General features: G+C 47.8%; 1 long non-coding RNA gene across 1 annotated transcript; it reads left to right on the top strand.

Annotated features, from left to right (window-relative positions):
• The first annotated feature begins 16,191 nt into the window (after window positions 1-16,191).
• On the top strand, window positions 16,192-24,835 carry LOC139278263 (uncharacterized). Its single transcript, XR_011596226.1, has 3 exons — window positions 16,192-16,249; window positions 21,123-21,189; window positions 24,752-24,835. It is a non-coding gene; the product is annotated as an uncharacterized lncRNA (long non-coding RNA).
• The last annotated feature ends 31,123 nt before the right edge of the window (window positions 24,836-55,958 follow it).

Here is a 55,958-nt window from a genome sequence, read left to right as displayed (position 1 = left end):
TAATTCATAAGTGCCCCGGGTACGTTGCTTTCAAATTTAAAAAAAATTCGGGCTGAAAGAATAGGCTGCCATTTCAGGTTAGAAATCTGCCAAGAGGCTGAACTGTAACCTGAAGAGGTACACAGAAACTTCCCAGCACGGGAGAGACACTTTTCTTTCATTTTTAATTAAAACAATGTGAACAGTAAACATATAAACTGCACTACTCAAGTGTAACATTCAATATTTCCATTTTAAACAAAAAAATACGTATTTCACCACTAATCTTGGAGGGTCCCTCAGTTCCCGGAGTCGGTCAAACGTTCAGTTGTAAAACAGATTGGAAACGGGGTACTGTGCAAAGCTGAAATGTGCTATTCAGAGAATACAGCAAAGTGTAGTTACATTCCCTGTACTAAATTCAATGTAGTGTATTATTCAGTTTGAATACCATCTAAGGCCACTTTCCAAAGAACACTCGATGGGCGTTTGTTTTCTTAAATGTATTGTAATTCTAGAAAAGGCTGCATCGACCGTATGCTGAGGACACGCAAACTGTCAATTTCCGTGAAACCTTTCGGTAATGAAAGCCACAACCTGAATCCACTGTCTTCATATTTAATTGCTTTTTGGGGGGGAAAGCTCAAACAGCCCAGGTGGGCAATGCTGAATCCTAGGCCGGTAAATTCTAAATAAAATTCTAAATATGGCTTGATAGATCACTCAGCTCCCGATTTAAGAATTGACTGCAGTCTATCCAAACTGATTGAGGTCATCTGTTCGGTTGCCTCTACTGCTTCCCCCATTCCTTTGCCCGCCAAGCCAAACCCTCCACAAGACTTCCCCGTCTTTCTCCAATTTCCTTCCGAACTCCCCTCGTGCCCTCCCCAAGCCCATTGGGAGTAGAATGCAACTTCAGCAGGGGTGTAAAGTGGGTGTGAGGGGATCGGCCGCCCCTAGTCCACCCCGCCGGATTTTCTTCTCGATTGGCGGGGTATGAAGGGTGGTTGAACCGCTACCACTTGTTTTGCACCAGGTATCCAGGGAGCAAATCTACCTGAACCTCAGCGACGACCAATGCTTGAGATGTCTGCACTGCACTAACGAGGTTGTCACTGAAATCTGCCAACTGCTGTAGCCACAACTCCAAACTCAGAGCAAGGCAAGGATTGCATTGCCAGGTGACCGTAACTATGAACTTTTATGCATCTGGCTCCTTCCAGGCTGCTGCTGGAGATATAAAGAAAGCCTTGGATTTATATAGCACCTTTTACGACCACCGGACGTCTCAAAGAGCTTTACAGCCAATGACGTACTTTTGAAGTGCAGTCACTGTTCTAATGTGGAAAATGTCGCAGCCAATTTTCACTCAAGCAAGCTCCCACAAACAGCAATGTGAAAATGACCAAATAATCTGTTTTTTGTTATGTTGATTGAGGGATAAATATTGGCCAGGACACCCAGGGATAACTCCCCTGCTCTTCTTCAAAATAGTGCCATGGGATCTTTTACGACACTTGAGAGGGCAGACGGGGCCTCAGTTTAACATCTCATCCAAAACACCTCCAACAGTATAGCGCTCCCTCAGCACTGCACTGGAGTGTCAGCTTGGAATTTTTTTGTGCTCAAATCCCTGCAGTGGGTCTTGAACCCACTATCTTCTGACTCAGTAGGGGAGAGTGCTACCCGCTGATCCACCAATGATACTACAGGTGCAGCTTCCCGAATCCGGAACCCTCGGGACAAAGGCCGTTCCGTATTTTGCCGTATTTTGGAACGTCTTTCTAATGTCGCGAATCTGGAAACACCTGAACCCAGGTTCGGATATTTCCGGATTTCGGGACGTCAGAAAGGGGGAGAGGGGGGGTGCTCGTCGATAAGCTGTTCGGGTCGCCGGATTGAGCCCCGCCACTATGAAAGTGTTCGGGCGGGGCCTCACCACTGTGGAAGTGTTTGGGCGGGGCTTCGCCACTATGAAAGTGTTCGGGCGGGGCCTCACCACTGTGGAAGTGTTCGGGCGGGGCCTCGCCGCTATGGAAGTGTTTGGGCGGGGCCTCACCACTGTGGAAGTGTTTGGGCGGGGCCTCGCCACCGTGAACGTGTTTGGGCGGGGCCTCACCACTGTGGAAGTGTTTGGGCGGGGCCTCGCCACCGTGAACGTGTTTGGGCGGGGCCTCGCCGCTGTGAACGTGTTTGGGCGGGGCCTCGCCGCTGTGAACGTGTTTGGGCGGGGCCTCGCCGCTGTGAACGTGTTTGGGCGGGGCCTCGCCGCTGTGAACGTGTTCGGGCGGGGCTTCGCCACTATGGAAGTGTTCGGGCGGGGCCTCACCGCTGTGAACATGTTTGGGCGGGGCCTCGCCACCGTGGAAGTGTTCGGGCGGGGCCTCGCCACCGTGAACGTGTTTGGGCGGGGCCTCGCCGCTGTGAACGTGTTTGGGCGGGGCCTCGCCGCCGTGAATGTGTTTGGGCGGGGCCTCGCCACCGTGAACGTGTTTGGGTGGGGCCTCGCCACCGTGAACGTGTTCGGGCGGGGCCTCGCCACCGTGAACGTGTTTGGGCGGGGCCTCGCCGCCGTGAACGTGTTTGGGCGGGGCCTCGCCGCCGTGAACGTGTTTGGGCGGGGCCTCGCCGCTGTGAACGTGTTTGGGCGGGGCTTCGCCACTATGGAAGTGTTTGGGCGGGGCCTCGCCGCTGTGAACGTGTTCGGGCGGGGCTTCGCCACTATGGAAGTGTTCGGGCGGGGCCTCGCCGCTGTGAACGTGTTTGGGCGGGGCCTCGCCACCGTGAACGTGTTTGGGCGGGGCCTCGCCACCGTGGAAGTGTTCGGGCGGGGCCTCGCCACCGTGAACGTGTTTGGGCGGGGCCTCGCCGCTGTGAACGTGTTCGGGCGGGGCTTCGCCACTATGGAAGTGTTCGGGCGGGGCCTCACCGCTGTGAACGTGTTTGGGCGGGGCCTCGCCGCCGTGAACGTGTTTGGGCGGGGCCTCGCCACCGTGGAAGTGTTCGGGCGGGGCCTCGCTGCTGTGGAGTTGTTCGTGTGGGGCCTCGCCGCCGAGGACCTGATCGGGCGAGGCCCTGCTGCCATGGAGTAGTTCCTTGTCTGGCCCGAGGTCGGGCCGTGCGAAGTCGGAGTGGACAAAGTCGGGGCAAAGTCGGGGCAGGCGAAGTAGGTTCGCCGAGGCGAGGGGAGTCCGGATATCGGAACATTTTCCGGTTTCCAGACGACCCCGCTACAGATCAGCCCGGTGTCCGGATTCCGGAATATTCTGGATTCCGGAACTCCGGATTTTGGAGTTCGAACCTGTATTAGCAACATCTCAGTTTGCAGTGCACTGTTACATAAGGGAGGTCACTGAGACTCTCCAATCAAAGAGAGGGCCTCACTTAAAGAGAGATAACTTAATTTCATTCCCTCTTGCCAGAGAAAAGCAGGCGGAACAAGCACAAGGTTTTGTAAGGATTGACGGCTTTCCCATGGTGCAGAGTGCCATTGACTGCACGCACATTGCTTTGTGGGCACCACATGTCATCTATGCCATGTACAGGAATCGAAAGGGATTCCACTCCCTCAACATCCAGCTGGTTTGTACCATAGGTAATGCATCATGCAAGTCAATGGCAGGTATCCTGGCAGCAGTCATGATGGGCTCATTCTGCGGCAGTACACTGTGCTAGTTGTATTTCAGCCACCATGGCAAACCAAAGGCTGGCTACTGGGTGTCCAGGGATATGTGCTGATGATTTGGCTCATGACTCCGGTCCGTAACCCATGTGCACAATGAGAGCCATGCTGCCACATGAAATCTGATAGAGCAGACCATTGGCATACTGAAGCAATGATTCTGCTGCCTGGAACGCTCTGGAGGAGCCTTGCAATACTCTGCTGAGTAGGTCTCAAGATTTGTGGTGGTATGCTGCTACCTCGCCATCATGAAGGAACAGTCCTTGCCACCACCTATCAGGTGAGCAGTTAAGATGTAGGAGCACAAGGAGGAGGAAGATGAAGGGAGGCTGCAACCTAGACAGCCCCTTTCTGCCCAGGCTGTACATGAAGAACAAATTCAAGTGCGATACCAGTAATCTCGACCTCAATTCCCCATTCACCAACAGTCCCACTCCTTATCTCTATCACTGACCATCATAGCATCCCCTTGGCTCCAATGCAAAAATAAAAGCCAACACAAAATACACATTCCAAATAAATTTATAAATTAGGTCATGCCATATTGCATACAAAATTAATCGAATCATCCTTGTGCATTCCCTCAGTGCCTGTCTTCAGTGTGCCTTTGCATGTCCTAGTGCTCCTACAGAGTGCCACCCCAGTGGCTGCAGCATGGCTGGTGGAAGGCTGCTGACTTTGTGGGGGAGACTGCAGATGGCGTTGGAGGACGCTCTCCAGCAGCTCTGGGCCTAGAAAGCCCGACTTCAGACTGTACCATCTTGGAATAGGCAGCAGCAGTCTGGGCTGGCTGGCTGACAGGCAATGACATGGGTACGTGGAGGGGCAGGGCTGGTATCACAAATGCTGTCATCCTGAGAGAGGGCAACAGATTCATGCTCCATGGTGCCACTGCTACTCCCCTGGGGTGGCGCCTCAGCAATCCTAGTAACTTGTTGAAGTACAGTTTTCTGGGCTGCCGTGACACCCTGGAAACCCCTTTGAACACTGGTATCCACATCCATGATGGCAGCAGTCTGAGCTTGCGTGGCAGCAACCTGGCCTTACATGACATCAGTCTAAGCTTCCACTTCAGTACTCAGACTTTTGGTGGAAGCTGCTCGCGCTGCAATGGAAGCTGAGACATCAGCCATCAGGCGCTGCATCATGGTTGGGTCCACAAGTGTGTTGATGGAATTGACCACCAGTTCTGGAAAGGATGGGCTCCAAGGTCTGCACAGAGTTCTGTGCCAAGCCCTGTGCCAAGTTGGTACCAAACTCCTCCATGCTCCTTGATATTGATTGTAGGCTTTCTGTCAGGCTTCTCAATGAACCAAGCATTTTGTTGTGTACTCTCATCAGCCTTCTTCGGTAGCCTGCCTCATCGGAGCTCTCATCTGTGTCGTGCGCAGCAGAACTAGAGTGTGACCTCACCCTCCAGCGAGCTGGCACCTGTGCTATCCTTGCCCTCTGACTTGCCTGCAGCACACTTGTGGCTGGTGTCTCACCACATGCAGATCCCACCTCTATGCTATCCTCTAAGATATGCGAGATGTCAGTATCTGAGCTGATAGCTGCGAGTGTGAAATCTAGTGATGGAGTGTCTTCATCACCACTGTCTTCTTGATCTTCCCCCACTGCCTGGGCAGGTTGCGCTTCTTGGGTATCTGCAAGGAAAAAGGAACAAGGGTAAGTTTGTGATGAGGGGAGATGGTTACACCATCTACAGCTTGTAAGTCAGAGGAGATTGTGGGGTGAGGGGAAGTGGGATGTGAGAAGGAGGATTAGGTATGAGGATACCGTTGCCTTCTATGGATTAAGCCCTGCCATTGGCCATAACCTCAGCAATGGCCCTTCCCATTATGGCCGGCAATGTTTCCTCCATGGGGGTTAGAACATGCAGGTGCACCTCTCCCCCTCCGGTTAGTTCCTGGTGCCTCCGATTGTGTGTCACCTTCACCTGCAAGAGAGAGGGAAGTGTGTGAGTGAGTGTGGTGAAATATGTTTGGATGCTGTGGCTGTCGTGGTTGAATAGCTGGCAGTGTGAGCAAGCTGTGAGATGTAGGTGTGACGCTTGCAATAGTGCTAAGTGTGTGAGAGGAGGCGAAGCAGATGAATGTTAGGTATGAGTCCTGATTGATAGAGATTGTTGGCTGGTGAGTAATAGGGTTGTGGTACATTGAGCAGTGACTGAGACTAGTGGTGCAGTTGGTAGGATATGGCATTTGAAGATGCATTCACTGAATTTGACCACTCATATGAGGCCATTTAACTTCTTGCGGTATTACATCCAGCTCTTTGGGGCTCAACCCCTGGCATTTACTTCCGTGGTCATCTTTTCCCATTGCCTTCTCATAATGTGTCTGGAGGGCCTCCTGCCCCCCTGCAGGTAAAGGACATCACTCCCCCTTTCCATCTCCTCCACCAAGGCCTCCAGTGCAGCATCAGAAAACCTTGGTGCACATTCTCTGCCATGATCAGTTATTGTTGTTTGTTGCACAGCACTGTTCCGAATGATATCAGCACCTCCAGCAGCCACAATGTCTACAGATTTGGTCTCCTAATCTGAGGAAGGACATTCTTGCGATTGAGGGAGTGCAGCAAAGGTTCACCAGACTGATTCACGGGATGGCAGGACTGACATATGAGGAGAGACTGGATCGACTGGGAGTGTATTCACTGGAGTTTAGAAGAATGAGAGGGGATCTCATAGAAACATATACAATTCTGACGGGACTGGACAGGTTAGATGCAGGAAGAATGTTTCTGATGTTGGGGGAGTCCAGAACCAGGGGTCACAGTCTAAGGATAAGGGGTAAGCCAGTTAGGACCGAGATGAGGAGAAACTTCTTCACTCAGAGAGTTGTTAACCTGTGGAATTCTCTTCCGCAGAGAGTTGTTGATGCCAGTTCGTTAGATATATTCAAGAGGAAGTTGGATATTGCCCTTACGGCTAAAGGGATCAAGGGGTTTGTAGAGAAAGCAGGAATGGGGTACTGAGGTGAATGATCAGCCATGATCTTATTGAATGGTGGTGCAGGCTCGAAGGGCCGCATGGCCTACTCCTGCACCTATTTTCTATGTTTCTAATGCACCTTCCCTTTAAGATGTGCAGGCTAGCTTTAGTAGTGCAGTCTAGCTTGAAGTAGTGCTAACAAGTAACGATATTAGGCACCTGCTGATGTGTATAGCCAATGAATAGCGCAGGTAGCACTGGTTGCATGCAGAAATCATTATAATGAGCAGGCAGCACAAAGTTGGCATGCTGTCTGCATTACATTGAGCGGGCGCAGGTCATTGTCCATCACGCCTGCTTTGAAGGGCTCTCCAATTTAGCTCCCATGGTGTTGACATATATGCTGATGACTCTTCACCACTTGACTCAATCCTCTACTGCCTCTGTGCTGTTTGACTGCTTGCCTATCATCCAGCCTTGGATGAGCCAGAATTTCCTCCAGCTAAACATTAAGAAGATCAAATGAAGACCAAAGCGGGAGTCTACGGCCCCAGCTAAGAACTTTGTACACTTGCTACCAATTCCATCCCGCTCCCTAGTCACTGTCTCAAGTTGGATCAGATTGCCCCCTCAACGTCCTATCTGAGCCCCAGCTGAGCATCTGACTCCATATCTTCTCCATTACAAAGGCTGCCTACGTCTACTTCCATAACACCGCCTGCTTCTGCAGGATGCTCAGGTTGCAACAGTCTGTTTCAGCCTGTGACACTGGCTGGGAAGTGAGTTGGAGCTGGTAGGTGGGTTCAGTGACAAAACAGTGTGTGTTAGATCCCACAAGGCGCATGCCACCTGCATAAATTTGATGTGTGTGACTTTGTGCTCAAATTATACTGCACAGATTGCATCAAAAGCCAAAAATGCTTTACATAGATGCAAAATATGTAATATTACAAGTTTAAATTGTAAATGCTTCAACTTCCCCAATGTGTTCTGAAGTGTTACTGCTGCATTCATGTGGGATACATATTACAGCTGTACCACACAAGAAGATTAATTTAGACTTATTTTTCCTCTTCTTATTTCATGCAGGTTTTCTAGTCCAATTTAGGTATGGTGGAAAAGTTTATTTAACTTTTATCTGACCGAACACATGTCGATATCATCCAGTTATTCAATGTAAGGCTATCAATTCCAATTATTTTCATCAGCTCCATCTTCACTCTGACAATATTACAGTTCTAAGTCTTTCCTTTTTACTGCATGTTTTTAGCCTCTGATAACCAAGCCCTGTTTACCTCACAATTAGCTTTTCATTACAATCAAAAATACACACAGTAAAATTCCTTCTACCTTCAAAATACTAACATTTGCAGAGAGCCAACCATTCCTAACACAGGCCAACCATTCTTAATCCTGCATGTGATGGAATGTATCAGATTTATTTCCAGGTGAGTGGCAGGTTTATGAGTCTGTGCTGCCTGCCAGGAGACTTGACGGCTTGCAGTGCCATCGTAAATTTGGATGCACATTTCCCAACCATTTGCCACCCTGCAGTCCTTTGTCACCATTTCTGAAGATTTTTGGCAAATTATGGTTTGTGCTTCCATGATCTCATCTGCAACCACCTGCAGTATTCTGGGAACGTACCATTTGGCCCTGGGCACTGTTCTACATTTAATCTCATTAACACTTTTTAAAATAAAGTTTTCTTTTAAACATTTACCTTCGGTAGTGGAACTTTACATCCTCTATAGATACTTCTATAGTTCCACTGCCATCTTCCCTTTAAAAACTGGACAGAAATACATGTTAAGCATCCCTTGCATCATCGACTCTCAAGTATTAGATGGCTTCTTCATCTGTTAATTGGTCCCACCACTTCTTTGACTTTCCTATTATGATGTGCTTATAAAAGCTTGTGCTATTTCCTTTATATTGACCTCGAGTCTCATCACCGAGAGCATGCAGAAAACAAACGCAGGCAGCGTAAGGAGCATGCGGCAAACAAGTCCCACCCACCCTTTCCTTCAACGACTGTCTGTCCCACTTGTGACAGAGACCGTAATTCCCATATTGGACTGTTAAGTCACCTGAGAACTCACTTTTAGAGTGGAGGCAAGTCTTCCTCGATTTCAAGGGACTGCCTATGATGATAATTGACCACCAGTCTTCCGTCAGAATCCCTCTTATCCTTCATTATTTTCCTTTTTGATTCCTTTCCATAAATTTTATATTTCTTGTATTTTTTTCTGTTCATTTCCTTATGCCTCTTTTTAAAAATCTAATTTTACCTCTATTTCTCCACAGAACCCCATCCTTTCGCACACCCCCTTTAATCATTGTTTGAATGTATTTAACCTAAACCTTGTCTAGCTCATGTTTAAATATTTCCCAGTGCTGGCCCCCAACCAATAAATTTGGGCTATATCCCCTTTCACTATACACTGGAATGAGCTCATTTTCAGCCCAACATCTTTACCTTATTTGACACAACACTTACATAAGAACATAAGAACATAAGAAATAGGAACAGGAGTAGGCCGTACGGCCCCTCAAGCCTGCTCCGCCATTCAATAAGATCATGGCTGATCTGATCATGGACTCAGCTCCACTTCCCCTCCCGTTCCCCATAACCCCTTATTCCCTTATCGTTTAAGAAACTGTCTATTTCTATCTTAAATTTATTCAATGTCTCAGCTTCCACAGCTGTCTGAGGCAGCAAATTCCACAGATTTACAACCCTCAGAGAGAAGAAATTTCTCCTCATCTCTGATTTAAATGATTGTGCTGTGGCACTGCACTTTTAATGAGGTGTATACATTACCTGATGGTTGTTCTGGCAACAATTCAGAAGACTGCAATTGAATGCTATTGTGATTGGCAAATAATTCAAATTCCACACATATCTCAATGTCAAATAAGAACAGAAAAATGTTTGGGATGGCATTGTATGAAGCAGGGTGAGGAGAGATGGATTGTGATACAACTCCCATAGCTACTTATGAATAAAGTATATTTTGAAATTTAAAAAAACTCCCATTGCAGTGTCTGCACAGTAGTACTAAATATGCAATTGGTTCCATGTGGAACCAGAATTCCTGTCAAAGCTTTATGCTGTAGTCTCCTTTCAATAATCTATTTTGTCAGATTCTGAGGTCAGTATTGGATGTGACTGTTGGCCTACTGCATGTACTTAAAACTCATTTTCCACCAATTGGCTATGAAGTAGTGGAAAATCTCGAGTCCCTTGTGCACCAGGATTGTGCTACCCATCGTGTTTACAGCCAGGCTGTGCTAGCTTTGCAAAAAGTTTGTACTGCTATAGCACGTGAGTCTTATTGTAGGGTTCAAAGATGATGGGGCTGACAATATAGTCCTAACTAGTCTTTTTGAAGATCATCAATCTGAAACATTAACTTTGTTTTTCTCCCCACAGAAAAAACAATGCACCAGCTCTAAAGCACAACATTCAGTTTAGTAAACCAAAAAAAATCAATCAATATGCAGGCCTCAAAAACATAACAAGCTAACTTTAAGTGCTGGGGTTTGGGATTCAATAGCTTACAGGCGACCCAGCAGCTATTTTATATGACAGATTGATGAATCAGGAGCTGTGCGACAGAAGACCACAGAGAATCCACTTTGGGACCAATTTGCATTCATTTAAATAATTTTGTCGGGTCTAAGGATGCCAGTGTACATAGAATATACCAACAAATTAAAGTAAATGAAACAAGCCAATAGTCCTCACCAAAATGATGGATATTAGTGCTGCAAAATGAAATAAATACTTTGCAATTTGTACCCAGTATTAACATTGAGATTTTCATTTCAGGTCTAAAGCCCTCTGTACTCTCATCCAACAATGTGTCTTAACACTAATCTTTCTGCACTGATCTGACATCTCCATTTTCCACATCAACCTTCCTTGAGGTTTCTCAGGTTAAGTACAGTTATTAATAGTGTGCCAATTTAGGTCAAATTTTAGGCACATTTTTGTGCTGTGAATGTGTACCAACAAGAAACCGGTTAGACTGCATGTGATCAACAAAGCCCATGATGAGCTATGGAATGGAAATTATGGCGGTTAAGGAGTGGGGGAGGGGTGATGGAGCAGTGGGGAAAGAGTTTTGGGAAACTGAAAGATATGGGAAGGATGAATGCTGCAGAATCCAAGTGCCCCTCTCTGGGGTAAGTTACCCCTTAACAATTATGCTCATTAGGATGCAAAGTAAAAAGCTCCCTTTCTCTAAATCCAAACGATCACAGATTTCTGTAAGGGAGTCTTGTACTGAAGTACCATTGACAATCCATTATCGCTGCCTGTGTGATGAACAGTAACACAACACACACTGCAGCTTACTATTGTTTTTGACCATCAGCTTCCAACTTATGTTGGTGTTCAGAGGGGCCTGGGTGCCCTTGTACACAAATCACTGAAATTTAACATGCAGGTACAGCAAGCAATTAAAAAAGCAAATGGTATGTTGGCGTTTATTACAAGAGGATTTGAGTAGAAGAGTAAAGATGTCTTACTGCAATTATATAGGGCCCTGGTGAACAGTTTTGGTCTCCTTACCTAAGGAAGGATATACTTGCCATAGAGGGAGTGCAACGAAGGTTCACCAGACTGATTCCTGGATTGGGGGGGGATTGTCCTATAAGGAGAGATTGAGCAGACTAGGCCTATATTCTCCAGAGTTTAGAAAAATGAGAGGTGATCTCATTGAAACATACAACATTTTTACCGGGCTAGACAGGGTAGAGGCAAGGAGAATGTTTCCTCTGGCTTGGAAGTCTAGAACCAGGGGCCACAGTCTCAGAATAAGGGGTCAGCCATTTAGGATTGAGATGAGGAGAAACTTCTTCACTCAGAGGGTGGTGAATCTTTGGAATTCTCTACCCCAGAGGGCTGTGGAGGCTCAGTCTTTGAGTATATTCAAGACAGAGATCGATAGATTTTTGAATATTAAGAGAATCCAGGGATATGGGGACAGTGCAGGAAAGTGGATTTGAGATAGAAGATCAGCCATGATTTTATTGAATGGTAGAGCAGGCTCGAGGGACAGAAAGGCCTACTCATGGTCCGAATTCTTATGTTCTTATACACACTTTATGTTTATTGCTTCTGCTTTCCATGTTACCGTGTTTTTGGTCAGTCTGGTTGCCTGAGATTCTCTGTGCTAGGCGTGTTCAGCTTATTTATTTGCCTGTCAGTGCCAAAAAAATTCTACAATTGCTGAGTCATTGGTGTAGCATTTGTTATTAAAGTCAGTTGGTAACAAACTAGGCAAGATTTAAGAGCTTATAAACACATGGGGGGCGAAATTCAGGACCGCCCGAAACGGGGTGCAACTACCGCTTTTTGGCCACCATTACTGTTGCACTGGTTCAGGCTGGAACATCGTCGCTCGTCGCTAGAGTCCTCCTCAACTGTCTTCTCCCTGTGGCCGAGGAGCTCCTCGCAGTGCGGATTTCGTCCACTCCAGGGCACAACAGACATGATTGTTGCAGCGCGACAGCTGCAGGAAAATACAGGGAACAGCGCCAGCCATTATACATGGCCTTCTTCGACCTTACAAAGGCCATTGACACTGTCAACCGCGAGGCTCTATGGAGTGTCCTCTTCCGTTTCGGATGCCCCTAAAAGTACGTCACCATCCTCTGCCTGTTCCACGATGTCATGTAGGCCGTGATCCTTACCAACAGATCCATCACAGACCCAATCCATGTCTGGACTGGGGTCAAGCAGGGCTGCGTCATCGCCCCAACCCTCTTCTCAATCTTCCTTGCTGCATACTCCACTTCACAGTCGACAAGCTCCCTATTGGAGTGGAACTAAACTACAGAACCAGTGGGAACCTGTTCAACCTTCGCCATCTTCAGGCCAGGTCCAAAACCACCCCAACCTCTGTCGTCGAGCTACAGTACAAGGATGACACCTGCATCTGTGCACACACAGAGGCTGAACTCCAGGACATAACGTATTAGCATAAGGCGTACGAAAGCATGGGCCTTATGCTAAACATCAGTAAGACAAAGGTCCTCCACCAGCTTGTCCTCGCATCACAGCACTGCCCCAGTCATCAAGATCCACGGCGCGGCCCTGGACAACGTGGACCACTTCCCTTATCTCGGGAGCCTCCTATCAACAAGAGCAGGCATCGAAGACGAGATCTAACACCGCCTCCAGTGCGCCAGTGCAGCCTTCGGCCGCCTGAGGAAGAGAGTGTTTGAAAATCAGTCCCTCAAAACTGTCACCAAGCTCATGGTCTACAGGGCCGTAGTAATACCCGCCCTCTTGTATGGCTCAGAGACGTGGACCATGTACAGTAGACATCTCAAGTCACTGGAGAAATACCACCAACGATGTCTTCGCAAGATCCTACAAATCCCCTGGGAGGACAGACGCACAAACATTTGCGTCCTCGTCCATGCCAACATCCACAGCATTGAGGCACTGACCACACTTGATCAGCTCCGCTGGGCAGGCCACATCATTCGCATGCCAGACATGAGATTCCCAAAGCAAGTGCTCTACTTGGAACTCGTCCATGGCAAACGAGCCAAAGGTGGGCAGCGGAAATGTTACAAGTACACCCTCAAAACCTCCCTGATAAAGTGCGACATCCCCACCGACACCTGGGAGTCTCTGGCCAAAGACCGCCCTAAGTGGAGGAAGTGCATCCGGGAGGACGTTGAGCTCCTCGAGTCTCGTCGCCAAGAGCATGCAGAAATCAAGTGCAGGCAACGGAAGGAGTGTGCGGCAAACTAGACTCCCCGCTCACCCTTTCCTTCAACCACTGTCTGTCCCACCTGTGGCAGAGACTGTGGTTCTCGTATTAGACCGTACAGCCACCTAAGAACTCATGCTAAGAGTGGAAGCAAGTCTTCCTTGATTCCGAGGGACTGATGATGATGATGGAGTTCAGGCTGGTGCCCAGCGGTATTGGTCGGCGGGAATCAGCACTTTGCAGCGGTGTGGGTGGGGAGCTTGGAGCGGAGTTTCCATAGGGAAATTCAGCTTCTGTTGATGAGGTCTTAATGAGGTCCCTGGCCTTCTCAGCTAGGCCCTGAGGAGGGAAGGCGTTGGGGTGAAGGCCATGGCTGCTGGACCTGTAGTGAGGAGGGCAGAACTGGAGACACCGATGCAGGCTGTGGAGGGAAGGAGGCAAGTGCTGTACCCCGACAGAGGCAGATCGACTCGTGAGATCTTCACCAATGCCTGGAGAGAGATAGTTGTGGAGGTGTCAGTGACCTCCATTCATGACCGGACCGCCGAAAAAGGATGAACAATATCATCCGTCTGATGAAAGTGAGTACCTGTTGCACCAACTGCTGACCTTCCATCTGCGAGCCTCTCCTTCATCCTTCTCTTATTTCCCACCTTCACTATATAGTCACTGAAGCAGCATTTCACTGTTGAGGCCTGTATATATATATGTGTGTGTTCTCGCAATGGAGGATTCCTTTTATGTCACAGTTACAGCTGCATGTCAGGGACACACACTTGCGCACTCATTTCTGAGGCCTCATGAAACTGCTACTCAGCAACCATTCTTTGTTTTGCAGGTGAAGGTTGCTCACAACTGGATGGAGCAAAGGAGGACTGGTGGTGGTGAGTCTCAGCTTCAAATCCTGACACCTTTGGAGGAGAGGGTGGAGGCGCTAGTGGGCAGACATGCTGCCTGCCCTGTGGCCACCGGTATTGGCGATGCTGATCCCCTTGCGGGCAGCATGGGCAAGCGAAGGCCCTCCTTTAATGCTATCTCTCCCTGAAAGCACCAGCGCCTACTGTGCCTTGCCTTCTGAAAGAGTGCTAGCTGCAGCCTCCATGCGTCAATCGCCTACCTCCCCCTCACCGCATCCCTTGTGCCATTTATGCTTGTAGATGAACAGTCGAGTGACGGCCAATGAGAGGGTCCTAGCACTGCCGCGAGTGGGAGGGCGATGCAGGAGGACAGCCTTGAAAGCAGTGGCAGCCGAGGCCAGGGAGATGATAACATGGAGAGTGGGAGGCGAGGCCTGGACGACAGCCTTGAGAGCACCGAAAGCCATGGGGATCCTGACACCCGAGAGGACATTGGGGCCTTGAGCCTAGATGAGATCCTGGAGCCCCCTCCGACCGTTGGCAACAACTCCGATGAGGCAGAGGACTGGGGGACACTGCTGGCAGCACCGCGTCACTGCTTCCACTCACACGTGCCAGCTCAGATACCGGGAGTACATGCTCCGATCTAGATATCGCAGAGGGGCCTGCAATGGGTGTCGCACTGGGGCCTAGCGGGCTGTAGCATGGTGACGGGCAGAGAGAACCTTGGAGGTGCGAGCTTTCCGGAGGCGAGTCCGCACCGGAGTTCTGCCGAGGAGGACTCAGACGAGCCCATCGATGTTGGAGCTTATGAGAGAAGGGTGGAGGCCATGCATTCCCAGATGTTGGGGGCAGTGGCAAGAATGCTGGACAGGCTGTCGGAAGTGGTGAGGAGCGTGGAGGGGTTCACCTCAGCGCACACCGTGGAGCCCATCATTGCCAGTATGCAGGCGATGGTGGACTACCAGAGAGACCATGCGGATCTGCAGCTCTTTGGTGATGTGGCAGCTGCCATTACAGCACAGGCACAAAGGAACAAGCGTATCGGTGCTGGTTTGGAGAGGATGGCCGCGGCCCTGGAAGCTCCGAATGCTCTTATGCACGCTGTGCAACAGGCCGCGAAGCGTCTAACTGCTGTCATCTCTGGTGGCTTTGAGGCTGTAGCTGCTCTCATGCAGTCTCAGCTGGATGCCACCTGACACCTCAGTGTTACCTTCGCGCCTGGGTCCACCACAGGCCATGGGGGACCTTCCGGTGAGGCGCCACAGCACCGACCTGACCTCCCTCAAATTGGTGGTGGTGGTAATGTGCCACCCCCGGGATTGACGCAGGCTCCTCAAACCAGGATCCTGATGATGTGCTCTCTCAGGATCAAACTATTCCTGACACCAGAACTGGCACTCTGCCTTTGAATCCAACCATGGAGCCGCCCGAGCCAAGGCCAACTGAACCCTCCAAGGAGGGCGCTGACCAGTCTCCAGCTGGCCCTTCGAGGCCCAGAGCTGGTCGAGGGCGTCTTAGAAGGACATCCGTAGCTTCCGCACAGGAAACACAGCAGCCTTCTCAGACCCATGATGCAGCCACAGGGGAGACACTGCGGCGTAGTTGTAGGATAGGTATGTGTAAGAGCGGTTATAAGGATATGCACAAGGGTGAGAAATAATGTGTTAGTTTTTTGCACCGTTGTTTATTATGTAATAAATCTTTATTTTGTCTTCCTATATCTGGGCAGGTGTATAATTTGACGGGAGCCAATGATGTATGAAGGGACTCATTGGGATGGCCATGGAAAAGCAAAGCTGAAGGATTATGTGAGCATTAGATCATCTAAAACGAGCAGCAATGAGAAGGGTCTACACTTCCCTTGCAGGGTTGGGATGGCGACGATGCCTTCTGAGTGGTTGGCAATGTGCATCCTGGTCCTCCTCCTGCACCTCCTCCTGCTGCTGCTGCGCCTCCTCCTGACGTGCTACTGCTGGATCGATCTCCAACGGCTGACCCCTCATGATTCCCAGGTTGCGAAGCATGCAGCAGACGACTACAAAGATGGAGACCCGCTCAGGTGAGTACTGCAACACTCCACCACAGCGGTCCAGGCAGCGGAACCTCTGTTTGAGGATCCCGATGCAGTGCTCAATTATGCACCTGGTGGCGGAATGAGAGCCATTGCATATATGTTCGTCAACAGTCCTGGGTTTGCAAAGGGGAGTCAGCAGCCAAGTGGACAGTCCGCAAGCAGCCATCCACAATCCTGGTTTGGCCCGGTGAAGACGGCGGGCACACTGCTCTGGCGCAGGATGAAGGCATTGTGGCTGCTGCCTGGATTACGGGCATCGACTGCCATGATCCTGCGCTGGTGGTCGCATACCAGCTGGGCATTCAGGGAGTGGAATTCCTTTCTGTTCATTAACATGTTAGCATGGGTTTGTGGTGCCCTCAGTCCGACGTGTGTGCAGTCGATGGCCCCCTGCACCCTGGGGCACTCCGCAATCTGGACAAATCCGGCTTGCTGCTCCACCTGCTTCTCCCTGGTCATCGGGAATGAAATAGATTGCACTCTTCTCCTGTACAGAGCATCTGTGACTTAACGGATGGAGCGATGGGTGGAGAACTGCCTGTAGTTGCAGACTGGAAAGAGCCAGTTGCGTAGAAGTTTAGTGCAACAGTGACTTTTGTTTCAACACTCAGAGCTGTCCTGAGCCTTGTCTGAGGCTGCAGATCTGGCTGCAGGAGATTGCACAGCTCCTTCAGGATGACCTTCCTGAATTGCAGCCTTTGCACACATTGCTCACCTGTGAGCTCCATGAAGGAAAACTGATGTCGATACAGCCTTGCATGGTAGGGCCTCCTTCCCCCAGGTCTGTGCTGGGCCCCTCTGCTGGCCATTGGCTGATTGCCTTCTCCCTCATCCTCTTGATGCTCCTCAGCCTCTGTAGGCTGAAGCTGACAAGCATCTGGCTTCTCGCCCACTATCTGGTGCAGGGGTCAGCGTATCTGACCCTGCTCCTGACGCCAGCTCCTTCCTGGCTAACCTTTCTGCCTTGATGTCTGCGGCCATCTCCAGGCCCTTCTCCATGTGAGGCAGCCATGCCCACTGCCTCCCTTGCCCACTGCCTCTGGACCCGTTGCTGACGGCGCCACCTTCTCCTGCGTGCCTCCCTGCCTCGCACAATGTGGACAAGGCGTTCCCCTGCTAACGTCGAGCCCATTTTGTCTGCAGGCTCAACCCTCACTAGGAGACCTCTGTGGAGTACAGATTGAGGCTGCCCGGCCACTAGTAATCATGACTTTTCAAAAGTCCGAAAAAGTTCTCACAAGTCCTCAAAAGTTTTTGCAACTCCCAACAAGTTTTTTCAACTCCGCAAAATTTAAGCACACAAAAATCCCGATTCCAGCAAAACTCCTTTCTCCTCTGCTGGCGGTCTCGAGCAGCCTGGCACAGTGCTGCGACACAAAAAGCTGTCGGGGCCACCATCAGGAAGCAGGTTGTTTTTTTTATCCTGAACATCGGTTCCGGGGCAGAGAGGCAGCGCTGCGTACTCTGATTGCATCATTCTGACCACATCCACACTACCACGGCGGAAGTGGGTGAACGGGGCTGAAGTGAGCACTGCTGCAAAAATGGCCGATCTAAATTTCACTGGCGGCAGCCATTGGACAGGAAGTCGGAGGCCGCTCGACTCTGCTGCCTGGCCGCCGCTTTCCGGCAGTAACAGATCTATTCGGGGAGCTGAATTTCGGCCCCATGTTCTTTACTGCTTGGTCATCTTAACTAATTACATGCAACTGTGATTCATGCAAACACTTCAGGTGCAAAGTTACACCAATATCCATGCAAACTGATGATAGAGCTTCAATGTACTGGTCATAAAAGGAGTACATACCATCTGCATGGTACAGCGCGAGCCGGTCCGGGAGGGCGACAGCTGTGAAGAGGGTGACTGGATTGGACGTCACCATAACCCAGGTCGCTGATTGGAGCGCGGGCAGGTAGAGCAGGAGCGGTGAGGTCAGGGCGAAGGAGTGGCGAGAGATTGCAGAGCGACGTGATCGGGACCCAGGAGAGGCGAGGGCCCAGGGGCAGCACGGGCCAGCCCACACTGCGACGTGTGCGCGCACTAGGTCCGTGCAGCAGAGCAGGTCTCCAGTCGTCTTGGTTAACCCTTGCCACTGGACCAAGACCTAGCTCTGTCAAGCCCATGTAGTGACTAGTGTGCAATGGCCACCACACATAAAAAAAATCCATGCACAGGCATCTTCCACCCTTCAATATGCAGTTCGGGACCTGGAATATCTGATCCTTCATTGAAACAGCTGTGAATTCATCCCTTTTTGGTGGAAGCAAGTCATCCTCGATAAGAGAGACTGCCTGAGGAGAAGACATTGAGAGTGTAGCCTGACAGGGACAGCCAGAGTAATGATGCTAAAGATCCAGGGGGTAATTTTGGTGAAAGAGTGAAAACAGGCGCTAAAGTTGCTAATAAGACACACCTGTTTGAAGATCTGGATTTAGCACACCACATTGATCCTAATTGCTGATTACCATCATTTGAACTTGCCTGGAGGCGCTAAAACAGAGACATCTGCAGGTTTAGCACTCAGGAGCTGATTAGACACAGTATATGTGCAGTATATCTGGGCTCCGTGCACCCACTTCCACTGAGGGACTGAGTGAGAAGGCGCAAAGGTTCTCGGACACGGCACGGGAGGTCTTGGTGGAGGAGAAATATCCGTTACACGCAGGGGGGGAAGGAGTCCACCTCACCTTCCTGTCCCTCTCTCCTGAAACAACTGGTTCCACTCTGCCTGCCCTCATAGAAACATAGAAACATAGAAAATAGGTGCAGGAGTAGGCCATTTGGCCCTTCAAGCCTGCACCGCCATCAACATGATCATGGCTGATCATGCAACTTCAGTATCCCGTTCCTGCTTTCTCTCCATACCCCTTGATCCCTTTAGCCATAAGGGCCACATCTAACTCCCTTTTCAATATACCTAACGAACTGGCCTCAACAACTTTCTGTGGTAGAGAATTCCACAGGTTCACAATTCTCTGAGTGAAGAAGTTTCTCCTCATCACGGTCCTAAATGGCTTACCCGTTATCCCTAGACTGTGACCCCTGGTTCTGGACTTCCCCAACATCGGGAACATTCTTCCTGCATCTAACCTGTCCAATCGCGTCAGAATTGTACATATTTCAATGCGATCCCCTCTCATTCTTCTAAATTCCAGTGAATATAAGCCTAGTCGATCCAGTCTTTCTTCATATGTCAGTCCTGCCATCCCGGGAATCAGTCTGGTGAACCTTCGCTGCACTCCATCAATAGCAAGAATGTCCTTCCTCACTTTAAGAGACCAAAACTTCTACACAATATTCAAGGTGTGGCCTCACCAAGGCCCTGTACAACTGCAGTGAGACCTCCCTGCTCCTATACTCAAATCCTCTCGCTATGAAGGCCAACATGCCATTTGCCTTCTTCACCACCTGCTGTACCTGCATGATAACTTTCAATGACTGATGTACAGCCAGGTCTCGTTGCACCTCCCCGATTCCTAATCTGTCATCATTCAGATAATATTCTACCTTCCTGTTTTTGCCACCAAAGTGGATAACCTCACATTTATCTACATTATACTGCATCTGCCATGCATTTGCCCACTCACCTAACCTGTCCAAGTCACCCTGCAGCCTCTTAGCATCCTCCTCACAGCTCACACCGCCACCCAGCAAACTTAGAGATATTACATTCAATTCCTTTGTCTAAATCATTCATGTATATTGTAAATAACTGGGGTCCTAGCACTGAACCTTGCGGTATTCCACTAGTCATTGCCTGCCATTCTGAAAAGGATCTGTTTATTCCTATTCTTTGCTTCCTGTCTGCCAACCAGTTCTCTATCCACGTTAATACATTAGCCCCAATACCATGTACTTTAATTTTGTACACAAGTCTCTTGTGTGGGACCTTGTCAAAAGCCTTTTGAAAGTCAAAATACACCACATCCACTGGTTCTCCCTTGTCCACTCTACTAGTTACATCCTCAAAAAATTCAATAAGATTTGTCAAGCATGATTTCCCTTTCATAAATCCATGCTGACTTGGACCGATCCTATCACTGCTTTCCAAATGCGCTGCTATTACATCTTTAATAATTGATTCCATCATTTTCCCCACTACCGATGTCAGGCTAACTAGTCTATAATTCCCTGTTTTCTGTCTCCCTCCTTTTTTTTTTAAAGTGGGGTTACATTAGCTACCCTCCAATCCATAGGAACTGATCCAGAGTCTATAGACTGTTGGAAAATGACCACCAATGCATCCACTAGTTCTCGGGCCACTTCCTTAAGTACTGAGATGCAGACTATCAGGCCCTGGGGATTTATCGGCCTTCAATCCCATCAATTTCCCTAACACAATTTCCTGATTAATAAGGATTTCCTTCAGTTCCTCCTTCTCGCTAGTCCCTCGGTCCCCTAGTATTTCCGGAAGATTATTTGTGTCTTCCTTAGTGAAGACAGAACCAAAGTATTTGTTCAATTGGTCTGCCATTTCTTTGTTTCCCATTATAAATTCACCTAATTCTGACTGCAAAGGACCTACATTTGTCTACACTAACCTTTTTCTTTTCACATATCTATAGAAGCTTTTGCAGTCAGTTTTTATGTTCCCTGCAAGCTTCCTCTCAAAATTTATTTTCCCGCTCCTAATTAAACCCTTTGCCCTTCTCTGCTGAATTCTAAATTTCTCCAAGTCCTCAGGTTTGCTGCTTTTTCTAGCCATATTATATTCCTCTTCCTTGGATTAAACACTATCCCTAATTTCTCTTGTTAGCCACGGTTGAGCCATCTTCCCCGTTTTATTTTTATGCCAGACAGGGATGTACAATTGTTGAAGTTCATCCATGTGATCTCCTCCTCCCATTCCTCCTGCAGACTAAGGAAAACGTCTAGAAAGATGCTGATGACCAAGCACTCCCTTCCTCCTGGTGACTTCTATAAGGTAGAGTAGCACTGCACTTACTCTTTTAGGTGAAGTCCTCAGAGAATTTCCAGATTAAATGTTGAGAGTGTCATGTATTCAACCAGCATTGTAACCCATGTATAACCTGACCTAAGTTGTACACTGTGAGAACAATGACCACTAGGTGGGAGACACTCCTAACCTGGACCTTCAGGTATAAAAGGGGAAGCTCCACCCACCTTCACCACTTGAGTGCTAAGGAATAAAGGACAGGTCACAGACTAACCTTCTCTCAAGCATGAGCCTCGTGTGCATTTATACTGTATAGTAAGGACCTATCAATGGCGACGAGAAACTGGGATTTAAACCATGCGAGCATGGCCACTAGCAGAACAGACGAGGGGTACTGTGTTAAGGAATGGTTGGGACAGAGATTCAACATTGTTAAAGCAGCACACAGTTTTCCAGGCAGACAAGGGCAGTCGGGCATGCCCCAATATGTAGTCGAACCCAGAGGGGGAGTTCGACAGAGACAATGGCAAGCTGAACGGCGATTCACGCCATTGCAAGGGACAATGCAACCAGTAATGGAGCCATCAACACCTGTTAATGGCGCACTCAACGACAGTCACAGGGGCAGTCAGAGACAATCGACTGGCAAGGGACCTTTTGTTTCCAACAGCAGCTCTTGTTGGAGGCGTGGAGGCACACACTCAGCTGGAGTTTGCAGAGATGAGCAAAATACCTGCAGAAATTACAGAAATGAACGCTGGGGGAAATCGTTGGAAGCTGAAGTTCAGCGAGTTCATGTGGAGCACGTATACAGTTCATACACCAGGACGCCACCGATAATGATGAAAGTGCTCCTCAATGGCATCCCAGTATCAATGGAGCTAGACACGGGGGCCAGCCAGTCCCTGATGGGTATCAAACAGTTCGAAAAGTTGTGGGCGTCCAAGGCCAGGAGGCCAAAATTATTGCCGATTGATGCACAGCTACGGACATACACAAAGCAGATCATTCCGGTGCAAGGCAGCGCCACGGTAGTCGTGACCCACAAAGATTCGGAGAACAGGTTGCCACTCTGGATTGTCCCAGGGTATGGTCCCGCACTACTGGGGAGGAGTTGGCTTGCTGTCATGAACTGGAAATGGGGCGATGTCAATGCAATTTCCTCTGTGGAGCGAGTATCATGCTCACAGGTCCTAGACAAATTTGACTCATTATTTCAACCCGGCATCGGCACTTTCATGGGGGCCAAGGTAGTTATTCACATAAACCCGGAAGCCAGGCCAGTACACCACAAGGCCAGAGTGGTGCCGTACATGATGCGGGAAAAGATAGAAGGCGAATTGGACCGCCTGCTGAGGGAAGGCATCATCTTGCCAGTTGAATTCAGTGACTGGGCAAGCCCGATCATGCCGGTGCTCAAGGTGGATGGGTCGGTCAGGATATGTGGTGATTACAAGGCCATCATCAATCGGGTGTCACTCCAAGACCAGTACCCTCTACTGAGAGCGGAGGACCTCTTTGCAACGCTATCCAGTGGCAAACTTTTTTCAAAATTGGACCTGACCTCAGTTTACATGACCCAGGAGCTGGCGAGTGAATCGAAGAAGCTGACCACCATCACGAAACACAAGGGGTTGTTTGAGTACAACAGATGTCCGTTCGGGATTCGCTCGGCCGCCGCGATTTCCAACGAAATATGGAAAGCCTCCTCAAGTCAATTCCAGGGGCGGTGGTTTTTCAGGACGACATCCTCATCAAGGGTTATGATACTGAAGAACAACTCCACAACCTGGAGGAGGTGCTACGCAGACTGGACCGGGTAGGGCTGCGACTGAAAAAGGCGAAGTGCGTCTTCCTAGCTCCAGAGGTAGAATTCCTGGGGATGAGGGTAGCAGCAGACGGGATCAGCCCGACTGCGTCCAAGACGGAAGCGATCCAGAGAGCACCCAGACCCCGTAACACGACGGAGCTGCGTTCGTTCCTGGGGCTCCTGAACTATTTTGGTAACTTTCTTCCCTACATGTGCTCCTATGCAAAGGTCGCGAATGGGTTTGGGGGGACAGCCAGGAAAGGGCTTTTAATAGAGCACGCAATTTGTTATGTTCCAACACTCTGTTAACACTATATGACCCATGTAAGAAACTTGTGTTAATGTGCGATGCATCGTCCTATGGTGTCGGGTGTGTGTTGCAGCATGTCAATATCAATGGTCAGTTACAGCTGGTAGCTTATGCCTCCAGGAGTCTGTCCCAGGCAGAAAGGGGTTACGGGATGATAGAAAAGGAGGCGCTCACATGTGTATATGCGGTAAAGAAAATGCACCAGTACCCGTTTGGCAGGAAATTTGAGCTGGAGACAGATCACAAACCCCTAACGTCCCTTTTGGCCGACAACAAGGCCATAAATGCAAACGCAGCGGCCCGCATACAGAGGTGGGCACTCACATTAGCCGCCTATGACTATACAATTCGGCACAGACTGGGCACTGAAAACTGCGCCGATGCACTCAGCAGGCTCCCACTAGCCACCACTGAGGGGGCTACCGAGCATGCTGCTGAGATGGTCATGGCTGTTGAAGCTTTCGGAAGCGAAGGCTCACCCGTGACAGCCCGTCAGATTAAAGTCTGGACAAATAGAGACCCGCTGTTGTCTCTAGTCAAGAAATGTGTCCTGAATGGGGACTGGGCAGCCACGTACAGGGCATGCCCTGAGGAATTTAAACCATTTCACAGGCGCAGGGATAAACTCTCTATTCAGGCCGATTGCCTACTGTGGGGAAACTGCGTAGTCATGCCCCAGATGGGCAGAGAGGTGTTCATCAGAGAACTCCACAATGAGCAGCCGTGCATTGTCATGATGAAGGCAATTGCCAGGTCACACGTTTGGTGGCCAGGGATAGATGCAGATCTGGAACTTTGTGTTCGCAGGTGCAACACTTATGCCCAGCTGGGCAATGCGCCCAGGGAAGCCCCCCTTTGCCCCTGGCCATGGCCCGCCATGCCTTGGTCACGCATCCATGTGGACTATGCAGGTCCTTTCATGGGAAAAATGTTTTTGGATGTAGTAGACGCCTACTCTAAATGGATCGCGTGTGACATTTTAAATTCAAGCACATCCTCTGCCACGGTAGAAAGTCTACGGGCAATGTTCGCCGCCCACGGCCTACCGGATGTCTTGGTCAGCGACAATGGCCCGTGCTTCACAAGCACTGAATTCCAGGGCTTCATGGCAGGCAATGGAATTAACCATGTTAGAACGGCACCGTTCAAGCCGGCCTCAAACGGCCAGGCAGAACGAGCAGTGCAGATAATCAAACAGGGGATGCTCAGAATCCAAGGGGTTTCCCTACAAAGGCGCTTATCACGCCTCCTGTTGTCCTATAGATCCAGACCACACTCGCTCACAGGGGTTCCACCCACAGAGCTGCTAATGAAAACGACGCTCAAAACCCGGCTAGCCCTTATACACCCCACCATGAAAGAAATTGTCGAGAGCAGGCGCCAGCCACAATATGACTACCATGACAGGAATGCGAGGGCGTGATGTATTGATGTAAATGATCCTGTTTTTGTCCTCAACTACGCTGCAGGTCCCAAATGACTCGCAGGCACTGTGATTGCCAAAGAGGGAAATAGGATTCTAGTAGTTAAACTTACCAATGGACAAATCTGCCGCAAACATGTGGATCAAACAAAAAGGAGGTTCAGCAACCCCATAGAAGAAGCAGAGAAGAACACGATGTAGAGTTCACTCCATCACAGGTGACCGCACACCGGAACCAAAGGGAGGAGAGCCCAGTCACTGTGGGCAGTCTGGATAGGCCTGAGGCACCGCAAACAGCAGACACTCAGGCCAGCGCCCAACAACCGGAGCCCAACTCAGGCGCTCTACAAGAGAGCGTAAACCACCAGAGAGACTTAACCTGTGATCCCAATAAGACTTTGGGTGGAGTGATGTCATGTATTCAACCAGCATTGTAACTGCATTTATACTGTATAGTAAGGACCTATCAGAGAGTGTTGGTGAAGTCTTGACAAAGTGTCCCAGAAAGTCTCTCGATGTGTTTCAAAAGTTATCTTCAAATCTCCAGCAGCAATTAAACATTAAAAGTTGATATAACTTTAAGTAGCACTCAAAATCCTCTGCAAGGACTTATTTGCTCCCAATCAGCTGGCCAATGTTGGGAGAGGACTTTGGATCAAGCTCTATATCAGCTGGCCGATGTTCGGAGAGTGCATTGGATCAAGCTCTATATCAGCTGGCCGATGGGAGAGGGCATTGGATCAAGTGCTATCCACCAAAGTGTGAGTGCTAACAGGCAAATTGAGGCAATCAGCCCTTTAACAATCCCCTGGGCAGACGTTCCTAGTGCACGCTTCAACTTTTTTACCAAGATGGCATCTTGTGCTAAACGCAGGCTAAACCTTGGCTACAATTTGGAGGCTCTTTCGCGCCTAAAGCATCCGGGGAAAATCATGGCCCCAACTGATTAACTTCGAAACTTGGATGAATAAAATTACCTCACTGGGCATACGTATGGGTGACCTTGAGGAACTCTTCTTAAGCCCCACTTTGTATTCTAGGTCGCAATCTCTTGAATATAGTTAGTCCTACACGCTTCGTATCTTCTTAAGGCTAATAGAAAATAAATGAGTGGTTAGATATTGGGTAGTTGTGGGTGGAGAAATAAAAGTGGTGCTTTGCTTCTTCCCGTCCTGGAGATCATCGATTCTCAATACCTGCCTCTACAACTCAGTTGAGCAAGTCATGCTTGATTTTAAAATAAAATGATGCATGTGTTTTTCTGATATAATTTCCTAATTTGACTTCTGCAATCCACAGACAGATTTAAGCAATGGCAGAATTATTGTTAGTGCCGAAAAGGATGAAACGGTTTTGCATAAGCACTTGGTAACAAGACCTTCAACTTCTGCCAGACTAAACTTCAAACATGGTTATGTATATAGAATGTATTTAATAATTAAGAATGTATTTAATGAATAACTATTCCAATGCATTCCTGGCTGGCCTCCCACATTCAACCCTACGTAAACTAGGGGTGATACAAAACTCAGCTGCCCGTGTCCTAACTCACACCAAATCACCCATCACCCCTCTGCTCGCTGACCTACATTGGCTTCCGGTCAAGCAACGCCTCGATTTCAAAATTCTCATCCTTGTTTTCGAATCTTTCCATGGCCTCGCCCTTCCTTATCTCTGTAATCTCCTTCAGCCCCACAAAATATCTGTGCTCCTCTAAATCTGCTCTCTTGAGCATCCCTGATTATAATCACTCAACAATCGGTGACCGTGCCTTCTGTTGCCTAGGCCCTAAGCCCTGGAATTCCCGGATTAAACCTTTCTGCCTCTCTACCTCTCGTTCCTCTTTCAAGATGCTCCTTAAAACATAGCTCTTTGACCAAGATTTTGGTCACTAATTTCTCCTTATGTGGCTCGGTGTCAAATGTTGTCTCATAATACTCCTGTGAAGCGCCTTGAGATATTTCACTACATTAAAGGCACTATAAAAATACAAGTTGTTATTGTTGTAATGTTAAGAACAATACAAGTCAGCAGTTCCCCTGCCCCCCGCCCCCTGTCTCTCTCTTCTCCTTATCTGCACATTACCTTTGTTTTTTGTTCCCCTTAAATACCCAACTTCCTAATTCCAGGCGTGGAAAGAGGTGCAATTGCACTGCCTTGCCCCTCAGGATTGTTGCAGGTTAAATACTGCACATGGAAATGAACCTAGAATTAGAATCAAGCTCATGCGACCTATATTAAGCGGTGTTCTGTTCCTAGCATTGATTCTTTGATTTTCATATGGTATTATGTTACTACAAGCTAGAGAAAACATTTGGCAATATTAATGGTCAAAAGTTGAATGGATTTTGTACCACTTCCACTGTGTGCTGTTTTAATACTCTGTTAAAACACTGGACAGAGAAATGTTATATGAACCTGTTAAGCATGTGTCTGCTAATAGATGTCACCCTTGGCTCAGTTGGTAGCATTCTCACATCTGAGTCAGAAGTTTGGGATTTAAGTCCCACTCCAAAAACTTGAGCAAGAAATCCAGGCTGACACTTCAGTGCAGTAATCAGGGAGTGCTGCACTATCGGAAGTGCCATCTTTTAGATGAGATGTTAAAATGAGACTGTCTGCCCGCTCATTTACACGCAAAATATCCCACGGTACTATTTTGAAGAATTGAGCAGTGGTGTCCTAAGCAATATTTTCCCCTCAACAAACATTCAATAAAAAAAAAGATCTGGTCATTGTCTCATTCCTGGGACCTTGCTGTAAACAATGCAGCACTCCCTCAGTACAGACTGCCTTTGGGCTTTTACAATGCAGTAATTAGAAATCAATTTCTGCGCAGCACCTTCTCGGGGATCTGCGACCTATGGGAACACGTGTATACACATCAGATTGAAGAATCCTTCCTGAGACACGCAAAGTCTAAACCAGGAAGTGTATGTTAGAATATTTCATTAAATGTCAAATCATATACAGATAATGAAATAAAGAGAGGTACACTTGAATGGACAAACACTAACTTCTTTCTGGCATGTTTCGTGCGTATCTATCATATAAGTACTCCAACTTCACGCCATTCCATTTATTTGAATGCTGAGTTTCTCATTGAGGTATTGTTATAGCGAAACTTGTGGAGGGGCGGAGCAACTCAGACAGCAACTTTCTGATTTCTGCCTTTAACTGCGCATGTGCAGACGTCGGAATTTTCTGTCTGATTTACTCCATAATAACAGTGAGTGCTGATAGCCTCACTGTTATTCTTACAAAATTCGGGCCCACGTGTTGAAGTCTCTGGAGTGGGATTTGGACCCACGATCCCTTTGACTCAGAGGTGAGCGTGCTATGACTGAGCCATGGCTAACACTATTAGGAATAAATTACAGATGTATACACAACCATAAGTTGTTAATGAGTGGCAGAACTCTGTGAATGTATGCAACTCATATCCGCTTCTATATAATGAACTTATTTGTAAATAAAATTGACTACAAATTTTAGCCTCAATGTAATGATCTGACTGTATGGTATGTCTGAGTGGACGGGAGAACAAGGTGAGGTGCCCATGTGCTCTCTGGTGCATGATCTTGTGGTAAAAGGGCGATTGCAACTTTCTGCTGTGAACACGAGATGTAGGTGTCGGGAGAAAGCCCGAATTGTGTTACTGTACTTTGAACATTTTTCCAGCTCTCTAAACGTGTTTACTGCTGAAAGATAGTTTCCATATGAACAAAGCCCCTTATGAACTGAAAGGTACACCCCATCTGCCTGTTGGAAATGAGGTAGTGTGCCTCTGGATTATTTTACTGACGGATTATGCATCAGGTGTCATCATATGCACTGCTCATGACACTTTGCATTCAAGTTAAAACTACCAGTTAAATTTATGAAGTTATGAAGAAGACAATTAGACAGATGAATAAGAATAGGTGGTCGCAATAAATTACATTACTTACACATGACACATAAATAGCTACAAAGAAAAAGTTGGAATCTTAAAGTTCTTTTCAGTAAGTTTTTTCATAGTTGCTGATGAAATGTTGTGAGGGGGGGGTGCGGGCGGATGCCGGCAGGAATGGTGATAACCCCATTGAGCCCCATTTTGCCACTTCCTGTGGAATAGACAGCGTGTCACAGTGAGCTAAAAACTTCAGTGCTGCCAAACAGTTTTCAGTCTGCCGTTTCTTTTCAAGTTGAAGCAGGCACATCTGATGATCTAAACAAGTTATTTTCATAGTTCACGTAGGCCACATAGTTCGATGCCAGACATGAGACTCCCAAAGCAAGCGCTCTACTCGGAGCTCCTTCACGGTAAACAAGCCAAAGGTGGGCAGCAGGAACGTTACAAGGACACCCTCAAAGCCTCCCTGATAAAGTGCAACATCCCCACTGACACCTGGGGGTCCCTGGCCAAAGACTGCCCTAAGTGGAGGAAGCGCATCCAGGAGGGCGCTGAGCACCTCGAGAGCATGCAGAAATCAAGCACAGGCAACGGAAAGAGCATGCAACAAACCAGTCCCACCCTCCCCTTCCCTCAATGACTATCTGTCCCACCTGTGACAGAGACTGTGGTTCTCGTATTAGACTGTACAGCCACCTAAGAACTCATGTTAAGAGTGGAAGCAAGTCTTCCTCGATTCCGAGGGACTGCCTATGATGATGATGATTTCATAGTCAAGTAACAAAAGTATTAACCATTGCTGAAACTTAAGTCGATACGGTGTGAACAGTAGCCTTTTGAATGTCTGAGGCTTTGACTTCTTTGACAGCTGGCCTCCAGCAAACCCAGTCCTCATATCACAGAGATACATATTCTTTAACATCGCAACAACATAAAGGACTGAAAGAAAGACTTGCATTTCTACAGCACTTTTCATGACCAATGGACGTCCCAAAGCGCTTTACAGCCAATGAAGTACTTTTTTGAAGTGTAGTCACTGTTGTAATGTAGGAAACCCGGCAGCCAATTTGCGCGCAGCAAGCTCCCACAAACAGCAACGAGATAATGACCAGATAATTCGTTTTTGTTATGTTGATTGAGGGATAAATATTGACCAAGACACCAGGGACAAAACCCCTGCTTTTCTTTGAAATAGTGATATGGGATCTTTTACATCTGAGAAAGCAGACAGGGCCTCGGTTTAACGTCTCATCTGAAAGACAGTACCTCCAATAGTGAAGCACTCCCTCAGCACTGTACTGGTGTGTCAACCCATATTTTTGGAGTCTCAAGTCTCTGGAGTGACATTTGAACCCACAACCGTCTGACTCAGAGGTGAACCCAAAAATCAAGCAATCTTCGATGCAATTAACTGTCGAACACAGGTGTAAGAATAAAAGTGTTTAGTAATGACAAAATTGATTCTGTATATATATATAAATGTTAAAAAATTAGATTATACGAAAAGACAGTTTTGAAAGAGACAAAATGGAAGCTCACAGACTTTCAGCATGTTCTGTTTGTATATTGTCTTCTGGCTGGACAGAGCTTAAAGGAACAAAGGTGTTAATTGGAAAGCTATTAACCGAGTCAAGGACTGGCGCCGGCCCTCCAGACAGGCACAAGTATGAGGAGAAGCCAATCAGGAACGGCCCTGGAACCAAGATCCAATCCTGAGGCTTCCTGAGAAACAATGAAACTCAAGCCAATGATTGCTTTCTCTCTTCTCCTTAGCACATGGCAAAAGCAGGACCTCCATCTACAGGCAAAGAAGCAGGCCCTGTGCTTTGCCAGAGGGAAGTAAAGTATACTGTTTTTATTGTAACATCATTGTATCTGTTGTAACTAAGTTGATCTGTAGGATAGCCGCCGACTGCTGATAGATGAGTATGTGTGTGTGTTTAATAAACTATTCCAAATTGTTTTAAAAGAATCAGTCTTGCTGTTAATTTAATGCCAGAAATTTAGAAATCTTACACAGGCAGCAACATCAAATGAGGGAAATTTCCATATCTATAGATAGTTTTGTATATTACTTTACTCTCCCAACACAGGCAAAGGAAATGTGGGTTACATTTTCTGCCTATTAACTAAATAGTCTCTTGGCATTTTGTCTCTTTCAAACCTGTCTTTTCGTATAATCTCATTTTTTAACATTTATATATATATATCAATTTTGTTATTACTAAATACTTTTATTCTTAGACCTATGTTCGACAGTTAATTGCATCGAAGATTATTTAATTTTTGAGTTCACCTCTGAGTCAGAAGGTTGTGGGTTCAAAATGTCACTCCATAGACTTGAGACTCCAAAACGGGCAAACGGTTTCTTGGCATTTTATTGTGCCAGGAGAGATGAGGAATTAATGAGACAGGATGCCAAAGTGATACAGGATTTAAAATAATTGCAAGTAAAAGAGATTCAACTGAAAGAATAAGAGATTCAAGGTATAAAACAACAAAAGGAAGAAGGCCTCCAACTTGTGAAGCAGTTAAAAGAGGGAGAAATTCAGCATTTAAGACAAGAAATTGGTCAATTAAACCACTATATTAGGCAATTAAAAAGTGGGGCTGAACAGGCAGCTTCGTTGCTACAACAACAAAGCCTTTCAAATTTAAATGCCTCTGCAGCCGTCGTTGAAGCAGATGAAAACAAATTAGAGTTAAAAATATATAAATTGGAAAACTTGGGGCTCCAGCAAGAGGTAGAAGATGCTAGTGGGGCATTAAGGGAAGTAATTAAGAAGCCACATAGGGAGGCAGACCACTCCCAGTGCCAACTAGAAATACCGAGGCTAAAAAGTAAGTTAGGGGAGCAGCAGGCCCTGGTATCCGCAGTAACACGGGGAGCCATAACAGAGACAGCAGAAGGGGACAAGAGGGAGACAGATTGGAAAGAGGAAGGCAGCCAGTACAATCCCCAGGGTGGTGGTATAGGATGGGATACCTTGGAAACACAAGAGCCAATCGTGGCCGTAGTAACCACCTCTTTACAATGTAATACGCATGGTTACATCACCACTAACCATACCGACTCACGGACCATATCTGGTGCTGACGCCACGGCGTACAGCCACAAGTTGGGGCCCATTAATGATGGGGACGATCCACTGGAAGTTAATAGGAGGTGGGAAAATTTCAGGAGGAGTCACTTAACACGAGTCCTCCTCTTGGCCTGTTACACTCCCTAAAAGATAATCTGCCAGATGCAGTCCTCCAGCCTGGCACAGCAGCCGATGTACTCATGACCGAGATTCTAAACCATTTAGGGATCCAAAGCTTGAACTTGGTGGCTCTGCTTAATCAGACCAAGCAGCGCCCAAAAGAGACCCCTAGAGCCTTCAGTAATCGCCTGTACGATATCTATCAATGTACTCAGAACTAGGCACCCGCAAATGCTAAAGTAGGAAAGAATCAGGAACAATTTAAATCGATGTTCCTGACCCAACTCCACCCTTTAGTTAAAACCACCCCAGGCATAGCCATGAGGCCCACTAATCAGTGGACAGATATAGAGACCAGCGCTCAAATAGCCTTGGAGATGGTAAAAGACCAGTTAAAGGTGAAGTCACCACCCACTGCAAATAAGCCAGTGTCAACGGTGGAAGGATCTTGAAACTACCCCTTTAAGGGACAGTGCTTTAATTGTAAGAAGGTAGGCCACCTAGCAAAAGAGTTCAGGAGACCCAGACCGGCATCGAACCATGATGCAAAACATAGATACCTCCCTCTGGGATGGAACAACAATTGGCTCAGTTAGTAACCCTTCTAAAGAAGGACAAATCCAAGCCCTCTGGGACAGATCAATGATTGGACCAGTTGATAACCTTCATACAAACCAAATTGCCACGGGGGATGCAAAATCATTTACCGGTGCACACAATCGCCGATGCACACTCATTAGAGAGACCCATTCCAGGATCGACCCTATGACAGGGTTCGGCTCCCAAAGATTGGTCGGAAGTGGGGTTCCGACGTGATGGTAGCGGGAGACCAGTAGTTTTTGTTGTCTTAAAAGGGGGCAGGCAGCAGATTATGCTTATCAATACTGGCTCAGCCGTTACCATCATCCACACCCTATATCCTAAAGGCCATTCAGCGGCGGACAAGGATTGTATGACCCTTAAAGGGTTTAACGGTGATATAACCACCGCGTAAACAGGGAAGGCCACTGAACTTCAGTTGGGATGCCTCATCTGCCAGGTCCCAGCACCTATGCTGATGACCACCCCCGATGGAAAGGGAATTTTAGGCACTGATGTACTGGATCAGTATGGCGTGGTGATAGGTTATAATCAGGACTGTGTTTGGATGGGATTGAGAGATAAGGCAGGAGTGATAGAAATTACAGATGCTCACTCAGTTTTTGTTATTAAAAAGCCATCTGAGTATGACCCTCAGGGGAGCGAAAATGAAGCTGTGGCGAAACTAATTCAGGAACACCTAGCGGTGTTTGTCACATGCAAGCATGAATGTGGAAAAATGGCAGGCAAAGAATCTATTGAGGGACCACCCACCCCACCCATTCACTAAACAGTACCCCATCCCAAGGGAGAGTCACCCTTACATCCGGGACACCATAAAATCCTTAATCGAGCAGGTGAATTGGTTATGAATGGCACTTTCATAACCAATTCACCCGCATGGCCGGTTAAAAAGCCTGATAGCAGCTGACGACTGACTATTGATTACAGAAAGTTAAATTCTGTAACACCAGTCTGCTCACCGGCAGTAAGAGAAACTCCCACCATATTCTCTCAAATTCCTGCTGGTTCCAAGTACTTCTCGACCCTTGACATCGCCAATGGATTCTGGAGCATCCCTGTTAAGAGGGAAGATCAGTACAAATTTGCATTCACATTTGAGGACCAGAGCTACACCTGGACATGCTTGCCTCAGGGGTTCCACAATGCCCCCAAGATATTCCACAGAAGAATGGCTGCAATTTTAAAAGACTTTTCCCGCCCTACCTGCTTGCTGCAGTACGTAGACGACCTACTGCTGGCAACCGACAGCATGGAGGAGCATCTGTCCCCTTTACACGAACTTTTGACACGACTTGTTGGCTCAGGCGGGACTAAAGGTGAATCCCCGTAAGGCTCAATTAGTAAAAGAAGGGGTCACCTTTCTAGGAGTGTCCATTTCTCCAGAGGGATCATTCCCCAACTCTCACAAGGTGGAGATAATACAACGACTGCCATTACCCACTTCCAAAACATTCCTATGATCATTCTTGGGTTTGGTGGGATACCAAAGGAACTTTATTCCAGGCTCTACAGAATGTGCAAAGCCCCTGTATGATTTAATAAAGCTGCAGGGTGATGACATACGCCCAGCATGGACTGATGCTCACACCCAGTCTGTGGCTAAATTAAAAACTGCAGTGATACAGGCCACATGTCTGATCCTTCCTAATTCTACGTAGCCCTTCCATTTGGAGGTCAGGGCCACAGAACAAAGCCTCACTGCAGTTCTGTGCCAAACGCGAGTTGATCGACTATAGCCCATTGCATCTGCGTCTTGAATTCTGCAGGGGACAGAAAAGACGTATACCGTGTTATGTTTTTAGTACTCTTATGAATGGCTCCACAAGATTTAGTATTGTACTTGAGCTGTTGTGACCGTAGTCCCATTTATTGTAATTCCAGAGTGAGGCACAAGCATGGTGGGCAGCCTTTTATACTGGGCCCTGCACACCTATGCAGGTGACCCTTAGGTCTCCCACCGCAGTGCCCTCTAGTCTTATGTGACTATACAGTTAGTATACATGGTCTACATACATGACATCACTTCCCCCCAAGTCTTTAATGCAAATTGACTCGTACATTGATGGTGACCTGGGCTTTGCTCTTCCTGGTTGACCAATGGAGGGTCACTTCTACCTTGGGTGGGTTGATAGTGAGATTTGTTGCCAGTGGAGGTCCCAGTGGTTTCTGGTTGTGAGTCCATGACTACTCCATTCTGCCCCCCCCGCCCCCCCTCACAGAGATCATGCTAATGGCCCGTTACATGCAAGTTGCATTCAAGTTCATCACATGGGTTTTACATTTACATCTTAGTACATTTGTTGGGTAGATTACAGTTGCGTTTCTTTTTGTGTGGTACATTTACATGATCAGTACAGGTATATCAGTACAGGTACACAAGGACAGTCTAGTTCCAGCACGGCCCGATGAGATCCGGGTCATCTGGTGGCGGCACAGCGCCCCATGCTAGTGGGTCTGTGGGTGAGGTGAGCTCAATTTGCTCGAGTTGCTGGAGCTCAAGGCTTTTGCCGTCACTCCTAGTGTCGGGCAGGCCCAAAGACAGCTGATGTGTCTGTAGCCTCCCTGTCCTTTTCGTTTGCACAGTTTCGCTGCTGCTCCCTGGAAAGCAGTCTGAGCGAGTGAACGTTTTGTCTAAGCGACGGCGGGGCTGCCTTGTCTTGTCCAGCAGTTCGCAGGGGACTGCTGACTCGTTTTCCTTGAGGGCACCATTGTGAGCACTCTCTAGTTTGGGATGCTGGCTAGTCCAGGTCCCGTTTGGAGGAGCCGTTGCGGGTGACCCTTCGCTCTTGGACATAGCCGTGGTGGCGAGTGGGTTTGTGGGCTGCACCTTTTCCACCCGGGTGGTGGGCGACGGTAGCCGACTGCGAGCATAGGTGCAGTTTACTGTTTCTGGCCCATAGCGGTTCATGCCATCGGGTGCCTGCAATGTTAAACCGATCTGAGGCACGGTATCGCTACCGGTGTCTCTGCTCTCCGGGGACCGTTTACTCTGCGGCTTGTCTACTTCTGTCAGCTGTGGGGACACTTTATGATACATTGTTCTGGTCCCGGGGTCGCAGGCTACAGCACTGGGTAATCCCGCTGGACCTGTATACGACCGTTAGGTGTTCGCCCGCTACATTTGCTGATTGCAATTTGCACCCGACATCGCTCAACAACATTTTGCTCGATACAGCTGGACTTTTACATTGGTTACCAATTTCAAGCAGTTCATTCAAAAATAACGGGTTGCTGGCCTCCTTTAAAATGGCCTTACCACTTTTACCCCAATTGTCTTCCTTGCGTGGAACCAGGTGTCGTTGCTCCATTCGCGCTGCACCTCGTGGTTTGGATGCCATCTTTTCCCTGTCCATGATGTCGACTGCCGCGATCTTCTTTCCAAGGGATTCTGCCACTGAAGCTGGGAAGGCTCCCTCAGATCCAATCTTCCTTCCCAGGAGTCCTACCACCTTAACCGGGAAGGTGCTTTCGGACCGTCTCGGCCGGATCATCGCCACGCTGTCGTGATGAGCGGTCTGAGCCTCGGGGGCTGTGCGGATCTGCTCTCCGGTGCCTGGCCCAACCAAAGGTGGGGGCTTGCTCTGCCTCTGAGCATGGGGGACGTCGATCACTGGAGGGATGAAGTCTTCCCAGTTCCAATGAATCTTCCCCATCCATCTTCTTCCAAGTAGCGTGGGTCCATCACCTGAAACAATCCACAATGGTAAATTGTGCACCGTGCCATCATGGGATACACTTACATCCACACTACCAACAACTGATATCAGTTCCTTGGTGTAGGTGCGCAGCTTTGCCTGAACCGGGACCAGTTTGGGTCATTCAGCTTGATCGTTCCATAGCCTCTCAAAGGCTTCCTGGTTCATTACTGACTGACTCGCTCGCGTGTCCACTTCCAAGGAACGCCGTTTATCTTTACTTCCATTATCATTGGAGGACAATCTGTGGTGCAGGTATATACTCCATACACTTCGTCCTGGGACTGCCTTTCTAGCCATCTCCTCATAATCCTCGCTGGATTCACAGCCATCTGCTGACTCCACTTCCACGTGGTGAGTAACAGATCTTTTGCACATTCGCTGAAGGTGGCTCTTTGTGTTGCAGCCTTTGCACACATAGTCTCTGAACCAACACTGATAAGTCCTGTGAGCTACTCGACCGAGGGGTGTGAGCCATTCGCACCCCTTGGTGGACTCTGAGTTAAAGGACTCGGGGGCCTGTACGCTCTGCCCTGGGCAGATTCACGTTCAACAGTTCTGCCTGTGAAAGGCGCCATTCTATTTACAGTACTTGCCGGGTTTGAGTCCTGAGAGTGAGTCATCATCTGCTTGGAGCTGCAGCTTGAGGTCATGAACACCTGGTTGATGCTGATGGCCTTCTGCAGAGTGACGGTGGTTTCGGCAGACAGTAGCCTGTGAAGAAGGGCCTCATGACCGATGCCAATTACGAAGACGTCCCGCAACCCATCAGCGAGGGATGCGCCGAATTCACACGGTCCTGCCGCCTCCTGAGGTCGGCAGCGTACTTCGCGATTTCCTGGCCCTTGGGGCGGCGGTGTGTATAAAATCGATGCCTGGCCGTGAGGATGCTCTCCCGGTCCCGAATTAGCACTTCCAGCTCCTCGTATGACTTGGTTGTTGTTTTCTCTGGTGCAAGCAAGTCGTAGACCTCAGGCCCACAACTGGTCAAGAGGATAGCTCTGCGCTTATCTGCCAGCGTGGCCGGATCATCGCCTACCAGGTGGTTTGCTACGAAATATTGGTCGAGCCGCTCCGTAAAGACTTTCCAATTTTCACCCTCCGAGAACTTTTCTTATGCACTATTAGTCATTTTTGCGTGAAAGTTTTGATCTTGTCACCAGTTGTTATGTCTTTAATACTCTTATGAATGATTCCATGAGGTCTAGTATTGTACTTGAGCTGTTGTGACCTTAGTCCCATTTATTGTAACTCCAGAGTGAGACACAAACATGGTGGGCAGCCTTTTATACTGGGCCCTGCACACCTATGTAGGTGACCCTCAGGTCTCCTACCGCAGTGCCCTCTGGTGGCACACCTTATGTGACCATATAGTAAGTATACATGGTCTACATACATGACATACCACATGCGAGCACCACCTACTGGCCGTCTTCTGGTCGGTACATCACTTTACCTTTATTACTGGGTTACAGGCTCTAATCCTGCACAGCGGGGACACATCTCTGAAACTACTGATGAAACCTGGAGATTCGCTAGTTTCCTCACAGCGCCTCAGCAAATGGGCATTGGAATTTATGGAAAGATACATTGATATCATTTCCAAACCCACCACATTGCTGCCACAATTTCTGGTCTATGAGGGGGACCCGCATGAATGTCTGTTGCCCCTGATTAACTTTGAGACCCATCCTGTGCAGAAAGAGCCCATACAGTTTGCCCCAGATGTCTATATCGATGGGTCCTCATATCACATTGAGGGATCCCCTCACACCGAATATACTGTGGTATTGCCAGAAAGAACCATCCAGCGAAAATGCAACAGTCTTCACAAATGCAGAAATTGCCGCACTTCTAACTGCTGTGAAGGAAACCTCAGATAGACCGGTGAATATTTGGTCTCAGATAGACCGGTGAATATTTGGTCTCAGATAGACCGGTGAGTATTTGGTCTCAGATAGACCGGTGAATATTTGGTCTGATAGTGCCTATGCTATAAACACCATGTTCTCCTTGCCCCTATACCACAAAAATGTCTATTGTACGATAGACAGTAAGGCCCTGGTCCATGGGCCCTGATTACATCTGCTCTGGTCTTACCTTAAACAGCGATCCCAGCCCAGCTTCATAGGAAAGGTAGCAGTCCATAGAAAAGGGAGTCCACATACTGAGGGAAATTCCAGAGCAGACAGAGCAGCCAAGGACGCTGTGATTGATGGGGAGATAGAGGATATAGTTGTTGAGCCCTGAAATGCTGTTAGCAAGGCCTCCCCAACAGATCACCTAGATTTAAATCCCTGCAGCAGCAATACTGGTCATATGCTGTTGTAAGTGCCTGGCACGAGGAAGGCAGACCCCTTCCTCAACCAACAGCCTGGGCTCCCAATACCATACTAGCCACTGCCCCTGAGTCAGATGAGCAGATGCTGATGTTCAAAAGAAAGCCAAACGCCTGCCCGGTAGTGTGTGTTCCACCAGAGGTGGGTCAGGAACTGCTCTCCCTCTTTCACTCCCACCCCACAGCAGGGCACTATTTGGCCCTGGTGACCTTCTACAAGGTAGCAGCCACAGCTTGGTGGCCTTTCATCAGGGAAACAATCAACCAATACATGGCACGATGCCTACCGTGCCTGCAACACAATCCTCCTGCATGCACTAACCCAGCCTTGCTTCAAAGCGCACCCCCACCTCAAGGGCCATGGACTCATCTCCAGATAGATTTCATTGGGCCACTTCCACAGGCGCAAGGCAATTTTCAGCATGTCCTAGTGGTACTGGATTAATTCACTAAATGGATCGAAGCATTCCCTGCTGCTCCAACACCGCAATCACAGCAGCCAAAGCACTATTGAATCATGTGTTTTGTAGATGGGGAGTACCAGTACAAGTAGACAGCAATCAAGGTTCACACTTTACCGGTAACATTTTTACCCACCTGCAGGAAATGTTGGGGATAAAACACAAATTACATATAGCTCACCACCCCCAGTTGTCCAGAGGGGTCGAAAGGGGGAACAGACCCTCAAGTTAATGTTAAAAAAATTGTGTGCGGATGACCCCACTCAATAGGCTAACATGCTGCCAATGTGCTTAATGGCAATGAGGTCCACACCTCATAGAACAACAGGGGTCTCCCCATATCAGGCCATGATGGGGAGGCTCATGAGAACACCAGGACAGCTAACACTAACCGGGATGAGTCCCCTGACAATGAAACCATGTAGTTCCAAATGGCTGGAACAAGTGGTAGATCACACCGATCAGATCAGTCGATTTGTGGCCACTAAATTGGGGAAGTCAAAAAGACAAATTAAAAGGTACTTCAACAAGAAAGTACGTCCTTTTGAATATGAAGTGGGAGACTCATTAATGATTCCAAATTATGGGAAAAAGAAACATGCGTTTGAGCCCGGGTGATGGGGATCGCATACGATTATAGACCGATTGAACCCCGCGGTTTATTTGATTCAGTTACCGGGGAAAAAGGGCGTTAAGTGCAAGAAATGGTTTCACATTAATCAGTTAAAAACTGCCAAAGTGTAAATACTGCACTGATCTTGTTTCCCACAGACCATGTTACGGATCCTCACGCTTGTCAGGACGACACTGGCCAAGATCGAAGCCGAGGGAGCTACAGCATGACTCACAAACATCATTAATCATCAATGTGCTTTGAGAAGCGACAGTGCACTGAAGATTGTATTATAGTAAATCCCCTATGTGTGGCATACACCTTACGAGGTGGGGATCGAGCCAGGCCATGCACTTTTCTCTCTCTCTAAGTTTAAAACTCATTATACAGTGGTGGTCCACCTCACAGAAACATAAACAGCAGAGCTATCAGAACCCTCTCAATGTTTATGATACATGATCCCTGAGGCGATAAACCATATGAGGAGTCAATAAGGATATTTCCCCCTCAAGGTGGAGAGTTTGTAAGAATAAAAGTGTTTAGTAATGACAAAATTGATTCTGTATATATATGTATGTTAAAAAATGAGATTATACAAAAAGACAGTTTTGAAAGAGACAAAATGGAAGCTCACAGACTTCCAGCATGTTCTGTTTGTATATTGTCTTCTGGCTGGACAGAGCTTAAAGGAACAAAAGTGTTAATTGGAAAGCCATTAACCTAGTCAAGGAGTGGCGCTGGCCCTCCAGACAGGCACAAGTATGAGGAGAAGCCAATCAGGAACGGCCCTGGAACCAAGATCCAATCCTGAGGCTTCCTGAGAAACAATGGCCTTAAGAGGTATAAAAACTCAAGCCAATGATTGCTCTCTCTCTTCTCCTTAGCACATGGCAAAAGCAGGACCTCCATCTACAGGCAAAGGAGCAGGCCCTGTCTTTGCCAGAGGGAAGTAAAGTATACTGTTTTCATTGTATCTGTTGTAACTAAGTCGATCTGTAGGATAGCCGCCGACTGCTGATAGATGAGCATGTGTGTGTGTTTAATAAACTATTCCAAATTGTTTTAAAAGAATCAGTCTTGCTATTAATTTAATGCCAGAGATTTAGAAATCTTACACAGGCAGCAACATCAAATGAGGGAAATTTCCATATCTATAGATAGTTCTGTATATTGCTTTACTCTACCAACACAGGCATAGGAAATGTGGGCTACATTTTCTGCCTATTAACTACTAATAAGGAAAAAATATGTTTCAGCAAGAACTTATTGAAATAAGGTTTAACACACTGTCTACCTAAAGTTCTACAATAATTATATAATTTGAAATGTTCCTGTTATGAGGTATGTTGGGATTCTATTTGGTTCACAGTTATAAACTATAAAGATGATATCAAATTTCACATTTAAGTTTAAAACTTATGACCATTAAAGCCAGAGTTTACCGAAAATCACATCTACTGAAGGCTTGACTTTCATCTTGCCTACCTGAACATAAATTAGTCAGAATGTGGCTATTGTGTAGATGATTCTTTGGTGGTAAAAACAGAGAGACAGACTATTATCTGAATGGTGACAGATTAGGAAAAGGGGAGGTGCAACGAGACCTGGGTGTCATGGTACATCAGTCATTGAAGGTTGGCATGCAGGTACAGCAGGCAGTTAAGAAGGCAAATATTATGTTGGCCTTCATAGCGAGGGGATTTGAGTACAGGGGGAGGGAGGTGTTACTACAGTTGTACAGGGCCTTGGTGAGGCCACACCTGGAGTATTGTGTACAGTTTTGGTCTCCTAACTTGAGGAAGGACATTCTTGCTATTGAGGGAGTGCAGCGAAGGTTCACCAGACTGATTCCCGGGATGGCGGGACTGACATATCAAGAAAGACTGGATCAATTGGGCTTGTATTCACTGGAGTTCAGAAGAATGAGAGGGGATCTCATAGAAACGTTTAAAATTCTGACGGGTTTAGACAGGTTAGATGCAGGAAGAATGTTCCCAATGTTGGGGAAGTCCAGAACCAGGGGTCACTTTCTAAGGATAAGGGGTAAGCCATTTAGGACCAAGATGAGGAGAAACTTCTTCACCCAGAGAGTGGTGAACTTGTGGAATTCTCTACCACAGAAAGTTGTTGAGGCCAATTCACTAAATATATTCAAAAAGGAGTTAGATGTAGTTCTTACCTACTAGGGGGATCAAGGGATATGGCGAGAAAGCAGGAATGGGATACTGAAGTTGCATGTTCAGCCATGAACTCATTGAATGGCGTGCAGGCTCAAGGGGCCGAATGGCCTACTCCTGCACCTATTTTCTATGTTTCTATGATTCATAAAAGTCAAAGTCGACTAGCTCCATGAGTGTTAGCTTTGTTCAGAAAATCTGTTATCAGAAGAAACATTTATGTCAATTTAGAATGCCAAATGAAGTAAACTATACTTTGTCCTTATTTCTCCTATATGTGAGCCGATCCTTTTGCAGAAGGAGCTGGCATCCAGTCAAGGCACTGGCTGCAATAACATCAAGGAGTGCTATTGATCCCATCTTGATTCTTGCAGGCCACAAATCATTCCGAGTGGGAGTGAATTTCTTCAGCAAGCCGGAATCCATAAAGATGAAATGAGGGGTGCTTTGCCGTTTAATTTCCTTTGCTTGATCTACTTCCAGATAACTGCAATCGCCAAAGTTTTCATGATGATTAAATAAATCTTCAGATAAGCAGAAGAAATGCAAATTTTTTGTTTTGATTAGTTAAAATGGATTTATTATGCAGATTAGCTCCATTGTTATATTTTTATATACTTTACAAGTACTAGAGAACATGAGAAATAGGAGCAGGAGGAGGTTATTTTGCCTCTTGAGCCTGTTCCGCTATTCAATGAGATCATGGCTGATCTACCTCAACTCCACCTGCCTGCACTATTCCCATATCCCTTGAATCCCCTAATATTCAAAAATCTATCGATCTCTGTCTTGAATATACTGAACAACTGAGCTTCCACAGCCCTCAGGGTTAGAAAATTCCAAAGATTCACGACCCTCTGAGTGAAGATATTTTTCCTCATCTCAGTCCTAACTGGCCAACCCCTGATTCTGAGACTGTGACCCCTGGTTCTAGACTCCCCAGCCTGGGGAAACATCCTCCCTGCATCTACCATATCAAGCTCTGTAAGAATTTTGTATGTTTCAATGAGATCACCTCTCATTCTTGTAAACTCCAGAGAATATAGGCCTAGCCTACTCAATCTCTCCTCATAGAATAATTCCCTCATCCCAGGAATCAGTCTGGTGAACCTTTGTTGCACTCCCTGGATGGAAAGTATATCCTTCCTTAGTAAGGAGACCAAAACTGTGCACAATACTCCAGGTGTGGTCTCACCAGGGCCCTACATAATTGCAGTAAGACATCTTTACTCTTATACTCAAATCCTCTTGTAATAAAGGTCAACATTATTGTGTTCCTAACACAGATGAGACTGCACGTAGGGAGGTTAAAATAACAGTGACCTCAGTCTTTATTAAGACACTCCAGAGTGCGGAACAGGCCTTAGGGGCCGGCTTATATACAGTGCTCCCAAGGGAAGCTGGGATCCCTTGGGACTTCAGGGGATGCACTCCCTTGTGGCAGAAAATGGGAGTGCATGCTTACACTACATCACTCCCCCCGCATGGTCAAAGTGAAAACTATTTACAAGGTGAGGCGGTCGGGAGCCTTTCTTTCCCTGGTGGACCGCCTCGGTACAAATGTCTGTTTTGGTGTGTTGGCTGTGCCCTCGCTGGATTAGCGTGTTATTGGCCCTGCAGGGCTGCTGGGTGAGCCTGGCCTTGCTGGGCTGTTGGGTGTGATGGGTTCGATTTCCTAGTCCGGCGTGGTGTCGTTGATCCTTTGGATGTGTGTTGTGGGCTCGAAAAAGGTGGTGTCTGCTGTGGGTTGTTCAGGGCAGTCTGTGAATCGCAGCCTCGTTTGGTCCAGGTGCTTTCTGCAAATTTGTCCATTGTCCAGTTTGACTACAAACACCCTACTCCCTTCTTTAGCTATCACCGTGCCCGCGATCCACTTGGGACCATGTCCATAGTTTAGCACATACACAGGGTCATTCAGATCAATTTCCTGCGACACAGTGGCGTGACTATCGTTTACATTTTGTTGCTGCCGCCTGCTCTCTATTTGATCATGCAGGTTGGGGTGAACCAGCGGGAGTCTGGTTTTAAGTGTCCTTTTCAAGAGTAGCTCAGCCGGGGGCACCCCTGTGTGCGAGTGGGGTCTCGAGCGGTAGCTGAGCGGTACTCGGGACAGGCGAGTTTGGAGTGAGCCTTCTGTGACTCGGTTAAGGCTCTGTTTGATTGTTTGTACTGCCCTCTCTGCCTGCCCATTGGAGGCTGGTTTAAACGGGGCCGTGGTGACATATTTGATCCCATTGTGGGTCATGAATTCTTTAAATTCGGCACTGGTGAAACATGGCCCGTTGTCACTGACCAGTATGTCAGGCAGGCCGTGGGTTGCAAACATGGGCCTCAGGCTTTCAATGGTGGCGGTGCTTCCCGACATTATTTCACATTCAATCCATTTTGAAAAAGCATCCACCACCACCAGGAACATTTTACCGAGAAACGGGCCCGCATAGTCGATATGGATCCTCAACCATGGTCTGGAGAGCCAGGACCACAAACTTAGTGGTGCTTCTCTGGGCGCGTTGCTCAACTGAGCACACACGCTGCATTGCCGTACACAGGACTCTAAGTCAGAGTCGATACCGGGCCATCACATGTGGGATCTGGCTATCGCTTTCATCATTACTATACCCGGGTGTATGCTGTGGAGATCCGAGATGAAGGTCTCCCTGCACTTTTTTGGTAACACTACGCGGTTACCCCACAACAGGAAGTCTGCCTGAATGGACAGCTCATCCTTTCGCCGCTGGAACGGCTTGATTAGCTCTTGCATTTCAACGGGGATGCTGGCCCAGCTCCCATGCAGTACACAGTTTTTTACTAGGGACAGCAGAGGATCTTGGCTGGTACAAGTCCTAATCTGGTGGGCCGTGACAGGTGATTTATCATTTTCAAACGCTTCCATGACCATCAACAAGTCTGCGGGCTGCGCCACCATCAACAAGTTTGCAGGCTGTGCCATTTCCACCCCCGTGGTGGGCAATGGTAGCCGACTGAGAGCATCTGCACAGTTCTCGGTGCCTGGCCTGTGGCGGATGGTATAGTTATATGCTGACAGCGCGAGTGCCCACCTTTGTATGCGGGTTGAGGCATTAGTATTTAGCACCTTGTTTTCAGCGAACAGGGATATGAGGGGCTTGTGATCGGTTTCCAGCTCAAATTTGAGGCCAAACAGCTACTGATGCATTTTCTTTACCCCGAACACACACGCTAATGCCTCTTTCTCAATCAGGCTGTAGGCCCTCTCAGCCTTAGACAAGCTCCTGGAAGCATAGGCGACAGGTTGCAACTTCCCCGCAACGTTAGCTTGTTGTAATACACACCCGACTCCATACGATGACACATCACATGCTAGCACAAGTCTTTTACACGGGTTATACAATACAAGCAGCTTGTTGGAGCATAAAATGTTTCTGGCTTTCTCAAAACCAATTACTTGGTTTTTTTCCCCATACCCAATTCTCACCTTTACACAATAACACATGTAAGGGCTCGAAGAGGGTGCTTAACCCCGGTAGGAAGTTACCAAAATAGTTGAGGAGTCCCAGGAACGACTGCAACTCCGTGACGTTCTGTGGCCTGGGCATGTTCCTGATAGCCTCTGTCTTGGTGTCTGTGGGCCAAATACCGTCTGCCGCGATCTTTCTCCCCAAAAACTCCACTTCTGTTGCCATGAAGACGCATTTCGACCTCTTCAGCTGCAGCCCTACGCGACCCAGTCGCTCGAGGACCTCCTCCAGGTTTTGTAGGTGCTCGACGGTGTCCCGACCCGTGACCAATATGTCGTCCTGAAAAACAACCGTGCGTGGTACCGACTTGAGTAGGCTCTCCATGTTTTTCTGGAAGATCGCTGCAGCCGACCGAATTCCAAACGGGCATCTGTTGTAGATGAACAGTCCCTTGTGCGTGTTGATGCAGGTGAGGTCCTTCGAAGACTCCTCCAGCTCCTGCGTCATGTAGGCCGAAGTCAGGTCGAGCTTGGTGAACGTCTTGCCTCCTGCCAGCGTCGCAAATAGGTCGTCTGCCTTAGGTAGCGGGTATTGATCCTGCAGCGAGAAACTATTAATAGTTACTTTATAATCGCCGCAAATCCTGACTGTGCCATCACTTTTGAGTACTGGAACAATCAGGCTGGCCCACTCGCTGAATTCCACTGGGGAGATGATGCCCTCGTGTTGCAGCCTGTCCAGCTCGATTTCCACTCTCTCCCTCATCATGTGAGGTACCGCTCGCACTTTGTGGTGAATGGGTCGTGCCTCTGGGACCAAGTGGATCCGCACCTTCGCCCCGGAAAAGTTTCCAATGCCTGGCTCAAAAAGGGAAGGATATTTGTTAAGAACCAGGGTACATTAGGCCTCATCGACATGTGATAGCGCTCGGATGTCATCCCAGTTCCAGCAGATTTTGTCCAGCCAGCTCCTTCCAAGCATTGTGGGGCCATCGCCGGGGACAATCCAGAGTTGCAGTTCATGCACCGTGCCCTTGTAGGTGACCTTGACCATGGCGCTGCCCAGGACAGTGATAAGCTCTTTGGTGTACGTTCTCAATTTCGTGTGGATTGGTCTCAGGGCTGGTCTGAGTGCCTTGTTGCACCACAGTCTCTCAAACATCTTTTTACTCATGATGGATTGGCTTGCGCCAGTGTCCAGTTCCATGGCTATGGGTAAGCCATTCAATTTACATTTACGTAGAAACATAGAAACATAGAAAATAGGTGCAGGAGTAGGCCATTCAGCCCTTCGAGCCTGCACCACCATTCAATAGGATCATGGCTGATCATTCCCGCTTTCTCTCCATACCCCTTGATCCCTTTAGCCGTAAGAGCCATATCTAACTCCCTCTTGAATACATCCAATGAACCGGCATCAACAACTCTCTGCGGCAGGGAATTCCACAGGTTAGCATTATAGGTGGACATTTCGTCGAAAATGTGTGCACCCCGTGTACTTCAGCATCTGCCTCCTCTGTCTGAGGCTCGAAATTGCTTTGATCCAGCATGGACCGATCTTCCTCTGCCACGTGGTGGTTAGTAGGTTTTGCAGAGCTTGCAGCTTGTTGGAGGTGCCCCATTGTTCTACAGCTCTTGCAAACATACCCTTTGAAGCGGCATGAATAGGCTGAATGGAAGCCTCCACAATGCCAACAAGGTGTGAGTTGCCTTGCATTCATCCTTTGTTGCGGACTCTGAGTCATCTGGTTCACCTGAGGCCTGCTGGCAATTGCAGACTCGTGGTTTCTGCCCTGTACATTTCTGCTCACAAACACAGTTCCAGTTAATTTATGAACATTGCTAGCACTTGTGTGCTGAGAGATTTGTTTGGTGTTATCACTGGTGGACATAAAGGCCTGTGGTATCGCAATGGCCTTACTGGGCCTCGGTGTCTCTACAGTCAAAAGATTTCGTCGGATGGTCTCATGGCCAATGCCCAGTATAAAAAAGTCTTTGAGCATCTGCTCCAGGTAGCCATCAAACTCACATTGTCCTGCAAGTCGCCTTAGCTCGGCGACGTAGATCGCCACTTTCTGGCCTTCAGATCGCTGGCACGTGTAGAACCGATACCTCACCATCACCATGCTCTCCTTTGGGTTAAGATGCTCCTGCACCAGTGTACACAGCTCCTCATACGACTTATCTGTGGGTTTCACCAGAGCCAGAAGATTCTTCATGAGGCTGTAGGTCGGTGCCCCGCAGACCGTGAGGAGGACCTCTCTCCTTTTTGCAGCGCTTCCTTCTCCGTCCAGCTCGTTGGCTACAAAGTACTGGTCTAGCCGTTCGACATACCCTTCCCAGTCCTCACCCTCCGAGAACTTCTCCAGGATGCCCACAGTTTGCTACACCTTTGAATTGGATTCGTATACTCGTCGCCAGTTATCGTGTTCCTAACACAGATGAGACTGCACACAGGGAGGTTAAAGTAACAGTGACTTCAGTCTTTATTAAGACACTCCAGAGTGAGGAACAGGCCTTAGGGGTTAGTTTATATACAGTGCTCCCAAGAGATGCTGGGATACCTTGGGACTTCAGGGGATGCACTCCCTGGTGGCAGAACGTGGGAGTGCATGTTTTACAGATACACAACAAACATACCATTTGCTTTCTTAATTGCTTGCTGAAGCTGCATGTTAACTTTCAGTGATTTGTGTACAAGGACACCCAGGTCCCTCTGAACACCAACATTTCCCAATCTTTCACCATTTAATAAACGCTCTGTTTTTCTATTTTTTCTACCAAAGTGGACAACTTCGTATTTCTCCACATTAAATTCTATTTGCCATGTTCTTGCCCACTAACTTAGCCTGTGTATATTCCCTTGAAGACTCTTTGTACCCTCCTCACAACTTACATTCCCACCTAGCTTTGTATCATCAGCAAACTTGGATATATTACATTTGGTCCCCTCATCCAAATCATTGATATAGATTGTAAATAGCTGGGGCCCAAGCACCGATCCTTATGGTACCCCACTAGTTACAGTCTGCCAACCTGAAAATTACCTGTTTATTCCTCCTCTCTGTTTTCTGTCCATTAACCAATCCACAATCCATGCTACTATATTATCCCCAATCCCATGAGCCTTAATTTTGTTTAATAACTTCATGTGTCACCTGATCGAATGCCCTCTGGAAATCAAAATACATCACATCCACTTGTTCGCCTTTATCTAATCTGCTAGTTACACCCTCAAAAAATTCTAACTGATTTGTCAAACACAATTTCCCTTTCATAAATCTGTGTTTATCTCTCCCCAATCCTATTATTATTTTCTAAGTGCACTGTTACCACATCCTTAATAATAGATTCTAGCATTTCCCCATCTACTGATATCAGGCTAACTGGTCTGTAGTTCCCTGTTTTCTCTCTCCCGTCTTTCGTAAATAGTGAGGTTACATTTGCTACCTTCCAATCCATGGGAACCTTTCTAGAATATGTGGAATTTTGGAAGATGACAACCAATGAATCCACAATTAAGGATCCCGACCTGACCTCCCTCCCTCCCTCTCTCCCTCCCTCCCTCCCTCCCTCTCGCCCTCTCTCCCTCTCTCCCTCCCTCCCCCCCTCTCTTCCTCCCTCCCTCTCTCCCTCTCTCCCTCTCTCCCTCCCTCCCCCTCCCTCTCTCCCTCCCTCCCCCTCCCTCTCTCCCTCCCTCCCTCCCTGCGCCGAAAACAGTGCCGGGAGCTCTGCACATGCGCGCTACAATGGGCACGCAAGTGCAGTAGCTCCAGGCACCCGAAACTGGGGAGGGGCCCGAAGCACGCAGCCCCTAGCCCTGGCCGAATGGCCTCACTGGGCCTGCGTGAATAAGGCTCCTCCCACGGCCAGCTCCTGCTTCCTGCCGACTCCCGCTCCTGCTTTCCCACCCCATCCCCGACCCGACTCGACCCGCCTGTCGCTGCTTTCTTATCTGTAATGGCTACATAGGATCTTTAGAGTTTGGAGTGCCTCCCTCTTGGCTGATGTGATCCTGTTCATCTGTCCTCTATATTCTCCAATCTTTTCATCTCATTCCTCATCTAATAAGGTGTTAAAATCACTGAAAGTTTCATGCTCTCTGTCCTCTCTCCCCCTCCCCCCCTCTCTCTTGATTATTGATGATATTCACATTAATTTAATGGAGTTGGAGGTGAGGCGGGACATATAGCAGGACCTAAAGCACATAGGGCCCAAGTTTCCACACGATAAAAAACGGGCGCCTCTCCGAGCTGGGCGCCCGTTTTTCGCGCCACAAAGTGCGCCTAAAAAAAACCTCCGTATTCTCCACCTCCCTGCAGGTCCTCTGACCCTCGGCGCAGCGCAGCAGGAGCTGTAGGGGGTGGAGCCAGATCCCTGCGCCGAAAACAGTGCCGGGACCTCTGCACATGCGCGCTACAGTGGGCACGCAAGTGCAGTAGCTCCAGGCGCCCGAAACTGTGTGGGAGGGACCCGAAGCACGCAGCCCCTAGCCCTGGCCGAATGGCCTCACTGGGGCTGCGTGAATAAGGCTCCTCCCACGGCCAGCTCCTGCTTCCTGCCGACTCCCGCTCCTGCTTTCCCACCCCCCGACCCGACTCGACCCACCTGTCGCTGCCGCTCCTGCTTCCCCGCCGCTCCTGCTTCCGCCCCACCCTCCCCCCAACCGGACCTGACCTGACTCGACCCGCCTGTCGCTGCCGCTCCTGCTTCCCCGCCGCTCCTGCTTCCGCGCCTCCCCCCCCCCAACCGGACCTGACCTGACTCGACCCGTCTGCATCTGCCGCTGCCGCTCCCGCTCCCACCCGACTCGAGCCGACTCTACTCTCGCCCCCGGACTGGATTCGACCTGACCTCCCCCTCCCCGACCTGACCTTCCTCTCCCCGACCTGACCTCCCTCCCCGACCTGACCTCCCTCCCTCCCTCTCTCCCTCCCTCCCTCTCTCCCTCTCTCCCTCCCTCCCTCTCTCGCTCTCTCCCTCCCTCCCCCTCCCTCCCTCCCTCTCTCCCTCTCTCCCTCACCTCCCCATCCCTCTCTCCCTCCCTCCCCCTCTCTCTCTCCCTCCCTCCTCCTCTCTCCCTCCCTCCCCCGCTGACCCGAACCGAACCTCTCTCCCCGACCCGACCCAACGCCACCTACCTCTGGTGCTGGGGACGGGCCCTGCCCGAAATCTCGGGCCCGGCCCGTTCAGCCTTCGGTCCCAACGGCAAACCGCTTCCTAAAGGCCTGCCTGAAGAACTTTCACACAGGTAGGAACATGGTTTATTTAATCTTTTCTTTGCTTATAAATGTTTATTCAGGTTGGATTTATTTGTATAATATTTGTATAAGTATAACTAAGGATTTATTGTAGAATTTAATGACTTCCCTTCCCCCCCCCCCTCCCCCCCTCGTTCCCTACACCTAATTTGTAACCTGCGCCTGATTTTTTAATGTGTAGATCAGGTTTTTTCAGTTCGACAAAAATCTTCACTTGCTCCATTCTAAGTTAGTTTGGAGTACGTTTTCACTGTGGAAACTTTCAAATCAGGCGTCAGTGGCCGGACACGCCCCCTTTTAAAGAAAAAATTCTGTTCCAAAGTAGAACTGTTCTATCTGATTAGAACTGCAGAAAAAAAAATGTGGAGAATTGCAATTTCTAATATAGTCCGTTCTCCACCTGTTGCTCCTAAAAATCAGGCGCAAATCATGTGGAAACTTGGGCCCATAGAGTCTCGTTACTCAGCAAACAGAATCTATGTTACAGCAAATAGAGGGGCTGAAATTTACCCCCTCCTTAAGCTGCATTACCACTTCTAAGAGGCGGAAATGGTACGAATGGGCCTTACCGACCAGGGGCAGACGGATGGGCCGACCCTTCTTATATTGCCCACTGGGCCAGGAGCAGCGGGAATGGTTTTCCGCGACACCTGTGCCGATGGCCCGTTGGGCATGTGCCAACCCCACACCGACCGGCAGTGACCCCCTTTCCGTCACCCGCAGGAAATTTCCCCGCGGGTAATTGACCCGTGAGAAATTGCTCCGTGGGAGCAGCGCCACTGCCGATCGATGCCACTGACAGCTTTCCCCTGTGGGAAGCTGTGTGTGCCTGGGTGGCACGTTCACCATGAAAGGGGAGTGCACGCTGCCGTGGTCGCCATCTTATTTTAATTGTCGGCTGACTGACAGGTTGGCCCGACAATGGTGGAACCCGGTTCGGTCGGGCCACCAACAGGCAGCCCAGCACCCCTCTTGGGTACCGGGCCGCTGGCCTGGCTAAAACCCTCCCTGGTAGCCCGGTGGGCCTAACTAAACCCCATGCAGAGTTCGCAGCGGCCTTCCCCTTTAACTGAAGGGGAGGGACATTGTAACGTGTCAGCGCAATGCACTGATGTTATCAGCGATGCGCTGATGATGCAGAGCGATGGCCGCTCTGCTCCAACGGCACTTCCGCCCCTCAACACCGTCCTGACAGGAAATAAACACCAAAGAGTGAATATCAGTCCAATATCCGCGGAGACAGATCTAAGGAATCGGTGAGTGCGCTTACTTTCTGGGGGGCAATTTTGGCCTTAGAGTCTATTTAAACAGAGTCTCTATGCATGGCAGCAAACAGAACTCATGACCAAAAGTATAGCAGGATTAATTCTCCAACAAAATGCAGTGAATGGGGGATAGTTACATAATTCAAATTATGTTCGTAAAATTAATCCCAGTCACTTACAGCAGTGCGACCTCCGGGTGTAATTGACGGGGATATTGTCCAATCATCTCCATTCTGCTGGGACTTGTGGTGTTACTTTATGAAACCTTAATCAAAGGTCTGACCTGAGTTTGATTTATACACATGACTGCATCCCTCATGTTGTGATTTGGGAATAGTTGCCTAGTTTAACTTCACTGGACTCACTCCAATAATTGGTTTAATTGGTCTCTTGACACCACTGATTTAAAGATGTACTGACTTTTAAACCAGTATAAGAAACAAATCAACTATAACTAGTATCACTCCACAGCATTCTTACACCTAGTCACACATCATATTGTAGGAACATTAGAATTATCCCCACACTATCAACCCCAATAAACAATTACTAAATACACTTCTATGGATTGATTTGTCTAGATCTCTATGATATAACCTAGGTTGGAAAACACAATGAGGGTAATAGCTGCTCATTGACTCCCCAATGTGAATAATAATTTTTTAAACAGGTCTGTTCGTGTTTTGGGATTTTTTGACCATTTATTCACAGAAAGGATTTGTGAGATAAAAGAGTTACTTTTCAATGTCGTTCTTTTTAATACAATGTGGAATCACAAGTTAAATAAAAGACATTGAGATGATAGCTTATTAGCATTTCAATAACCTAAGCTTTGATATTGTTTTCCCGAAGATTGTAAACAATAAGCAATTCGTTAGGCTATCTTAGCACCTGATGTACACCTTATGGCCATTGTGCCAGGAAATCTCTGTCCCTTTCTGGCTGTGAACAGAGGGCGATAAAAAAGTATAGACACAGCTAGTTAGTCAGGTCTTCAAAAAGAAAGTTGGAGGGGTAAGTTTTGGCTCAGAAGTTTATTATACAGGAGGGCACTTAGGAATTACTGGGGTCTAAATTCTGGGTGTGATTCCGATGGCACACAAAGATGGCGTCAGAGAGGCATCAAAATAAATCAGGTAGTTGCAGGCACCAATGAGGCGCCCCGACAGAACACGTTTGTTGAGGCCTTATGGATTTCAGCCTGCGCCAGGGCCCAGCGATAGGTCCTGGGTGGGGAGGTGATCGGGATGGGGGGTTGAGTGTGGGTCAACAGCAGCCCGCATTGTTTTGTAGAACTAGGAGGTGAACTCCTGCTCCTTACGACTCCACAAAAATATGAAAACGTTTCCAGGTTTTAGGACCGCTTTTGAAAAGCCTCCAGGGGTCTTTTTAAGGACCGCTGGTTAGGCTGTTCAAGACCTGGAAATGTAGCTGGACCAGCTACATAAATACTGTGGCTACAAGAGCAGGTCAGAGGCTGGATATTCTATAGAAAGTGACTCATTTTCTGACTCCCCACAGCCTTTCCATCATCTACAAGGCATAAGTCAGGAGTGTGATGGAATACTCTCCACTTGCCTGGATGAGTGCAGCTCCAACAACACTCAAAGAAGCTCGACACCATCCAGGTCAAAGCAGCCCACTTGATTGGCACCTCATCCACCACCAGGCACAAGGGAACACGTTCGAAAAAGACACAAACCAAGTTCAGGTCACAAGGGGGCATTATTGTAACACCCCTGGGTTGTATTATTATATATTTAGATATTGAGAAGTACGGGCACACCCTTCAACATAAGATGCTCAGACTGCTTACACCACCGTACCCGAGAGAATATCTAAGGCAAGACGTTGAATCTGTAACGGGTATTGAATTTTGCATTCATGTTGAAACTTCAAGTGTGATCCAGTTGTGATTTGGAACGTCACTGAGATCAGGAAATGTTGGTCTTGTCTGGGGCAAGGTTAATGTAATTTAGTGCACACGGATGTATTGATCACTCATTCCAAATATAAAGTGTGAAATATCCTCGCTCGCCTTCATATTATTGAAAGGAAACATTTCAAGCTGTATAATAGGTCCTGCTTAGTTCAAGGTCTACTACTCCATTAATAAACCTTTGAGACCAATTTGTTCTTTAAATAAAAATATTGAGAACAGCCCTCAAACTGGATGTTTTTCATTATTACAAAACTGTTGGAAAAATTGAAGATTTTATCCTGCAGCACATTCTTCAAATTATCTGACACAACATTGCCAGCTACTGGGAGGGTATGGATCTGCAGATACTAGTGACGGAGTATTTATTTTACTCATTCTCAGGATGTGGGCGTCGCTGTCAAGACTGGCATTTATTGCCCATCCCAAGTTGCCCAGTGAAAGTGATGGTGTGCCATCTTCTTGAACCGCTGCATGTAGTTGTTTGATACAACACAGAGTAGGCAGTTAATAGTCAACTGCACTGGGTAAGGTTGGCAAGTTTCCTTCCCTAAAGGACAATAGTGAACCAGTTGGAGTTTTATGACAATAATGATCAGCTTTTTATTTCCAGAATTTTAAAACTGAAATCATTGTGAGATTTGAACTCATGTTCTACTGGATTATAAATCCAGGCTTCTGGATTAATAGTCTATTACCATAACCAGTACACCACCGTATTACCTCTCTGCGCAGTTATTGCACACTAAGATCCATCTTTCAGATGAGACGTTAAACAAAGATCCAATCCGCCTTCCCATAGTGCTATTCGAGGAAAAGCAGGGGAGTTCACCAAATGTCCTGGCTTATATTTGATCCTCAAGAAACAGATCAATAACCGCTAAAATAAAGCAATTATTTGTCAATTCTCATGAGCAGATTTAAGGATTACCTCTGATAATAATCTAGTAAATAGCAGCCAACATGGCTTCCAAAGGTGAAGATCCTGACTGACCAACCTCTTTGACATACTTTGAGAAAGTGATATCCCAAGCGAACTGTGAAAAACCATATAAAGATTTTACTTTTCAGAAAGCCTTTCATTACAATCTTCATATAAGTCTTGCTACAGATGTTGAAAACAATGGGAATTAAAGATGAAACTAAGGAAGTTGATAAGAAAGAGGTGAAGGAAAGGAATCAGTAGGATTTGTTAGGGGAGTACTGTCAGGCTGGGAGAGGGGGAGGAAGTAAAGAGTAGTGTGTCCCAGGGATTGGCGCTGGCAACCCTTATGTTTTTAATCTATGTCAACGAATTATGGTTACATTTTCAGATGATGCAAAACTATCAGGGACATGCAAAAGAAGTTACATAAAACTCTAAATGGGCAAAAGGGTGGCAGATGAATTTTATTGCAGATAAGTGCTACAGCTCTGCACACGGGCAAAACGAGCATTTGCAATGGATGGTGTAGAACGCGTAAGAGGTGATGTTGAAAGGGGAGGGGGTGATGGTAGACTCACCATCACTGAGGAGTAGCAATAAAAAAATAAAGTAAAATCCTGAACTGTATTGTTACAACTGTAGACTATAAACAGAGGATGCCATATTTGAACTGGATAGTGCATTAGTCAGATTTCATCCTGAGTACTGGGTCCAGTCTATGTCACCAAGACACAGGGAAACATTCAAGTCATGAAGGTTGTGAAAAGAAAAGCCATGGGGCTGAGCTCCTTCATCAGAGGATTGTATTATGAGAAAAGTCTGGGGAAGCTGGGATTCTTTAGCCTTCAAAGGTAACAATCTTTGCTCCGTGGTCGCACTCTCTTCTCTGAATTAGAAGGTTGTGGGTTCAAGTCCCACTCCAGAGAATTGAGCAAGTAATACTAAGCTGACACTTCAGTGGAGTGCTGAGGGAATGCTGCACTGTTCGAGGTGCCGTCTTTCAGATGAGACATTAAACATTAGGACAGATGCCAAAAAAAATTCTTCACACAAAGAGTAATCAATATTTGAATTGGTCTTCAGAATAGGTTAGTGATGGAGAAAACAGATTCATTCCATGTCATTTGTTAAGTGACAAATGGAGGGAATTGCAGTGAGCTAAGATGGGCCAAATGGCCTCCCTCAGCAATTTTGTGATTCTGCGAGTAGTATGTTGAGGAATTCACTTATCCTCTCAGGCTGCACATGGAACAGGAGCCACAATCCTTCCTCTGTTTCCCATGTGTAGCACGTACACTTTGTATAGCATTCACTACTCTTTCGAGGCAAAATAATTCAGAATGACTATCTCTGTACACCAGCATTTAAAGCTTAGCATATATTGTACTGTAAAATATCTATGTGCCACATTGCTGGCCACCTACTAAGTAAAGCTAAGTAAA

The sequence above is a fragment of the Pristiophorus japonicus genome, chromosome 13 (genome assembly GCF_044704955.1).
Source record: "Pristiophorus japonicus isolate sPriJap1 chromosome 13, sPriJap1.hap1, whole genome shotgun sequence".
Taxonomy (NCBI): domain Eukaryota; kingdom Metazoa; phylum Chordata; class Chondrichthyes; family Pristiophoridae; genus Pristiophorus; species Pristiophorus japonicus.
The sequence above is the reverse complement of the archived record's forward strand: the minus strand, read 5'-3'. Positions and strand labels throughout refer to the sequence as shown.